The sequence below is a fragment of the Nicotiana tabacum genome, chromosome 18 (assembly GCF_000715075.1).
Source record: "Nicotiana tabacum cultivar K326 chromosome 18, ASM71507v2, whole genome shotgun sequence".
Classification (NCBI taxonomy): Eukaryota; Viridiplantae; Streptophyta; class Magnoliopsida; order Solanales; family Solanaceae; genus Nicotiana; species Nicotiana tabacum.
In genome coordinates, this window is record NC_134097.1 from 74128033 (window position 1) to 74200121 (window position 72089).

At 37.6% G+C, this 72089-nt stretch overlaps 2 protein-coding genes and 1 long non-coding RNA gene across 8 annotated transcripts; 1 reads left to right on the forward strand and 2 right to left on the reverse strand.

Annotated features, from left to right (window-relative positions):
- Positions 1-10987: 10987 nt before the first annotated feature.
- On the reverse strand, positions 10988-29034 carry LOC107812027 (TIP41-like protein). 6 transcript variants are annotated; one of them, XR_012702135.1, is made up of 11 exons: positions 28830-29034; positions 27584-27769; positions 25728-25815; positions 25078-25191; positions 24901-24960; positions 24759-24800; positions 24509-24637; positions 18218-18333; positions 14876-15641; positions 14613-14768; positions 10988-11479 (listed from the first exon to the last, which is right to left on the reverse strand). XR_012702135.1 is itself a non-coding variant. In XM_075236988.1 (9 exons), coding segments are annotated over exons 1-9 (879 nt in total). In that variant the 5' UTR covers positions 28970-29034; the 3' UTR covers positions 10988-11478. The 6 variants fall into 6 exon arrangements, 4 of the variants coding, with proteins under 4 accessions (XP_075093089.1, XP_075093090.1, XP_075093088.1 ...); XR_012702134.1 differs by having other exon boundaries at positions 27581-27769; XM_075236988.1 differs by lacking the exons at positions 14613-14768; positions 14876-15641 and having other exon boundaries at positions 27581-27769.
- LOC142172918 (uncharacterized) lies at positions 15539-16102 on the forward strand. Its single transcript, XR_012702136.1, has 2 exons — positions 15539-15678; positions 15815-16102. It is a non-coding gene; the product is annotated as an uncharacterized LOC142172918 (long non-coding RNA).
- Positions 29035-30481: 1447 nt separating the features above from the next.
- LOC107812029 (G2/mitotic-specific cyclin C13-1-like) lies at positions 30482-36961 on the reverse strand. Its single transcript, NM_001325882.1, has 8 exons — positions 36499-36961; positions 33352-33584; positions 33194-33269; positions 33038-33114; positions 32826-32859; positions 32600-32749; positions 31006-31140; positions 30482-30745 (listed from the first exon to the last, which is right to left on the reverse strand). The coding sequence occupies exons 1-8, from the start codon at positions 36844-36846 to the stop codon at positions 30683-30685; spliced, it is 1116 nt and encodes a 371-aa protein (NP_001312811.1). The 5' UTR covers positions 36847-36961; the 3' UTR covers positions 30482-30682.
- Between the last annotated feature and the right edge of the window lie 35128 nt (positions 36962-72089).

The following is a 72089-nucleotide window of genomic DNA, read 5'->3' on the forward strand; positions in this document are numbered from 1 at the left end:
ATTAAAAGGACTAGTAGGTATATCATCTAAATCCGGTTGGGTTTCATCTTCATCCTCATTTTCAAAGATAGTTTCATTAGGATAAAGAGCATTCATAGTTTCATCATCTAAATTTTCACCTGGTGCAACATTATGGCAAAATTGACTATCGAAAAATTGAAAACAGGGGTTATCACTATCAAGAATAATAGGAGCAGCAGGACGTCTACCAGGTCTGGGTCGGGGATCCGGGGGAAGGGTAGTAGGTTGGCCACTACTTTCACCAATTTTAGCTTTACCCTTACCACCAAAAATATTTTTCAAAGAAAATGCCATATTAATTATAATTATACTAAATAAAACTAACAAAACTATAATATTAAAACTTAAGAGTTGGAACGCGTTTACCGAATTGCCGAACAACTTCTTGAAAATTAAAAATCGTTGAAGACTTGAATACTTCAATTCACCAACTTCACAATTTTTCACGAAATTTCAACAATAAAATAAGCAATTATAGTAGAGAGATTGAGAGAGATTGATGAATTGGTGAGTAAAAATGAAAGAATGAGGGGGTATTTATAGTTGAGAATTGGGGAAAAGTGTAATTATATAAAGTTTGGGGTTAAAATAAAGTTTTGGGGCCAAATGACTATTTTTTAAACATCCAAATGGTAAAAATTGCAGCCCAACGGCTATAATTTTAATTTTTGACCGTTGCTATTTTTTTTAAAAAAAAAAATTAAAAAGTAGCCGTTAAGCCCGGTAAGACCGGCCCAGGCCTGCCAGCCGGTCCCGGGCTCGTGGGCTTTTTTACCATACCCGGCCCGCCACGGGCTTTTTGCACCATTAGGGACCGGCCCACCAGGACCGGCCCGCCAGGCTCGTTTAGCCCGTTAGGGCCGCGGGCCCGGTCCGGTCCCGGTCCCAGCCCGGCCCACCGTACAGCATTAAATGTAGATACTGAGCAATTTTCCCATACCATGCTCGTGGAGCTTGCTTAAGGCCATAAAGGGCCTTCTTAAGTTTGCAGACATGATTAGGATGTAAGTTAGAGACATACCCGGGTGGTTGCTCCATATAAATATCTTTGTCAAGCTCTCCGTATAAGAAAGCATTTTTCACGTCAAGTTGCCATAACTTCCAATTATGCGAGGCTTCCAAGGCTAGCACAACTCGGACAGAGATCATCTTAGCCACCGGACTGAAGGTTTCTTCATAATCTTCACCATACTTTTGAGAAAATCCCCTAGCAACTAGCCTTGCTTTATATCTATCTATGCTTCCATCGGTTCTTCTTTTGATTTTGTAAACCCATTTAAAAGAAATGGGTTGTACATCCTTCGGCTTTGGTACAAGGCTCAAGTTTTATTTTTCATCAGAGCCTCCATTTCATCATCCATAGTAAGCTCCCATTTTTTGACTCCTTTAGCTTCTTTGAATGAGGAAGGTTCTTCATCATCAATTGGTCCTGCAAAGAAACAGGAATACGTACTGACAAAATTTTCATCTCTTAAAGCAAGCTGGCTTGATAATAGTTCTTTTTGGCCTTCCCGAACCACTTGAATCATCTTCTTGTTGAGTTTCATGTTGTTTAGGTCCAGGACTCCCCCTTTCTCTTAACTCCTTGGCAGTTGTATTATCTAGAGAAGCACCTGCAATTGACAAGCTTGAATCTCCATTATTTAAGGTTTTTGAACTTGCTCCATCCAATGCAGCTCCATAATACAAAGACACTTCATCGAATATGACATCCCTTGAGACAACAAAGAGATGAGTTTTAGGATCCATGCATTTCCATCCCTTTTTCCTTTCATCATATCCGACAAAGATGCATTTCCTTGCCTTGGCATCTAACTTGCTCCTTTGAGAATCCGGAATGTGAACATAACAAATAGAGCCAAAAACCCTGAGGTGATTCACGCTAGGCTTTTCTCCAAACATTAATTCATAGGGAGACTTCATATTATTTGGAGAAAGCGGCATTTTGTTAATCACGTACGTTGCACATTTCATACCTTTAGCCCACAAGGCTCTAGGTAAATTCTTGGCATGAAGCCAACTCTTACATGTCTCAGTTAAGTGTCGGATCTTCCTTTCAGCCACTCTATTTTATTGTGGCATATCAGCGCATGTCAGCTCTCTTTTAATGCCATGTTGACGACAAAAGGAAAGAAACTCATATGATGTAAACTCACCGCCATTATCAATTCGTAGCCGCCTTATTCTGGAATCGAGTTCACCTTCAACAGTTTCTTTGAACTCCATAAACTTACTGAAAACTTCTGACTTGTGCTTCACAAATAAATCCAAGTAAATCTAGTAAAATCATCAATGAAAATTAGCATATAAGAGTAGCCTGAAAATGAAGGAGTTCTCGTTGGCCCCATCAAGTCACTGTGAATAAGTTCTAGTGGGGCATTGCACCTTGACAAGGATCTATCAAATGGAAGACGATGTGCCTTTCCATATTGACATCCTTCACAAACCTCTCCTCCATCAAAATTTTTTAAGTTAGGAAAACCTTTTGCTAGATTCAACTTTACCATGGCTTTTAATTTATCCATGATTAGATGTCCAAGTCTAGCATGCCAAAGATGTGTATTATCATTGCTACTCATCTTTTCAATATATGAATTAGAGGCAGATAAGACATATAATTCGTTAACTCTTTTACTTGAGTGAACGATATCTGCCTTGAGTACCTTGATATTTTGGAGGAACTTCACATCACGTGGGCCAAATAGCAAATAGTTTCCAGCATCTATAGCATTTGCAACTGAAAATAGATTTTTCTTCATACCTGGAATGTGAAAGACACTGTTGAGGGTGATAGTGTATTTTTGCTTCTCGTTGATCACAAAGTGTCTTCCTTCTCCACATTATGGACTATATTATCTGTTGTAACAATGACATCATGTCCGTTGTATTCGCGAAAGGTAGAGAATTTGGATTGATCTCCAGTGAGATGGTGCCGACATCCTGAATCCACGATCCAGTCTCTTTCAAAATTTATGGAAGTCATGGCAGTTATTGCTCGAGTCTCCACTGTGAAGCACTTTCCCCAGGCTTCTTCTTTTTCTTCTTCTTCAGCAACTTCCTCGATTTGAGCTATATTGCTCTCTTTGGCTCAACAATATCTTTTTATGTGCCCGACTTTGCCGTAACGGTAACATTTTAAAGGCTTTTTACCGTTGCTGGAAGACTCCCCCTTCTTTCCTGGCGAGCTCGAACCACTTGAGGATTGAAAGTGCATGCTATCTCTTGATTTCCCTTTAAATTCCTCTTATCGGCGACAAGAGCATTTCCTTCCCCTTCTTTGATAGATACACTAGCCATTTGTTTGGCTAATAGCTCTTGTGACGATAGCAAATTCTCAAATTCTTTCAAAGATGGTTGTTGAATCCATTCTTGAATCGATGTAACAAAGAGAATATGTTCTAGCTTTAAGCCACGAATAATAATTCTTCTTATTCGTGCTTCAGAGATAGCCTCGTCCGGATTCAATAGAGAAATTTCAGAACACAGATTTTAACCTTCAAAAAATACTCGGCGATCGAGAGATTACCTTGAGTGGTGTTAGCTAACTCATTCTCCAAAATCTGTAGCTGAGCTTCATCATTCTAGTTGAACAGCCGATCGAAGATCTTCCATATTTCATGAGCTGATTTACACCTTATAATATGATCAAATAAATTACGAGAGATGGACCTCTTTTAGGATAAACTCTGCCTTAGCATTAATCTGCTTCCACTTCTTATGTGCATTGCTATTTTCCGATGCGTCAGCAGGAGGACTTGTGTTACTCCTATTGACAACTTCCCACAAATTCTCACCAACAAGGTATGACTCCATACAAGTCTTCCATACCTTGTAGTTGGACTGGTTCAATAACTCAATCCCCAGTCCATTAGCACGACCACCCAAATCCATTTAGAGAAACCAGTTGAATCAACCACTAACCCGACCTTGAAATCCAGAAGCCGACTTATGGCTCTAATACCATGTAAAGAATGGCAGAAGAAGAATATTATTTGGAGACTTTCTGCTAGCCCAAGATCGTTAACTAAAATTGGAGGATTCAACTAAAGAAGAGGAAGCTTGAAAAGAGAAGATAGATCTTAGATAAGAGAACTTGTTTTGGAAAGAAGGCTTTTTTGATTTTTTGGCTTGCTTACAAATGAACAAGATACCCCCTATTTATACTAGCCTATGGATGATTCTAGATATGATTCTAGATAATGTACAAAGAAGATTCTAGCAACCTTATCTTCTAACAACACTCTAGAATATCTAGATATGTTCACTAGATAAATATCAAGGATATTAAACTAGGACATACTAGAGAATTCTATATTATTCCAAAAAATTAACTTTATTTTTTTCACATGTAGAACCTACTATATATTCTCAAGCTGCTCATATTCTAGCCGGTAAGAGACTATGAGGAAGGAATTTGGAGGCTTTAGAAGCCAATCACAGTTGTGATAATATTGAGTTACCTAAAGGAAAGAAGCCTATTTGTTATAAGTGGATCAACAAAATAAAATATAGGACTAATGGTAGTGTTGAAAGATATAAAGCAAAAATATTGTTGAGATGAGACACTCAGGCTGAAGGAATAGACTTTACTGAAACATTCTCACCTATAATAAAGTTGTCTGCTTCTACTTCTACTCCCTTGGTTTGTAAATTACAAGAGTCTTTTTATGGTCGTAGACAAACTTCAAAACAATAGAATTCTAAGTTCTCTAAGTCATTATGTTCAAGAGGTTATACTCACTCTACTAATGACTATTCATTGTTTGTTAAGAGTGATCTTAGGAATTTGGTAGTTTTGGTTGTGTAGTTGATGATATCATTTTGTTAGGGGATGATATTTCTGAAGTAGAAGATCTTATATAGTATTTAGATAGGGAATTCAAAATTAAGGATTTGGGTTCTTTGACTTACTTCTGGGAATTGCGACCACTTAACTTGACAGTGGTGTTCTTTTAAACCAAAGTAAGTTTATTCTTGATTTATTTAAGGAGTATGACTGTTTGGATGTTAGTCCAGTGGTTTGCCCTTTGGGTTTAAATGTGAAGATGAAGGCATATTCAAGGGAATTGCTTCCCTGTCCAACTACTTATAGTATTTTAATTGGTAAACTTCTATTTTTATCCATACGAGGCATGATCTATGCTTCTCTATACAATAGCTGAGTTGGTTCAATCGGGCTACTCGTTCGCTTTACATTTCAGTAGCTTTGCACCATTTGAGAAGCCTTAAAGGGTGTTGATCATGATTTCTTCTAATCTTTAGCACCAAATTTCTCTTCGACTGCTTATTTTAATAGTAATTGGGCAGCATGTGTTTGTGACAGCTTGGTGGGTTAAAATCTCCAATTATTTCCTTGTCTTCCATAACCTTTAGCAAAATGGTGGCAAAGTTGAGTCGTATTTTATCTTATATTTGTGTGCCCGTCTCACTTCCTATTTTTATTTTGTATCTATATAACCTGGGATTCTATTTTCTACGAGTGTACCAAGCATATTAAAGTGGACTACTAATGAATTTTTGCTATCTGGGCCCAAGCATAAGCATTAAGGAAATTGGCTTCGTCTATCTATTATGTAGTTGGCCCAGCTCTACGTAGATATATGGTTGTAATTGTGATTCTGTTTGTAACTGACTAGTTTAATATAGTTATCCGATCTTATCCAATTGTATATAATGAGGTGTAAGAAATATTTTGGACCCTTTTGCCCATTATTTTTATTTTACACGAAATAAAAGTTATTTCTCCCAGTTCCTTCTCTATGTTACACTGACTCAAAACCCTAGTTAATTTCTCTTTGATTTTGTCGATTATGTGAAATTTTCAAATAGGCTTCGATTATTAAGATCACACCAAAATTAGCTTTAAAAAGATCAGCTTATTTTAAGTAGAAAACTAGATCACCAAACTTATTGTATGTGACTAGTTTGCTAGTATGTTTATGTAACCTCAAATTCAATAGCACCAATGTTAGGAGAAGTAAAAAAGACAGAAAGAAGCAATGTAAGAGAGCCATGAATACACTTTTGTTTCAGATTTACTATTTAACAGCTATCCATATGTACTATATAGTTGTATTTGGTGAAATTCGGAAACATAAAATTAGTATTTGATACTCCCTTGCTCCCAGTTTACGCAGCACGGTTTAAATTTGAGAGTCAAACTTCTTAATTTACCTTTCATGCTTTCTAATTAACAACAATTATATAAGTTTCTCGAAGAACTTCTCACTAAGAGAACAAAATATCAAGATTTAAGATTGTATGAGATTAGACCTGATGAAAGATACATTATTCCTCATATCTAATTATGATCGACTCATTCATGGGTAGGAATTGATCGAATCTTCGGACACCCCGAAAAAGATACACCGATTAAATTATTTGCGCCCACTCGTGACATCTCATAAATCTTTAATATCCGATATTCGATTTAACAATATGCCTTCATGTCTTAGCGACAAGAAATATCTTTTTTTAGAGAGAATTATGTGCATGTACTAAAATATAAGAAGTTTAGACTCACTTAGCCATAGAATATTATTTAACTACTTTTAGCAACAAAAAATTACCAATGTTTAAAAACTTATGGAAGTTGTTTTTCAATGGGCATGGTTGAGATTCGTTAAGAATACATGGAGAAGGCAATGTACAAAAAAAAATGAGAAAGATTAGAGATGATTTGGACAGGTTTGGAATCAAAATTCATAGCTAAAATCAATCTAGTTAAAAAATTCTCTGCGACACATACACAAGGGATATACATAGGATACATGGTTATACATGTAGAAACGTTATCTTCTTTCTTCAAACTGCAGCTCAAATTTCAACTTAAACTATCTCAAGTCTCTACCAAATCATACTAAAATTGAGATTCAAGTTTCTTAAAATGTTTAAAACATAGTTATCTAATAACACCCCATCAAAACAAATCTCAATTGTGCAAATTCTGTGGTGCTTGAACTCAAAGAGACCATCTGGACCTGCATTCACTAAAGGCCAGATGGTATTAAAACACCGCGTAACCAGATGGAAGATCTAAACGCAAGCACACCATATGGTAAACATATAGGGACATTACATCCTCAGAATGAAGCTTGTGATCTATTGCACATGAAGGATATATGATGTGAGAGAGAAAGAGGAGAGAGAGGGGAGGAAGACGAAAGAAAGGGAGAAGTATACAAAGAGCCAGTTGTGACTGGTAACATTTTAGGAGTTGGCCGTCACGACCCAAAAATCCCTCCGAAAGAGTCGTGATGGCACGTAGTCAAAACGACCAGTCGGATCATTAAATTTGCTTTTGATAGTTTTTTCTGCTCCGGGCTGCCAAACTAACAAGTGGCGAAACGGTGCAATGTACATCCGACATCCTTGCTTCATTCCTTAATTTGAGTCTTTTTCTTTTTTAAAACAACGGAGGATCAGCTAAGTAAGAAGAGAGAAAAAGTTGTGTTTGAAGACTTCCACTGGTATCGTCATAATAGCGTAAAAATGAGATATCATAGTGAGAAAATCCTGTATTTAGAGACTTTCACTGATATCATTGAACTATAATTTTGATGTTTATTTTTTTGGAGTTAGTTCAGGCTGATTTAAAAAGTATATATTTCATATGTATACATTTCAAAATATTTAGTATATATGTATACATAATTCGAGCCAAAAATAAGATATTCAACTCAACTCACAAAATTATTTGTACAAAGGGAAGCAAACAGAAACAGAAGCGACTCAACATGTAACGTGCTGAACGTATAACTTTTGTTATATTGATGTCTCAAATCTTTACATTGAGTCGAAGAATTGTATACATTTATAAGCAGAAAAATGGGTCAATTATGGCAAGTGCAACCTGTCTATATCCTGTCTTCTCGCTCATAAAACTCCTAAAGAAGTTAATTAACAAAAACAAAACCAAATACTAATTTTGAAATTCCTACTAGTGACCTCGTCCACGACGACTTGGCCCTGAGTATGCTCTCTGTAAAACCAAATTCTCTACCATTGGGGAGAAAGATAGGGGTCTCAATCCCTCAACTTTCATGCAGTTATTGGACAAGAAAACAAAGAGGATTATTACAATGACCAAGACAAAAGTGTACTTGAAACACTTCATTTTCTTGTTACTTCTTGTCAGTTGAGGATCAAGAAATTGAACTGTTGGTTTTTGCTAAATGTTTGCTATGTTTTTTTGGGGAAAAGGATGATCACTATATAAAGGATGACATTCAGGAGTTAAGCAGGTATATTTCTTTGACTTTGATGGTTAGACTAAGGATCAAAATTCCGCTTTTTCATAGGTATGAATTTTCAGTTTGAAAACGTTAAATACACTATATTTGAATGTCGGAAGGTTAACGAGAATTTTAGTCAACGAATGAGGCATTGAATATTACTACATCTTTTTATAACATGCATGCAGGATTTTGCGCTGTCATAGATCCAAGATTTAGCTTTTTCCGATTGAACATTTCACATAACTTTCTAATTTTAAAGAACAAAAAATATATAGTAGGTGATTTCTTTTTCATCAACCTAAGTCTTGATGGGTAAAGTTACTCAATATATGTGTTGATGGAAGGTAACAGATATATAGAGAGCGGATCTAGAATTTAAGTTTTATAGGTTCAAATTTTAAAAAATTTAGCATTGAACATATTGTATTTAAAGATATGGGTTCATATTGATATATTTGCATTATTAATGAATTTTTACACATAAATTTATGTTTTGTGCCCAAAGTACTGGGTTCAGTTGAACCTGGTGCCGATACATATTACATCCGCCTCTGAATATATGATTGATGAAATTAGTCGATGTATAGTTGATCCAAACACCACCATCATCAACAACAAAAAGAAGAACAAGTAAAATTTTAGAAAAAAAAAATGAGAGTGATTTCTTCTCATTTGTAAAAATTTTGATTGGCAGAATTTTTTATACTATTATTATTGGGTGATAATAATTACCCAATAAAATAATTAAAGTCTGTACAAATTGATTTGAACACCATCGTTACCTAAGAATCATATATAGTGGAAGCATGCTTCCCTTCATATAACCCTACTTAGCTACTTTAATTTCAAAGACCCAACTTCACTTGACCATCACGACACTCATAAATTGTTTTTCTTGTTCTCGCCGTGTGCGATGACCCATTCATACTTCATATCTCACTAATCTTTTGCCCTTCAGATAACTAATTAATTAAGGACCTTCATTAATTTTTCTTTTACGTACCCAGGTCCAAATAGTTGAATATTATTTTGAATTCTCCGAGAATTTGATGCAACTTTATTACTAGTTGTAGTTTCGACCAAACATGGTCAAAGTTTGCTGATATTTGACCTTGAACCCTAAGAGGGATATTTTTAATATGACGATAAAGGAGGAAAGTTAAATTAAATTGACAATCAATTAAAGATAATTAAATTATGATGAATTGTTTAAATACTACTATCCACCTAATCATTTACGCATGACAGAAAGGTGAAAAGTTGTAACGAATTGTATAACAGACTTTACTTGTTTTGTGATTGAGACTTCGGTAACCGTTTATTTTCACCTATTCCTCTCTACTCTCTTGTTGTAGGGAACTTCAGTCAAAATATGACTACTATATAGGAAGAGCATTGAATGGAAAATTTAATTACCCAAATAGTAAAAAAGATATTTTAAAAAAAAAAAAAAAAAAAAGTGGAATTCTAAAGTATCTAGAATTTCAAATGTGACTACCGATTTTCACTAATTTTTCCCTTGCTGAAAATGTGTTCCCTCGAATTAAGACTATGCACTATCTAGCTAGAGCATTGAATGACAAATATAACTGTCTAGATACAAAAAGATATTTAAAAACAAAAAAATGAAACAGTAATCGTAAAGTATTATAGTTAATAAAGTTTGGAAAAACTAATATATCTATGCTGCAATCGGAATTCAATCTAGTAAAAGTCAAGTCTAAGGATCTGAGATATGCAAACCTAATTCAATAATAGAAGTTGGGCCGCCACGAGCGTTCTACTTTAATTGAGCACCAAATATGGGAAATTCCAACTTAGGAAGGAGTCAATCAATAGCATTATTTTCTTTGCACACCTCTTGAAAAAAAAATGTGAGAATGGCGTGGGCATAAGCATATATAGACCGTTTGTAACCCCTCCACTATTTCAATAGTTGAATTTTAATTCGAACACAAATGGCCCCTCACTTTACAACTAACAGATAACTATCCGTTATCTGAATTCCACTGACCTAGATAATTAGATTTGTGTTGGCGAGATTAAACGCTCTTTACTAAAAAAAGAAAAATTATTCCCAAAAAGTTTTAGTCATTGCGCATTGATTTGCTAAGGAAAAAGCAAAGAATGTATTAATGTGGCTTAATTTTAAGGTTGCTCCCTTGGTAGTCAGTAAACTCAATGTTTGTCTTGGTCCTTGAATAAGTTACTGAAGACTGAACGAGGTTGATATGTTTCATCTACTTAGACTATAGTAGGTTAGGTTTAATTTTTCTCGCTCTTTACTTTTATTTTCATTGAAAAATAAAATTCAGCTATCTTAATGAGTTTTTATTTAAACATTCCAGCTTTGAACCATGTATCTAGACTAGACTATGTATAACTGGAGATGCACGCATATGCATTTATTTTATTGAGTTTTTCCATTAAGGTGAACTGCAGAAGAGGTTGGGGCTTTCAGTATTTTTTTAACTGTGCATCTACGATAACCATGAATTTTGCATTGATCTTTAACCTGAGAACCTGATTTGACCAACCCATTGTTTCTTATAGAAGTTAATTCCACGCATATGTTACGAAACTATACTTTATTATATTAAAGTAATTAAACTTTACTCACTAATTGTAATCACGTAACATATATTATGTGTAATCGTCTTTTATTCTCTGACATGAAATTTACGAGTGGCAATGCACAAAAGTAGTAAATTGACGTGTCATCACAACTATATGCCAACCTCACGGTCATTTGTATATTTTGACTTTTGAGCAATTAACGGGAGAAATTCAAAAATAGTTTGAATAACAAAAATAGTCACAGTTTCAAAAGTAATCGAAATTTAATCACATTTTATGTAAAGATAAATTTGAACGAAAACACTGTTCAAAATTCAAAAAATACTCCAGTATATTATACTAGAGTTCCAGTATAATATACCGATCCAACATAATATGCTGGAAGTTCATACACAGGTGCTCTAATCTCAGTATATTATGCTGGAACTTTCCACGTGCCGAAAGTTCATACACAGGTGCACCGATCTCCAGTATATTATGCTGGAACTTTCCGTGTTGCAGCAAAATAGCGGCTATTTTTCAATAACTTTGCAAACGCTGGTTATTTTTGAATGATCAGTCCGAAAACTAGCTAACCCGTACTATTTTTGCATAGTCCAGTTACTTTAATATGCTAGTTACGTGCAGGCAATCTGGATGAACACCTACAGCAAAGTAAGATTTTTTCCAAATAAACTTATATCCAAAAAAAAGAAAACGGATGTTTTTTCTTCACCATGCAGATAATCAGATAGCTGCAAATGTTCCATTACGATAATTGCGGATCAAAAAGTAACACAGGAGTAGTTTTTTTTTCTTTTGAGATTCTTCCTCCCAGCATATCCACAGACCAAAGTCTTTCAAAGAGAACTACTCCAAAACTTATTTCACAAAAGAAATAGGATAGGGATCTGATTGACAAGTGGCATATATTATCATGCTTATCTTCTTCTGTTATCCTTATCTGGATGATATGTCACCTTAAGTCGGCAAATCCCATTGCATTAATTCTTTTTAGTATCTAAGCCAAGGAATAAACTCTAAGTGGCACTTTAGAGTTTGGACCACATTACAAGCACCAAATCGGTGTTCGGAGATTGAAATAGAAACCAAGCTAAATATGGTCCACTTACTAGCCAATGATATATGCAAAAAAGTTACAAGAGGAACTCAACTTAGGCCAATGACCCTTGGCTGAAAGACTAGATTATCATTTTTATTTTTAAAATGATGACTGGATTCTAAATTTCATGTGTACATATTTAATAATATTTTAATATAAATATATTATTTGAATAAAAACTACTAGATTCTATGCATAAGGGTAAGTTTGGAAAAACAAATTGAATTTTTTCTTGATTATATAAGGGTAAGTTTAGAAAATAAAAATATAACGATTTTTACTCCTTCCGGTCCACAATAAGTGACTAATCTGCCCTGGGCACACCCATTAAGAAAATACTAAATTCTAGATAAAAATAGTTAGTGTGACTAAACTATCCTTAATTAAATGTTGCAACATAATTTAATGTGAGGCGTAAAAGACTTTTTAGGGATACATGCATAAGGGTAAGTTTGGAAAAACAAATTGAATTTTTTCTTGATTATATAAGGGTAAGTTTAGAAAATAAAAATATAACGATTTTTACTCCTTCCGGTCCACAATAAGTGACTAATCTGCCCTGGGCACACCCATTAAGAAAATACTAAATTCTAGATAAAAATAGTTAGTGTGACTAACAACAACAACAACAACAACAACAACAACAACAACAACAACCCAGTATAATCCCACAAGTGGGGTCTGAGGAGGGTAATATGTACGCAAACCTTACCCCTACCCCGAAGGGTAGAGAGACTGTTTCCAGGAGACCCTCGGCTCAAACTATCCTTAATTAAATGTTGCAACATAATTTAATGTGAGGCGTAAAAGACTTTTTAGGGATACATGCATAAGGGTAAGTTTGGAAAAACAAATTGAATTTTTTCTTGATTATATAAATGGAGACTTATTTTGGACCAAAATAAAAAGGCAAATTGGTCACTTATTGTGGACCGGAGGGAGTACTATATAAGAACGTTTCTACCATTTTTCTAGACGCACTTGCGATATCACATGTTCATTTTTGGTAGTGAACATATACTCACGAGTTTGAGTCATAAAATCAATCATTAATGTCTGTATCAGGGTAGATTACCTACACCACATCTTCTTGAAATACACCTTTCTCCAGACCCTACGTGAATACGGGATATTTCGTGCATCAGGTTGTCATGTAACTTGGGATAAAAATAGACACTACTGACTAATCAGCTAAAAAGTCTAGACCTCTTCATTGGAAACCCTAGAGACATAGATAACCTTGAAGCAGGACAATATAGAAATGATTATAGCCTTAAATAACTTATGTTATTTAGAGAGTATCTTTTCAAGTGTTAATAATTAAGTGCTTTATAGCAGGGTTAAGGGAAATAGATTGAATCAAGACATGGTCATTTTAAGCTTCAGCTGCAGATTTTAGACTCGGTTTATTATCTTCTTTGAATCACATCCCCTAGCAGCTTAATAATTTAAACTTTTCTACTCGGTTAATATTTTCTATGAATCAAATTATTGCAACTTAATAACGGTGCTAGAATAGATAGATAAAAAGATAACAGATGTATCCAGGCCAATTTGGATACAACTCAGACTATTTCACTAGGTATGTGTAACCTAAGACCAACATAAGTACCAGGTTTCTGTGCCGCCAAGGCTTAGGTTGACAGAGAGAGAACGAGTATCTTTATCTCATGGCGAACTAGGCTTTCTGCTGTTCATATATAATGTCCACAACATGCCAGGAAAGGAACCCCAACATGAGGACACCTACATAGATACTCCACCTTCAGAAGAAAATACTAAACAAAGTTGGCAAAGATTCTCTCTCATCTTTTTCCTATTTTTATTACCATCATTGCCAAATTTTTGGACCCTACCACTCGACAACTTTGTATCAATCACATTCAATGTAGTATAACTCTGCCACCACTCACGCCAACATCGACATTCTATTCAAAAGCTTCTCATTCACTCGTTCTCTCATACAGGAAAGAAGTTTTTGTAGTTGGGTTCCATCTTTATAATACTTGTTCACCTACTTGATAAGAAAGATTTTAACCCAACACAAGGAATAAACAGGGGAAATGATGAAAACAAATTCAGCATCCTGGCATGATACTTGGATCTTGGATAAAAATCTCTGCCCGTAGAAACCACCTGGTTCTTGATAGTATAACAAAACTAAACTAAAAGCTTCAGGTAATCAGGTCCGCTAAATGCCCATACCTTTTGCCATGTGTCAACTCCTGAAATTCGCTTGTATGATTTCTAAATCTTAATCATATGCTGCTACAGAAGACAAGCATAAACAAATATACCTATATGCTACAGCGAATATAGATGCCGCAGCCGCGGAAAACAAACCAAACTATAGGATTATGATAAAGACTAAAAATGGAATCATAGTTGGATTGTCTACCTTGTTTATTTCTTATCTCCATCTGGTTTATTTTAGTAATTTTAGTTGAAGATAGTTAAAGTTTGATATATCAAAAGGAATTCAATAATACTCATCAAGGTGGGGTTACCTAATTAGAGATAGAACTAGTTGAACAGACGAGAGAAATCGGTGGGGAATCTAGGCTTGACAATGACTCCAGTGAAACATGATCTAAGCATTGTCCCCTAGAATACCAAGCATCAGCTGGAGGGGACAGTGAAAATAGATATGATAAATCACAGTTTTCAGATCTCACCTTCACCTCCTCTGATCTCATTTTTATTCCTTGCCTCTCTGTCTGGAGGTCCTTTAAGAGTCCTTTCGAGTAGTATCAACATAAAGCAACTTTGTACATCCACAAAATTTCAAGCTGGCTCTTCAGTGAAAACTGTGGGAGAAGAAAAGGCAACTTCTGCATTATAATAGCGATCAGAATGATTAGTGCTGTAGATGGCAATCAGGGAACTTCAGTGCTTGATCAAGGAGAATGGTTGAATTTGAGCTTAGGAAGGAACTTGCCTTCAACATCTAAAGAATCTGAGTCACATATACCTACTTCTGCCAAGGTTTTTTCATGTAACTTCTGCAAGCGGAAATTTTACAGTTCACAGGCGTTGGGAGGCCACCAGAATGCTCACAAGAGAGAAAGAGGGGCGGTAAGACAGTATCAGTCCCAGAGGATGATGACAATGATGACTTTGCCAATCAATAACCCCATGTTCAGATCACTTGGTATGATTCCCCACTCACTTGTGCATAAATCCGGCAGAGATGCAAGTGCAACTTTGGCAACGTTCAGCGAGGCTGGTGCAGGATTTCAGATGACATCGCATACCAATCAAATGAACGGATCATTTGATCTGAAGTGGCCAGGAAGTTTTCAACTAAACCAGCAACAATCAAAAGACCATGCCTCAAATCCCAATAAGCTTGACCTGAATCTAAAGCTGTAATTATTCTCCTCATTCATATAGCTGCCACCCTAACTAGTTAGGATTGAGGCATAGTTGCTATTGTTGTTTTATCCGTCCCATATGGAACTCTTTATTTGCCAATCTGTTACAGCTTCAGGCCATCAGTACATGAACTAATTTGATGAACTGTGGACAACAATTTAGACCAAAAGAATCCTATAGTAGTGCAGCTCCCTGATATCAGGATTTTTTTTTCGGACCTAGTGTCGCAGGATCAACATCAAGAATTTCAAGCTTTTCTCATGTCCAGATATGAAACCGAAAGTGTGATATGTACTCAAGTGTTTTTGTTCCTACAGCACCTGAAACAACTTAACACCACAATCTCCATCAAATATATAGCAGAAGGTTCTCTACTTTGTGTTTATATTTATAATCTTCTCTTTGATTTATGATCTTTAATACCATATTTATACTACAAGAAGTTGGACAACTTTTATCTAGAAGTTATAAGAAAAGCAACAACTTTGACGTTTCTTTTCAGATGAAGCTTTGAAGATATATTTGCAAGGGAGTGAAAGAGAGTGCAGGGAACGACACACACTTGTTTTGCAGCACTACGGGAAGAGGGAACCTTCACAGAAATTCCAATTCCGAGTTACAAAGATGTAGGAGGAGAAGGAAATGAATGTTTTTACTTTTTTCCTTTGCTTCCATCATTTCTTCTTCTTTGGGATGATGGTCAACAATGTTCATGATTAAGATGTTACATAGTACACTGTAAATAGATTGAATTGGCTTTCAACTCTAGTACTTCAACACATCAGTTTGACCCATTCTTCACCTTCACATTCCAGATGAACAGAAATCTAAGCCCCTACCAATCAGCAACTGTTAGCAAGCCTTCTAAAATACTTACTTTAAAGTTCTACATGATGTCAGCAAATTACAAACAGAAAGTCACTAGTTGCACCACTCAGAAAGTTTTGTAATTCATTACCGCACATGAAAATGAAGTATGGGTGATTCATCTTTAGTTTCATGCCAAATCAACCAAAATAAGGCTTAAAATATTCAGCATCACACCATAACAACAATAGCCGGCATCACATCATGAATGTTCTCAATTAAGTGCTTGGAGAGGTTAGCAAAAAAATGTGAGTAACTGCAAATACTCTTCTCTAAATCATACACATTCTCCAGACATGTCTTCAACACCTTATAGTCATCAAAGGGACAGACCGGTGCACTAAGCTCCTGCTATGTGCGGGGTCCGAGGAAGAGTCGGACCACAAGGTTCTATCGTACGCAGCCTTATCTTGCATTTCTGCAAGAGGCTGTTTCCACGGCACGAACCTGTGACCTCCTGGTCACATATATAAATTCCACATTGTCTAACATAAAAAAGATAGCACTTTAAATTTACATCGCACTAAAGCACCAAATATTATGTCAATCTAATGCATTTAGGTACCTGAGTGACATAATTGAAGTTTGATAAATACTATCTCGTAGCTCCAACAAATGAAACAGCTTCTCCTTTTTCCAGTTTTGAGCACCTCAAAGTATTTCCTATCGAACATCCTTGCCCTTGTTGGCTACTCGCACTTTCAGTTTAGGTCTTGTGAGCAAGCACTAAACTTTTAAGCTCTCAAAACAAAGCATTGGTATTTGGTAACCTATTAAGGCCGGGGAGATAGCACAGACAGAAAAGGGGCTAGCATGGGCCCTACAACCTCACCTACCCCCCACAAATCTCCAAATTTGTGGTGTTATCAGTGATCCCTTCCAGTCTAAATCTTACATCTAGATCCGTGTGACGACCAGTTAGATAATGAAAGTCAAATATTATCAATTTCAACTAGAATGCAAAGTATTGAGTCAATTTTAATGCATCGTAATAATAGTACAATTCAAGAATCTTATAGTATAACCCATCAACTCGTGAACTCCTAAAGGATTTTGTATTCATATAACTGGAACCCACGTCCAAATGTTGAAATCTATCACTAGTAAAAGTTCTAATAAGGTAATATTGGGTAATTTCCTTATGGGTGCTATTTTGTTGGTTTACCAGCTTGCTCCTTTATCAGCAACTTCACCAACAACATCCATTTGGTTGCCAGATGTTATGCTAAGGGAAGAACTGTGACGAAAAGAATATGTGGGGTTCCATTTTTTACCAATTCTCAGTACAGGAGTCCCCTTTATCAGGCGAAACATGAATACTTGTAATCATGGGCGGATGTAGCCCTATATCAACGGGTTCAATTGAACCCATAACTTACGACACAGAGCACAAATTTATATGCAAAAATTTACTAAAATCGCAACAAATTTTAGATATGAACCCATAATTTTAAGGATATAATGAGTTCAATACTAAGAACCTTAAAGGTCATAGAGTTTACATTTTGGATCCGCCTCTGCCTGTAATATCTTCCCACAGAAAGTACTGAAATAATTACCCACGTAAAAGCCCCACATGACTACATGAGGTGCACAAGATCATATGTCAGCCGTCAGGACACAGTTTAATGATAAGAGTCATTGCAGCTTCATATTGCGAGTTTTCAGAGTCAAAATTTTCTATTAGAGGTTCAAGTGAGAAGGTGCTAAGTGCAAAAGAGATTTCGGGGTTAAAATGGAGTATTCTTCAAAAGTCTCGACTTATTCTCAATTCTCTGCCATTACACGCTCACATTTTTCTGATCCTCCAACCACATGATTGCGCTCTTTGAATGCAGTGAAGATTGCTCCTCAAATCCAGATAACACATTTAAAATGCGGAAAGATCAAAATTCAGATGAAAGAGAAAGTGAAAGCACTCTGAGGTACTTATACTAACTTGCTTGACGATAAATAAAAGAATGTAACTGAAGTTCCATAAGGGAAGGGGGGGGTGAAAAAGAAGATCTTATACGACAATCTAGGTCTAGGATCATACTACTGCTTACAGGGCACCGTAATGTTGAGCTTTTGAGTCTTCTGCATTACAATGGGAAGCCTTTCAGCGATGATGCTTGGATCACTATATGCAGCAGAATCAAAAGGGTATCCTTTCTGCAGATATTAAGAAGACTAGTAAGGGAATGCTTACAAATAATTAACTATAACACAATTTAACATCACAACTATCCCAACATATAATCTAAGGCGTAGTGCTAAAATTGGACACGGCGCATTTTGTAAAAATAATGAATTTTCTAACAATAGGCATATAAGAAAAGAGATTTCATTAACTTAAATGAACCAACTAAAGTTCTCTCCCTCTCTAATTTATCACCGACAATAAAATTGACATGGAATGTACCGAAAAAGGGAAAGTTCATAATGTCCCTAAAAGGTGCTTTTAGATGTAACTATTTATGTTATAAAAGAAATAGTGTGCTATGCCACATAAATATGTTGCTGCAATTAATTTTGAAAGTTTTCATTCCAGTTGTCACGTATGTTTTTTTGAAATATTGGTAAAAGGCAGGGGCGGCTTATGGGTAAGGCAAATGAAGCCATTGCCTTAGGCTCCCAAAATATTAAGGGCCCCAATTTTAAGTATTACTATGTGTCACATATATTTTATGTAGTTATTATTAATAAAATATTTTAAAAGTTTTAATTAAATTTATACAGTTGAATGATAATGTTTACCTTGAAAATGGTAATTACAGTTAGATTTGATTTTGTGGTTCTAAAAATACGTGATTTATTTTTATGCTAGTTGTTAGGCAGTAGATGCTAAGTGTGAGACTAGAAAATAAGATAAGAGCTTGAAGGCAATGTGTTAAGCAAACCGAGTGGCTCAGAATCGGGGCCTCGAGGTCGAGCTAAGTGTTAGGTTGTGAACGGCCGATGAAGGACTAACAATTCTAACAGCTTTGATAAGAGCTTTTTATGATCAATAATGGATAATAAACGAAGAACAAATAATGGAACACAATAAATGTAAGCAATAAATGTAAGTAATAGAATCAAGGGAGAATGTGTTTAAGTTAGAGAACAGAGAATGTTCTTGTATTGAATGTTGTATCATGTCATGTGTGCAAAAAATAACAAAGATCCCCTTTATATAGGAGGGGGGAATCCCAACATAGTACATATGCATTTATTACAAAGAAATGTAGCTGGTACAGCTACTTAGCAGTCTGTACCAGACTATTCTTGTAGGTGTTGTCAGCTTTGACCACGTGCCTAGGGAACTTCCCGCTTATCCATGATAACCATCGATTTATGTTGCCCCGAGGTCGGACATAAAGAACCCTCGAGGTCGAACCTCGAATTGTGCCCCGGGCCTTCGAGGTGAAGCTATGGAAAGACATAATGATCGTAAAATCAGGCTCTCCGATTTTAGCCGTATACCGATAAATAACGATAAATTTCTCTCATTTAATTAAATGATGTATTTACCTTCGCTATCAAATCTAATTTTTTTCTCCTAAAAGGGAACTCATGTATTGGCTATTTCTTTTCACCATATTTTATTGTCCATCCATTAGAAAGGACATTTTTTTTTTCAACCTTTTAAGAGAAATTCCTAAATGTAATGGGGTGCAAGGTTCGAAAGTTGACAGATTATCGGCGTGCCCCCTCTACCTTCTTCCACTTAATTAAGGATATATTTTCATTTATGACAGTTCCAAACCGTCATAAATCATAAAAAGCAAGTCTGAAATTCAAAGATCCAAACAAAAAGTTCAGATTTAAAAATCACAAAACCCCCAAAACAGAAGGAAAAACTGAATTTCGGAGAAGATTTAAAAGGGGATTTGATTGCTGAAGTTTCAAAAGTTCAAATTCCTCCTCTCTGGATCTAAAAGCTGGTTGACTGTTGAAATTGTTGCTTTATTGCTGAGATTACCGCCGAGCCCCTTTGGATTGATTTTCGATCTTCATTTGGGCTCACTTTAGCGCCATTGCTTTGTTCGATTTAGTGGTAGCGGTGATAGCTCCTTCTGGTTTTTGGGTCGTGGTATTTTCTGTGTTTTCAGGAATTCTCGGAGTATTGGAGACAAGTTGGACGCACGAGCACTGGCAAAGGAAAGCAACCTGGGCGAGTGTCAGCAAAGGGCGGTAGGAAGTGGTGCGTGAGCGTACAACTACATCGAGTACAGCAAATCAGCCACAGGTTTTGTTATCGGGAGTTGGTACCTCCTGTTTTACTGTTTCCCTTTTGGTGTTAGCTAAATTACTATTACTTTACTTCGCAATAGTTAAACCTTTCAACTAGGATACTAGTTACCACTTGTTTCCTTCTAGTTTGATTTGTTGTCCGTTGTGCACTAGCGAGTCCTCTCTAGATTGTTGTAGGTGTAGTGGCTGCAGTCTGGGATGATAGAATAAGGGCATGTCCTCGGGTGGGGCAGAGTGTGGGGTTGGGGTCAGGGGGTGGGTCGGGTAGCAGGGGAGGTAGAGGGGGCAAGGGAGCCTATAGGTTGAGAATCGGGTCATGGAACATAGGTTCACTAACGAGTAAATCCATAGAGTTGGCGAAAATCCTGCAGAAGAGGAAGATTAATATAACGTGTGTACAGGAGACTAGGTGGGTCGGATCGAGGGCGAAAAACGTGGATGGGTATAAGTTGTGGTACTCTGGTGTCCTGAGGGGGAAGAATGGAGTGGGTATCCTGGTAGATAGTCATCTTAGAGAGTCCGTGGTAGAGGTCAGGCGGGTGAATGATAGACTAATGACTATTAAGTTGGTGGTGGGTGAGGGTACTTTAAATGTCGTTAGCGCGTACGCACCGCAAGCAGGCTTGGATGAGGATATTAAGAAGCGCTTTTGGGAGGGGTTGGATGAGATTGTTCGTAGTATACCGCCTTCTGAGAGGTTATTCATAGGAGGAGATTTCAATGGTCATATTGGGTCATCTGTAGGTGGGTACACTGAGGTGCATGGCGGCTTTGGTTTCGGGGAGCGGAACGGAGGGGGCATTTCGCTGTTGGACTTTGCCAAGGCTTTCGATCTAGTCATTGCGAACTCGAGTTTTACGAAGCGGGATGAACATTTGGTTACTTACCAAAGTTCGGTGGCGAAGACTCAGATTGATTATCTCCTCCTCAGGAGATGCGACAGAAGGTTGTGCGAGGACTGCAAGGTTATCCCAGGTGAGACCCTCTCAACGCAGCATAGGCTTTTGGTGATGGACATTTGTATTAGGATAAGGAGGAAGAAGAGGTCAGTACAAGGACGCCCCAGGATTAGGTGGGGCGCCTTAACTAAGGATAAAGCTAAGGAGTTGGAAGGAAGGTTATCGGCAATGGGAGCTTGGAGAAGTAGTGGGGACGCAAACACAATGTGGTCGACGACGGCGGACTGTATAAGAAAGGCGGCGAGAGAGGTGTTAGGGATATCTACGGGCCACAATGGTGGCCACAAAGGAGATTTGTGGTGGAATGCAGTTGTCCAAGGTAAAGTGGAAGCAAAGAAGGCGGCTTACCTGCGGTTAGTAGGGAGCACTGACGAGGAGGAGAAGAGAGAGAACAGTCAAAGGTATAAGGTAGCTAGGAAGGAGGCGAAGATGGCAGTGATGGAGGCTAAAACGACAGCTTTTGCTCGTCTGTATGAGGAACTAAGGAACAAAGGTGGGGAGAAGAAGTTATTCCGACTCGCTAAGGCGAGAGAGAGGACAACTCGGGATCTGGACCAAGTGAGGTGCATAAAAGATGATGACGGCAAAGTTTTGATGGGAGATGACCAGATTAAGAGGAGGTGGCAGACCTACTTTCATAAACTTCTAAGTGAAGAAGGGGATCAGGATATTATACTTGGAGAATTGAGGAATGCCGACAGTAACCATGAATTAAGTAATTGTAGGGACATTGAGATCGATGAAGTCATGGAGGCAATGCGTAAGATGAGAAGGGGCAGAGCTACCGGGCCAGACGAAATTCCGGTTGAACTGTGGAGGTGTGTGGGTAGAGCAGGCGTGGAATGGCTTACTGCATTGTTTAGTGTTATATTCAAGACTAATAGGATGCATGAAGAGTGGAGGTGGAGTACAATGGTCCCGTTGTATAAGAACAAAGGTGATGTCCAGAGCTGTAACAACTATAGGGGCATCAAATTACTAAGTCATACCATGAAAGTTTGGGAGAGAGTGGTAGAGATGAGAGTGCGAAGGACGGTGTCTATTTCAGACAACCAGTTCGGGTTCATGCCGGGGCGATCTACCACAGAAGCTATCCACCTTATTAGGAGGATGGTGGAACAGTACAGGGATAGGAAGAAGGATCTCCACATGGTGTTTATTGATCTGGAGAAAGCGTACGATAGGGTTCCTAGGGAGGTCTTATGGAGCTGCTTAGAGGATAAAGGGGTCCCGGTTGACTATATTAGGGTGATTAAAGACATGTATGCTGGAGCTAAGACTCGGGTTAGGACAGTAGGAGGCGACTTTGAACACTTTCCAGTTATTACGGGGTTGCACCAAGGGTCTGCGCTCAGCCCATTCCTATTTGCCTTGGTGATGGATGCACTGACTCATCATATTCAAGGGGATATGCCATGGTGCATGTTATTTGCTGATGACATTATTCTAATTGACGAGACACGAGGTGGCGTCAACGAGAGGCTAGAGATTTGGAGACATGCTCTTGAGTCTAAAGGTTTCAAGTTGAGCAGGACGAAGACGGAATACCGCGAGTGCAAATTTGGAGTTGAGCCGACGGAAGCGGGAGTTGAAGTGAGGCTTGACTCTCAAGTCATTCCCAAGAGGGGTAGTTTCAAGCACCTTGGATCGGTTATTCAGGAAATCGGGGAGATTGACGAGGATGTCACACACCGTATAGGGGTGGGGTGGATGAAGTGGAGGTTAGGGTCGGGAGTCTTGTGTGACAAGAAAGTGTCACCGTTACTAAAAGGTAAGTTTTATAGAGCAGTGGTTAGGTCTGCCATGTTATATGGAACTGAATGTCGGCCGGTAAAGAACTCACACATCTAGAAGATGAAAGTAGCAGAGATGAGGATGTTGAGGTGGATGTGCGGGCATACAAGGATGGATAAGATTAGGAATGAAGATATTCGAGAGAAGGTGGGCGTGGCCCCCATGGAGGACAAGATGCGGGAAGTAAGACTCAGATTGTTCGGGCACATTCAGATGAGGAGCACTGATGCACCGGTGAGGAGGTGTGAGCGACTGGCTGTAGTGGGCACGCGGAGAGGTAGAGGGCGACCTAAGAAGTATTGGGGAGAGGTGATCAGACAGGACATGGCGCGACTTAGGATTACTGAGGACATGGCCCTTGACAGGGAATTATGGAGGTCGAGCATTAAGGTTGTAGGTTAGGGAAAGTTGTGAATATTTCTACAGCACAATAGAGTGAGACTAGCCAGTTAGGAGTTAGACTAAGAATGTCATTGGTCGTCTATTGATGCAGGGCTTTACCTGCTAGTTTTACTATACCAGCCATCTATTTCGTATTTCGTATTCTGTATTTCATATCTCTTATATTGTTGTTATTTTATTATGCATTTTTATGGTACTAATATATCGGCTCCTGTTGCTTTTTTGAGCCGAGGGTCTCCTGGAAACAGCCTCTCTACCCTTCGGGGTAGGGGTAAGGTCTGCGTACATATTACCCTCCCCAGACCCCACCTGTGGGATTATACTGGGTCATTGTTGTTGTTGTTGACAGTTCCAAACCGTGACTTGCACCTAATCACACATCACGTGTTGTACACTTACCACTAGGCCAAAGTCCTAAGAGTTTGCTTTGTATCTCATTATTATATGGATTCTACAAAAGAAATTTAAGGGCCTTTTAATATGTTGTGGTTTTAGGCCACAAAAACCGTTGAGCCGCCCCTGGTAAAAGGAAGCAAACTTATTCCACAGGCCTAATGAGTTTTGTGTTCGAATCCTCCTAGCAACCTATACTCTCAGTCTCTGCTCCCTGCCAACTTATCTACCCACCACAATATCCAACTATCGCTGCATCAGAAACTGTTGAGAAATTATGCAACATACAAATCAGCCTATATTAATAGTTGGACGAACCAACATTTCACTGAAATTTAAAGATAAAATGTCATTACTAGTAATTCCCTACATGAGTAAACAACCTATGATGGCCAGAATTTCTAAGGAAAATGTCGGTGAGCTAGCAAAATTCAGAATACCAGACAGGTTGCAGTGTCCACAAGCGTGAGAAGGATAAAAATTTGGGGCACCCTCATAGATAGATTTATACTGGACACGTATGTTGTTGTGCATGGAGGGCGGAAAGGGGGGTGTAAACTAACCGAAGACAAGGCCTGAAATGTGGTTTCTCTCCAGCAGCTTTCACGAAGAATAACGGATTTGTTATGCTCCCCAAATAGACAATGCAAACGAGTGTCTCTTAGTCTCATAAGCACTCCATCAACTCTAAGCTGTAGGAACATGTCCAACCATCAACAAGAGATATAAGCTACATGACATTATTTTTGATGCAATGGCTTCGTCAGTAAACAACAGCATTATTTATGTAGAATGTTCAGCAGAGTCACTCACCCAGAAACGCAGCAATAGGAACCAACCACTAGGCATGACTCTCTAGAAATGAAAAAGTCAGCCCAAATCTATTAAACCAACTAATGTTGTGGAAGGTTGAAATAACAACACAGTTTAATAAAAAGCACAACGAGAACATTACCACTTTAACAGTCAAAAATGAGATCCCATTATCGGCCAATTCATCCTCGTATAAGATTATCTGTTCAAATTGAAGTAAATTAACCTTGGTGCTAGAAAGGTGAAAAAGTATCAAGTTGACATGAATGAGACTGCTCAGTTACATGACCCAGAAATCACCAAAATCTGAGTCACCAACCTCATCATAAAAGAGAATAGGTTCTTTAGATGCCAATGCAACCAAATCAATTTTCTCCTTACAGTCTTCCCATGGAATGCAGCTGCTGCCTTCATCAGGTATTGCACTTTCACACTGATCGCACAATAGTAGCAAGAATAAGTAAACATCTATTGAAAGCAAAGGAGCTGTAATTAAAGGACATGATTGAGGAAGGAAAATGACGAAAAGGTTTTTATTGGTGACAAATCAAAGATATATTAAGTAATAACACACCAAGATGGTTTCACCAACAACAAAAACATATCCTGTATATTTCCACTCGTGGGGTCTAGGGTAGTGTGTACGCAGACCTTACCCCTACCTTCACAAGGTAGGGAGTCAGAATTAAATGAGTATCTGAATAACAGTTATCGATAGCATAGTAATTTATGTTGAATCATATAATGCTTCAACTCATCACAGATCATTGCTAAGTTGTAAAACTGAAATGCAATATCGGAGTCAAAACCAGAGGTGAAAGAACAGAATCAACTGATAATATAGCTTACTAAGCTAAACACATCAAAACTAATTTCCAATTGGCTTAACAAATTCTACAAAAGATAACTTTGAAAGACAAAACCTTCTTAATCGTTAAGAAATTTTATTCCAAAGGAAAAGGTAGAAACCTCAACATTTCTTTCAACAGTTTCACTTCCACAATAAGGTGTTGTGAAAGTATAGTCATAGTCGAGCACCACCTCTTGCAAAGGTTTACTGCAGAAACCAAAAAAATAAAAACAAAAGAAAAAGGCAAAAGGAGTTAGAAAAAGAAAGAAAATAGTAAGCAAGTAAACATTATCAGAACACTCACCTTTACCTTAGAAAATGAAAGAATATATTTTTCCCTGGTCAATAAAGATTTCTACATCAGCAAAATAGTTAAACAGAGCACCAAGTGTCCATGACATTTCAGTTCCCGGTCTCAATGATCTAAGAGATGCTAGAGATGTTTGCCAGTTCTGTGATTATTATGAAGTTCTAGACAGGAAATGAAAAACGGCAATTAAGACACTTGACACACACTCTCTCTCTCCCTCTATCCCTCTCCCTCTCCCTCTCCCTCTCCCTCTCCCTCTCTCTCTCTCTCTCTCTCTCTCTCTCGCATGTTTAAGATCATAAGTTTCTAAGGTCAAATGCTCTTTGTATACAGTATATATATATATATATATATATATATATATATATATATATATATGCTTGTCCAAATTCTTTTATTGTTTCATTTGGTTGTATAGCTAAAGAGAGAAGTATGTTCATTTCCCAAAAGTTATGGAAGTTTTTTATCTTCTTCAAGAGAGGCTCCATTTGAGCTTAGGAAGTGCTCATTTGGTGTGATAGTCTCATGTTGTGCAGTTCACTTATTCAGCCAAAGGCCTAAAAGTTGATCCTAGTAGGACCCAATCTTCTCTAGACCGTGGAGTTTTGAAGGTTCTGTAAGTTAGCATCTTTGTCAGGGAGATCCATTCACAATTCAAAAATGAGTCCAATCATAGAAGCCATTACATGTGCTTTTACTGATATAAAATAGCTATCATTAAGTTCTAGAGTTAGCGCCAGCCATATTTTCAAGAAGTAATATATGCCTTTCAATTTGATGCTGACCACAAGGACACAGGAGGCGCTGTTGGATAAAATGGAAGATTGGTGCTTTTCTTTAGGAGCAGAAGTTTTCTGAAGTAGCTTTAAGATTATCCATTCGTTTAAATTGTTCACTGTTGATCTGATTGGTGCATGTTCATCAAGTGTGCACTGTCTCAAATCATGAAGCACTCTCGCATTTGAATTGAGAAAAAAAAAATTAACCGCACAATATAAATAGAGTGTTCTTATCTTCAAGTGTTAATTTCTGCAGTCAGCACCAACCAGGCGAACCAAACAAAGTCACAACTCTTACCTCCTCAACAATGGAATACAGATAATATATGTTATCTATAATTGAATACACAAACTTGAAATTGTAGGATTTGAAGAGATGAATAATTAAAACATATCAGATATGAAGGAACTACAGGACAGAACATTCAAAACCATTACATTACTGCCAACCTAATGCATGATGCTCCATTCTTCAAGGATACATAACTTGCATGCCTGAGGGTTCTTCACTCCCACAGTCCCAGTTCAAAGTTTTAAAGTAGTTCTGAACCCCTTCCCCCAACCCCCTTTTACCAACAAATCACAATAAAAGAAAATTTAAAAAAAAAAAAATGAAAACTCTTGGAACAACTTCAATGCCCTCCTTATTGATAGACATTTTTCAGCTTGAGTGAAACAAAAAATAAACTTTCAACAATCGAATTGCACGAAGTCCCTAAGCAAGTTAACCACCAAAACCAAAGTACAGGTAAATAGCTATCTCTGGTTTTTCATGATCATTCTAAACATTTATGATAGATAGAAAAGTTAACAGAAAAGCTGGAGAAACATATGCAGAATCCTTGATGTAGCATAAGGTTAAAAAAAATAGAACAACATAGACCACCTCCTGAATTTCCATTTTGCAGCTGCTGGAACTTCAACAGGCGGCAATGCCTCATGTTTCCAACCAACTAAAGCATCGAATGCATTGAAAAAAAACTTTGTGCCACTATTCACATGTTTAAGCACCAAACAATTATCTCCAAATACCATCTCCGGCAAGTGAGACATTTGAAGTTCTTTTTCCCATCTGTGTATATAGATATATATGAGCATTAGCAGTTAGAGAGGAACTAGACCTTTCCAATAAAGAAGATATCAGATGCTTGAAAACAGAGTATTAATGGATATATCTAAAGGCATAAAAAATCTGCAGCCAATTCTTACCGTAGCATTACTACAATAAGACAGGTCACTTGAATCTCAAAAGCATCTCCAACCATTAATTTAAAGGTGATACATTGCTGTTCATGGAACTCTTGGCAAGGTATTGAAGAAAACAAATGTTCATTAAGATTCCATATAAAATATGATTCAGATGTTTGTTGTGAATGAAAGGTCTAGTACATATTGAAGAAAAGGTGAGTCCTAGAAAGGAAAAATCTTGCTCACTTTAAAGTTTTTCGCTTAGAATTCACGTAACCGTAAATGAGGTTCCTCTTGAATTCTTATTTCATGGTTGCGTCTAACTCAAGTCCTACACTTGTACTGCGCCTGGAATCAATTTATCTTTCAATCAATAGTCAATTAGAAAGTCCGCTCAGTGATTTTCATAAAGCATACTGGTACCAAATTGCAACAAAGGAGGATATTTGGGACCAAAGAAGTAGGATTATGGTAGGTTGATTTCTAGCATAATATAGAATAATTGCAGGTCCTCCATAGTTGGCAGATTGATTTATCAATGATCAGCTAAACCATATTGCCCGGTACTATGCTGGTGGTACATAGCACATATCCCAGTGGAATAGTCCAGGTGCACTACAGTTCAAGCTGTAGACTCTTGACTACTAGTCGAGGTGCGCTACAGTTCAAACTGTAGACTCTTGACTACTAGTCGAGGTGCGCTACAGTTCAAATTGTAGACTCTTGACTTCTAGCAGTTGCACTAATTATAATTATACGCAACAGAACAAGCACCAGAATCTCCGATGCTTGCAGAAATCATATAAGCTTAAGAAAGTAGGATATTAGATGTTTATAAGTTTTAATAATACAAGAAACAAGCAAAAATGAAGCATTATAAGTCCAGTGAAAGACAAATGAGGGTTAATCGACTTGTATGTTGGGAGAGGGGAAAAGGAGAATACCGTTGAAGATGAAGAGAATTGAGAATGGAAAGCTTGCGAGACTCGATCTCCCAACCGTGAATGCAGAGTCCTCGCCGGCCGTCCGGCAGAGGTTCAGCTCCGGCCGCCTTTAGTTCTTTATCATCACTCTCCCACTCCATTATCGATCGCCCAAAGTCAAAAAGTTTCAATTCTCCGGTCCTCAGGGCGAATGACTTGGTCTTTATTACTATTACAAGTTTTGAATTTATATACAGTGTTACACGGAAAGTATAATAATATTGTATTTTAATTTATTATAGTAACAGATTATTTGCTTATTTTTAGTATTACCTAGTTATAGTAGCTTATTATAAAGAGTTACTAGTACAAGTTAAGTTATTACAAAGAGCTAAAATCAGAAAAGGAAAAATATGAAGAAAGAAAAAAAGACAAAACATAGAACAATAGAAAAAGAAAAATAATAACAAAAGATTATATTTGAGAGGAAAGAGTATTGGAAATTACAATCAATAATATTTTTTTGAAGCTATACTTGTGCATAAGACGATCAAGGAGGTTCCTTCTACATCAGCTCTGAAGCTATTGACCTCCATTTCGGTAATGCTTTCTCTTTAGCTTAAGCATAAAAGGGAAAACACAAGTACTAAAACAAATATACAATCTAAGTATATCTTTAATACTCTTGGGGTCGTTTAGTTGGTCGGAAAAGGGATAATAATTCTAGGATAAATTACGGGATTATTTCATTTCGTATTTGGTTATGGATATTAATTAATCCCGAGAACTATTTTGTACTAAATTTATGGAATTAGTAATCTCATATAAAAGGTGGAATAACAAATCTCATGGAATATGCTTTTCTATCCCATACCGATAACCAAGTGACCCCTTAAGTTTTAATATACGGCCTACATGCTTATCAAAAAAAATAGAGAATACTTATCAACACATACACAAAATTTCTAAATCATTTGGAAGGTTGTGTAGTTTTTTTTCTGTTATGACCGAGAAATAATATTAAATTAAGTTCGTTATTGTGACCTAAGTCACAAGTCCCTCTACCTAAGTAAGAGTAACTCGGGTCTCTTTTGATAAGCTGAAGTAGTTAAGACCGAACGTGGGAGTTAATGAAGACTTCATGCAAGTTATGATATTATTACTCAAGTATTTTCCTAATCTGGAGATTCTTAAATTGTGGTCTGATTGGATTTTTTACGAATTCTCCACAAAACTTCCGTTTCTTTTTATATGGTATTGGTAGTTGGTGGGTAAGACTTGTAAGTTTTGTAAAACTGATGTTTAATGTGAAAGGAATCTTTCAAGAACAGAGGGTTGTTTAATGTTTTGGACCATATATATCAAGTTTGCTAAAGTAGGAACGTAACAGTGCACTATAAAATTTTAACTTCCTCAAGAGATGCATATACACAAAGAATTCATATAGTCAATCTTCAAACTAATTTGAGACTGAAGCGGAGTTGATATTTATCTGAGCTAGGATACTGCAATGAACAGTATCCACCTGTATTTACACTAACAAAATTTACAAAATTTCCCATTTCTAAAAAATAAAAATAACAACATCAGCTTATGAACGATCATTCTGCACTAACACAATCTATACATCATATCCCAAACCATTAAAGAAGCTAATGAGTTTCACATCCTTGTGTTCATTGCTGGAGCTAAGCAATCCTCAAGTCTCTCGCCAGGGAAAACAATGATAAGTTGAAATCTGTTAGCAGCTATGGAGAAAATTTAAATGAATGCTTGGTGTACTTCCAAGCAAAATCCAGTACAGTGATATTCTTTGGTTGTTTATCTTTGGGGAAGCTGAAAATTGGCTTGACCATCTCATTCGATTGTTTTCCTCAAGCATCATCAAAAAAACAAGCAGGAATATCTGGAGGGTGCAATGCGGCCACACACTTGTACTGCATCCCAATGGCGAAGGGATGGGTGGAATACGTTAGGATGCGGATAAAATTGTTAAGTATTCAGGTAATTAAGCTCACGGTGCCCTTAGCAAAAGCTTAGTAAATTTAGTGGCTGCATTATTTAGGAGGAAGCCCCTCAAATGCATTTTCACCCAAAAATTAATGGTGCCACTAAGAGTTTCAACATTAAAATTCACAACCAAAAAAACTACTGGGTACATTAGAAAGTGCTTTCATATCAAATTAAAACTATGTACCTTGTGATCCATGTATTTCTTTCTTACTGCCTGCACAGATGCTGCCCTTCTACCAGATTGCAACTCATGGATTACAAGAACACAATCCTTCAGTTCAGATGGCTTATAACCTGTACAATGTTGTAGTGCCAAGTTCTGCAAAACCAAAAAAACTGATTCAGACTGTTGGACTTTACATATCAGTGCGGGCAATTTTAGCATTTGACATAAATGGCTGAATGTTTCTCTTAAGTAAAATCTTAGAAGCTTCTTCTAGAGAATTTAACGCATGAGAAACCCATCTAGATTTTAAAACTCTTCAAGTTTTTTATTGAATGCCTACATTTGTTTTCTTAATGTATGCCAAAATAGTGTCCACTTTCCTTGAAAGAAACATATCAAACAAATTAAACTCTACAAAGAAAGAAATGAAAGTCACATTGACACTTCTGAATACAACTTCTCATCTATTCTATTTTTAAAATAATACTAAAAGCTAATTTGTGGTAGCATATGTTCCTTTTGTTAAACAAGAAGCACACAAGAATACTACTTTTAGCTGTTACTTCAACTGTTATGCAAAATCAAACCAAGACATTCAAATTTAAGCAGAGAGAATATCAGATTTGAATGAAGTGATTATGATAATTGTGTTAAATTTGTGATTTAACTGTTGGCCTTAAATGCATAACAAAGGACATTCCAGAATAGTGCTCAAGTTTTTAATGTTTTTGTCTACTGTGGGCTTCTATCCAATATATATAGTGGTAGGAAGTCCAATTACTAACGTTACCATAAGATCCTAACAAGGATCCTAACAAGCATATGTTCCTAATAATCCTGGTTTTTTGGTAGAATCAAAATAGGATAATAGGAGGATCACATATGGACCTAAGCCCAGACATCATCCTAGCACTTTTGGCAATTTCCATACCCCAAAACTGTTTTACTGTAAATAATATAAACAAAAATATACCATAAGATAAGGCACATATTCATGACCATAGTTTGTTCACCACTTCACGTTTGAAAACTTGTTGTCTATATACTACAGCTACAGCTTCACGTAAGAGACATTGAGCTAGAATGGTCTATTTAGACTTCATTTTAACATGCTAGGTTTTTACTACATGTTTAGTAGTCATTCAAGTAAAGATACAGTTATATAGGATCTCAACATTAAAAACCTGATTCTACGGCTGGATACGAAGATCTCTAATACAATAATATATCTAACATCACAGTTCTCAGAACATTAATTGAGTATTCATGAGTTCAACTTTATGGAAGTTTTATAACAACCAAGTAAGACGCATCCATGTTTTAGAAGAATGTAGTTTTAAATTTGTGTGTATGTTAGAGATTAAAAAATCAGTAAAACATAAACAGCTAAGTGAAGTTGGACACTAAGTTCAATAAGCCCCTTATGTCATGTTTAGGTTACAAAGAGCCACTGCTTCCCCCTGTTGAAAGGAAGTGTTCTCATCTTTTTCTTTTCCTGCTTTCCTCCCTTCTGCTTCTCAGTGCTGATTCTATCACCAAACAAAGTGATAACCTCTATTCACATGTGAGATGCTCCAATACATGAAATGTGACAAAAGGAAACCAGTCTTACCCATGGGTGGACTTTAGGCAAGAGTGTAAATCTTGATAGAAAGATAGCTGAAGCAGCAACCGCTGATGGCAAGAATCGCACGCAACTGTAATCTAACAAACTCAGCTCCGCGAGATAACAGCCCAAGAATTCAAAGTGCAACGTTAGAAACTACATGAGAGAAAGTAATGAATAAGTACTGGGAAATAAATCTTGAAAGCACCAGAGATGTATAAGCATGACTTACATCAACATTATCTTGGGAAACCTTGGTGAAGATTCTGCAAATTCACCAAGGAAAATTTCATTGTTAGCCATTTAGTCGAGTATCCATAGAGCTCTAGATTACCAAGAGATAAATGCATGAATAGAAAAGGCAACAACTAGGATTTGACTTATGGGCTTGAAGTAGGAAATGGCGATCAACTGCTTCTAGTAGTATCTTGTGTGCATCCGAACCTGAGAAAAGTTTTTGTGGTGGGATTACTGATCTCAAAATTCAGAAAATTGAGCAAATCTCTCTCCATGTTCACTACCTGAAACTCAAATCCAGTTCATTCAGTAAAAGAGTTTGCATGCTACTAAACAAAATGATTGAAAGAGATGCAAATCAACCTCTTCTCCGGTGTATGTATTGTCTGTAATATAACAAAAATCTTCAACATGAGGAGGACTGATCTCTTCATACTTTCTGAAACATCAAGTATACAAAATGAATAAATCTGATGTGACAAACAATTTTAATTTAGAAATAAGGGTTTCAAGAACCATACGACGCAACAAGCATGCAAGATACACCAAGTAGCTGGAGACTATTCCTGGCCATAACGTGAGAAGACAAAAATCTGTCGACGAATGTCACTGTGAGATAAAGGGTGTCGGAAACAAGTTTATACTCGTCTGCCACCTCCACTAACCAATCAACTAAAATCATTCGCATAGTAGGAGTCACATCATTCTGAACCTTCTCCATGTAGTTAGACAAAGGCCTCCTCCTTGCCTCAACCTAGATAACAATTCAGCATCAGATTGATGCATTCAGAAGGAATTTATTTCAATTCGGTGAAGTCCTTGAGCAGTCACAAAATGTACAAAGTTTTACAATAAGCTACTGGGACATATAAGGTAAGTCTTACAAAACAAATGAAACTGAAAAAATGGTGAGACAGCCTTCTTCCCTTTTTGGCTTTTCGCCTATTTCTCACAATTCCTGATAGTGTACAAACACTTCAACAAATTCACCCATTTATGTCCACATGAAAATACAAAGCTGATAGTCATTTGCCATCGGGTCTTTCACCTTGTTGAAAAGATGTATCCAGCATATAAGCAGCGTTTGCACGGGTATATCCACTGTCTCTTAAGAATAGATGCATATCTAAATATTATATTAGAAGTGGGAAGCCCTTAATTAAAAAGTTAAATTACTAATTGCCCTTCTTTAAAACCTAATTACCCTCTTTATAAAAACAGACGCCTACAAACAATACCAACCTGATGCTTAATACCCTTGCATAACAGTCATAACCATTCAATTCACAACAACAACAACATACCCAGTAAAATCCCACTAGTGGAGTCTGGGGAGGGTAGGATGTACGCAGACCTTACCCCTACCCCGGAAGGGTAGAGAGGCTGTTTCCGGGAGAACCTCGGCTCAACAGAACCATTCAATTCACAAACTTGCTGATTTTACAAATTGATTGGAGAAGCACATATGAAAAAAAGGGCTGAGATTAATAGTGAACTACCGACTAAGATTTTGTCCATCTTAACTGTTTTGATGGCTCGAGAAAAGAGAGGGTAAGCAAGGAGGCAGTTTCTCAAAAGTTTTTGGTGCATGTGATGTTACAAAGCTGAAGCCGTGCAATTTTAATTCATGATTCATGTTGGTAAAAGGTTTTTCAAGTTATGCATCACGCCAAAGGCAAACATATCCCTTTATGAGGTGACACAAGCCTAAAATAAATTGAAAAAATTAAAAACGTTTTCCATTTGACTTTGACTTTGTGATGATCTAAGACACAACATCAAAGTAGTAAAATGAGAAGAAAGTGATTAAACTCAGGTTCTACTTTCTTACTTCTACTTCTATTTGTTTATGAATTTCCAATCTTGGTAAATTTTGAAAATGTTATTATTAGAAATATTAGAATAGATGACACACCTATGATGATCTTGAAATGCATATTAAGTTTAAAAACAACCTCTTTGATATATGCTCATTAAAATTAATTATTCGTGACAAATAAAATAAGTTTTAAATTGACAAATAACTATGTTACGTAAGGAGCAGATGGATTTGACTTTCAAGTTATGAGATAAAATGAAATACTTCATCTGCAAGGAAGATATCTAAAAGTTAAAACTGTTTTACCATTTTTAAATCATAAAAAATGATATTTATATTTGGTATCATTTTTTTTATTAAAGAGTAAAGACATTATATGCCAATGTTATTTTAGAAGAAAATGTGTGTTATAGCACTTTAACTTGACGATGAAAAGCAGTGAGTAAAGTTTGATACATAAATTTTATGAAAAAGCCACTTAGAATACTCAAAGTTTTAGGGCGTTTGATTTATAATTAAAAGTCACTACTAGACTTAGTATTTAATATAATTTGAAGTACTTGAGATATAAAATATTTATTCAAATTTTGTATTTCAACTCTCACAAAATTCTTGGTAGATATATGATTGTTTTGTATTATATTTTATTTGTTGATTTTAAGTAATTGTATGAATGGCAAGATAAAAACGATGGGTTTATATCTTCCACTTTTGAAAGAAAGGATCTTGAAAATTTGTTATCTTATTAAGTATCAAGATTAAAAGAAATAATGGGGTTATATATATTGAGTCAATCTCATTACATTGAGAAAGTGCTAAGTTAATTTAGTCACTTAAATATAAAAGAGTTCAGTACTTCATTTAATCCAAATTTCGAGTTAATTAAGAATGATAGAAGAGTTGAGGCTTAATTAGATGATGTATGCAAGCGCTTTTGGAAAACATTGGCTGAGTTCTTTGTTTTACTAAGAAAAGTTTTGAGTTCAATAATCAAAAGTTCCTACATGACTCGACATACACGGGCAATGCGCGTGCCGAGGGACTAATATTTAGAAATGTACCATTGCCTTTAACTTATGAATCCACCTTTGTCTAACAGTAACCAGGCTATCATAAGGAAGACCCATGTCATTACCCACCTTGCCATTACCTCAAAAAGAAAAGGTCGGTAACAACATTGTCCTATAAAGCACATGAACATAATTTTCAACTAGGATGAACAATAATGGAGATCATTAAATGAATGATAAATTTTATTTACACAAATGCAGCTGAACCTCAGAGAGCAGAAACTTACAAATTCAAGATAACAATAAATCATAGTAACACATAAAAAATAAGAATAGCACTGTACAAGAAACAGAAGCAGGCTTTTGTGATCAAGAAGTCTAACAAAAATACGGACTATGGAAATACAGAATACTTCAAAAGCCAAGATGCAAAATATACCCTAAATGTGAGCAAAAATTTCATCCAAATCCAGCTGGGAAAAAATGGCTAACCAACTTTACTATCTAAATAGAAACTATTACGATATTCCAAAAAAGAGAGCGAGATATCAGATCATCAAAATAATAACAACTCTTATGAGGCAATCTAACAAAATAATCCAACTGTCCATTCGCGCATTAATTAAAAAGCAAAACAAACAAAAATGCTAATCAACAAATTTCCATTTAATTTCAAAAACCATGCCTCAATTCCTAATTAATCTGGATCGACTATAAGAATACTCAATATCCATTTAAACCCGTGTCATCCTTTTTCTTTTTGGAGCAAGTTACAAACCAAATAAAAAAGAAGTTCAAATAAGTGGCATAACATAATAAAGTTGCCAAAATTATTGTACCTCCAAGGAGTGAAGATGCTGATATATAAGAGGAGCATAAGCACATTTCTGCAAGTCATCATTAGGGCTAAAATTAGTAGCAGCATCGGACTTGAAACTCTGTATAGCAATTTTTTTCCTTTTAGTAGGAGCAGTTTTTTTCAACTTGATTTTGTGTTTGGAGTTGTGGGTGTTCGTTTTGGTCGACCCAACAACATATTCCAAGTTGGTAAGCTCGCCCAACACGACCCGTTTCAGTAGTGGATCATTTCCATTGGAGGATGCAGCGGCTAAGGTATCATCAAACGCTCGCTTATTGGATGCCCTACTGGTGTTGGTGGGCGCCGCCTTATTTTCTTCGTTCGCCATTCAAACAACTGATTTAGAGGTAGAAGAAATTGTTTTACACCGTAAGATTGGATTTTTTTAGTGTCTGAGATATTGTGTTTGTTTGTTGGCTTTCGTGGGGGATGGGAATAACCGATTTAGGGTTTAGCGCGGTGAAGGGCGCCATGAACATACTGCCAATTTGTTGAATTTCAAAAACAACCGCGCGCCCCTCCTCTGTTTTTCCCCAACAGAATTTCAGCTTTGAACCAAAATGTAAATAGGCAAAAGGTAAACAAAAACAATCTTAACATATTTGGTTATTTGTGTAATAAAATAAACTTTCTCATAATTAATACACTACTTTTTTTTGGTCAACATACTTAATACAGTACAATATCTGGAAAGTGACATATTCTACTGTATATTTATTATTTAGTACAAGTATAACTTTATTGTGAAATTTTATAATACTATTATTTTGTGTGGAATAAATAAAATATATATAATAAAAAAGAAATCTTTCTTTAAGCTCCGGCCGCGTGATTTGTTATTCAAAGCAGAAAGGCGAAGAAAACAATATGTCATTAATTTAATGGATATGACATCAGTGAATTAGAAGAAAGTATTTTTCTACCAAATAGAAAAAAATGACCCTGATCACTTATGAGCTAAAGTTTTTTACTTTTTACAAAACGCCAATTGTTACACCGATATGTGATAAATAATTGGATTATCAATGTGTCTTTGGTATAAAGAAAAATGTTGTCCATATTAATTTATTAGGATAAATATTTGGTTGGAGAACAAAAAATAGTCTTTGAGAAAGCTTCATCAAAATTGATAATCATGTCACCAACTTAACTAGCATTCGATGAAAGTTTTTAGCATTAAGATTATTGATAATAATGTCAAATGGTTGGCTAGATTAAGTACAACGACCCAGTATAATCCCACAAGTGGGGTCTGGGGAGGGTAATATGTACGCAGACCTTACCCCTACCCCGAAAGGTAGAGAGGCTGTTTCCAGGAGACCCTCGGCTCAAAAAAGCAATAGGAGATGATATGTTAGTACCATAAAAATGCATAATAAAATAACAGCAATATATAAGAGATATGAAATACAGAATACGAAATACGAACTAGCTGGCTGGTATAGTAAAACTAGAAGGTAAAGCCCTGCATCAATAAACGACCAATGACATTCTTAGTCTAACTCCTAACTTGCTAGTCTCACTCTATTGTGCTGTATAAATATTCCCAACTCTCCCCTAACCTACAACCTTAATGCTCGACCTCCATAATTCCCTGTCAAGGGACATGTCCTCAGTATTCCTAAGTCGCGCCATGTCCTGTCTGGTCACCTCTCCCCAATACTTCTTAGGTCGTCCTCTACCTCTCCGCGTGCCCACTACAGCCAGTCGCTCACACCTCCTCACCGGTGCATCAGTGCTCCTCCTCTGAATGTGCCCGAACCATCTGAGTCTTACTTCCCGCATCTTATCCTCCATGGGGGCCACACCCACCTTCTCTCGAATATCTTCATTCCTAATCTTATCCATCCTTGTATGCCCGCACATCCACCTCAACATCCTCATCTCTGCTACTTTCATCTTTTGGATGTGTGAGTTCTTTACCGGCCAACATTCAGTCCCATATAACATGGCAGGCCTAACCATTGGCTCTATAAAACTTACCTTTTAGTAACGGTGGCACTTTCTTGTCACACAAGACTCCTGACGCTAACCTCCACTTCATCCACCCCACCCCTATACGGTGTGTGACATCCTCGTCAATCTCCCCGATCCCCTGAATAACCGATCCAAGGTACTTGAAACTACCTCTCTTGGGAATGACTTGAGAGTCAAGCCTCACTTCAACTTTAGAGCTCGAACATGCAATAAGGGCTCGAACAGTTGTAAAGGACAATGACTTACACACATAATTAGGACAAGTCATTTTTCTCCTTTTGATTAAAAATATTTTCCTTGAAAATAATTTTCAATAATTAAATACCAAAAAAATGACCTTTTTCATTGAAAATACTTTCATCATGCGATTGTTGGGAGGAAAATGTTCTCCATTATAAATATATTATTTTAGAGAATTATTTTATGGATCACTAATGTTCTCATGTGAAAGTGTGTAAGATCATCAATTTCATGATCATTTTCTAGTGAATGTTTGGTTGGACATGAAAGTAGCACATATAGTATAATTGTATAAGGTATTGGAGCACCGGGGAGATAGCATGGGAAGTACACGTTCATAAAATCCAATACTTTTAATCTAAATCCTGTATATTTATTGAGAAATTCATTGAATATTAAACTTTATAATCCCATAAATTTCAAATCCTAATCAATCCACCTCAAATATAGGAGTGGGTATCTTTTTAATGGTAACAGAGTTAAGGATTAGGACGGGAATTGGGAAATCAAAATAATGTACTGTCTTGGTGATGTTAGTACTGATTAAAACAAGTAAGACTCAGGGTATGTTTGGTATGAAAGGAAAACATTTTTTAGAAAATATTTTTCAATTTTTCCATATTTGGTTGGCGTAAATATTTTAGAAAATATTTTCCTTAAAAACTCATTTTCCTCCAATTAAGGAAAAATGTTTTCTTTATTAAGAGAAGGGAAACCATTTTCCAAAACTCCTTATCAACCTTCCTACCCTATTCCCACCCTCACCAACCCACCCACCCACCCACTCAACCCACCACCCCACGCCTACCCACCCCCACCTCCTCTCTCCAAAAAGGCTTTTTTCTTTCAAATTTCAGTTTTTTTCGTCACCACCCACCCTGCTACCCCTATCCACCCACCCCACCCCACCTCCACCAAAAAAATATCTTTTTTGACTTTTTTTTTGTAATTTTAAATTTCTGTTTTTTCGGTTTTCTGCACCACTCACCCACCCCGCCAAACCCCACCCCCACCTCGTACAAAAAAAGTTTTTTTTGTAATTTTTAAATTTCTGTTTTTCTATACCACCCACCCCCACACCCACTGCTCCCCAACCCCGAACAATTTTTTTTTTAAGTTTTTTTTTGTAATTTTAAATTTCTGCTTTTTTAGTTTTTCTGCACAGCTCCTCCCCCTCCACCCCCCACCCCCTTCCCCGAAAAAAAATAATTTTTTTATATATTTTCTGTTTTAGTTTTTTCATCTTTCGGTTTAGAAGTTCGAAATTTTACAAGTTCCAAAGTTATGAGTTCGGAAGTTTACGGGTTTAAAAATTAAAAAAAAAAAGAGAAATAAAAGAAAAACTTACGTGCAAAGTTTCACTTCTCAGGAAAGAGCATGCTTTCTTCACCTACTAACCCACTTGTAGGAGCAGCAACGAATCGGGCATACCAATCACGATCTTTGTCATCTTCAGGACTAACCAAAACTCCCTTACTTCTTACTACGAGAGTAAAAATCCCATGACGGAATAACTTGGGAGAGTAAAGATGGATTAGATGATAAAAAGAGAAAGGTAACTGTGCCAGATTTTCCAAATACCTAAGGCATGCCACAACCCTCCATACAATAGGGCCAATCTGTCATAAACGCACATCAAAAAAATGGCAAAATTCGATAACTGGGTGAGTAGGAGGCCTAAAACCTAATGCGAAGGGATATGTATACATAAAAGAAAAACCAGCTTTAAATGAAGTGATCATTTGGTTCTCATTGGTGACCAGAATTAGGAAATCAAATTTCCAATGACAGTTTCTACGTACAATAGAAATCAAACCCTCAGTAATCTGGGAAGGGTAAACATCAGCACGATCATGAGAAATCATAGAAGTGACTTGATTCCTAATTGATTCTCTATCAGAATATAAGAAAAGTTCAGCAGGGATGATCTCATCAACAGAAGGTTCACGAATTGGTTCACTAGAATCTCTGTTTCTAGCAGAAGATCTATGTTAAAAAGAAGCCCAAGTTCTAGAAGACGATGGAGGAGTAGAACTAGGTTGAGAAGAAGAACCTCGTATAGAAACTGGCCCTAAATTACGCAACCTACCACATCTCCTACTTCTAGTAGGAGCAATGGGGAGTTCATATACAATGAGAACTTTTCGAGGATCAGGGTTTGAAGAAGACATAGTTGTATGGAGAAGTAGAACATATTGAAGAACAGGATGTGGATAAAGAACACTGAAGAAAAAAAATCGTGACAGTAAAGGCAAATGGTATATTTATACGCAAAAGCAACCGTCATACGAAAAAGGTAATGATGGAAACATCATTATGAAAACTGTCACTTCGTGATTGATGCAGCCGTAAAAATGCCCTAGAATCCGCTGAAGATTTGCAGAGCCAATCGATGACCACCATATGTCATATGCATTAAATGGAAATGTCATATGACGCATCAGTTCAGAAGAAGGTATAATGGTATGTGAGAAATGGCGGCAAAAATTCCCGCTTTGAATGAGATCCACTTCCCAAATATTCAATTGCTGAATAATTGGCAAGTGGAGAGACTATCTGTATTGGAGAAAATAAGTATTACACATGGAATTAACTATGTGGCTGATATGGCAAGACACGCCGATCATTAGAAAAGTGACAGCTGAAGAAGAGTACTTAAAAAAGACGTGAGTCTTAATAGGTACGAGCAAAACGTCTAAGAGATGAGAAGAAGCGGTTGCTCGAGTCTCTTTAATAATTTGAGGAGACACCGGTGGAATGAACCAAGACAGTAAAAAGGACAGGTTCATTGGTCTTCAATTAATGAGCATGAATGATTACAAACGTTACAGAATCTTCACGAAACAGTTACGATTACCAATTATAACGTTTCATTAATGTCATTAATGCTCATAATGACTTGATCATAAAAGGGAAAAGATGTTGTACTTAGAGATGACTATATAAGGAAGAGAAATGTCATTTGTATGGATACGTTCTGATTATTACTGGAATACAATTATTTACTTTTGCTTTATGCTGATTGCTTTACTATTTCATATTATAATTTTCCTTTCTTATTGCAAAAATATTCCTTTTCTTGATTATCAGTAACCCGGGTACCTCTAAAAATAGGCTTTGAACGAAATTCTTATTTTCTAGTTAAACACATGTGGCTTTTGGTGTGAACTGTCTGTTAATCTGCTTGTACTGGGTGAGATAAGGTTTTTGGACCTGGAATTTGCACTATCGTATTGGGTTAAGGAATGTTTGGAAGAGTAATATCATTATTCTGCGCATAATTTGGTAATGATCCTTGTCGGACAAAAGAACTCCACGACTATTGATTTCATGGATGGTTATGGTTTTTTGCATGTTTCTTTTGTCATTAGCAGCGTCGCAAGGGTTTGGAACAAGGTTTTATTTTATATGAAATATTTTACTGATACTAGGTGTAGTAATGTGCAGCTATTGTGGTCGGAAGGTTACTGATGTGAGTACATGAGTTATGGGTACATCGTGTGGTTTAATCTTTGCAGTGTATTGACGGCTTGATGCAGCTTGATGAGATTGATACAATGTATATGTACAGGAATTAGATCTTATAGGGGATTTCGAATATTGGATTTAGTTTCACGCCATGTATCTAAGGTCGAAGGAAAAATCTTTAGTCAGGGTCGTGTTCATAGACTTATATGGATTGTGGTAGCATGGGGTTACTCATGGGTATGAGTACGATGAGTTTATTCAGCTATTTGCTGGCCTGGGAATGGCTATTGGCACGTTCGATGACGAACGTATGTTTAAGTAGGGGAGTATGTAACAATTAGACCAATCGTTTTAATTACTAGTTTCCTTTTCTGTGTTCCAAGTCCCCCCGCCCCCTCCAAAGTTTATTTGATAATTTATTACGTGCGTGCATGATCCATTTCGCTTTCCAGAAAAAATTTATGTGGAAATTTAAAGAAAAAGTAATTTTTGGCTTTAGAAACGACTAGAGTTGATCACGGTCAATATTTTTGGTAAATGACTTCAGGTCGGTATTTTGACAATTTCGGTATGTCCGTATGATGTTTTTGGACTTGTAAGCATATTTGGGTGGGGTCCCGGGTGACCCAAGGCCGTTTCGGCGCATTGTATGAAAAGTTGGAAAAATGAGTTTTGAAGTTAAAAACCTTGAGTTTTAATGATCGATTCTTGATATTTGATGTTATTATGATGATTTTAGTTAGCGATTGAGTTTGTATGATATTTTTATATATGTGTGAATATTCGGGTTGGAGCCCAGGGGGCTCAGATGAGTTTCAGATGCACTGCAGATGGTTTTAGTTTAGTGGGGAAACTTCTGCTGGTATCAATCTGCATGTCTTGCATTTGCGAGGACCTATTCGCAAAATGCGAGCACCGCAATTGCGATGCCAAGCTCACATTCGCTACACTAGAGGGGGTTGGGTCAGCTTCGCTTTTGCAAAGCTCTGATCGCAATTGCGAAGGTGGAGGCCTTTGCTTTTGCGAGGATAATGTTGCATTTGCAAAGCTTTGTTTATATTTGCGGACTGCCCAGAGTTCGCATTTGCGAAGAGTTTATTGCTTTTGCAATGTTAAAGGCTCAGAGATTGGTTCGTAATTGCGACCAGTTGTTCGCTTTTGCGAACGTCACAATTGCCAACAAGAGTTCGCAATTGCAATATCTGCAACTGGGTATAATGTGGGAGTTTTGGGACTTAGCTCATTTTACACCATTTTTTAACCCTAGACTTCATAGAGGCAATTATTTAAGAGAAATTTGTTCTTAAATGCATTGGTTAGTAACTTTAACTTATTTTCAATCAATTTCAATTAACTTTTTCATGAATTTCATCATCAAATCTATGAATTTAAAAGTAGAAATTGGGGGGTTTTGGGTAGAATTTAGGAATTTTATAAAATTAAAATTTAGATCACGAATTGAGGTCGAATTTCAAAACAAATCACATATCATGTCTCGAGGGTGAATGATTAATTGGGATTTGGTCTTAATCTCGAATTTTGATCATGTGGGTCTTGATTGACTTTTTGTTGACTATCACGCCCCGAACCTGGGCACGAGATTGGCACCCGGTGCCTCACCTATCCTTGCATATCAACTTGCAACTAAGGTACTTTGAACATACAATGTCATACTTTGGCCATGGGTCACATTGCAAGACAATAGCAAATGCTGGCTAAACATCACTATAAAGCTGGGCTGACAAGGCCGTCATAACTACTGCAGCTGGAAAACCAACAAAGTATACATAAAAGGCCTACAAGCCCAACATACTGCCCTAACTAACAAGATATGTCTACAAGCCTCTATTGATGGATATACTGTGATCGAAATTGGGCCCCGGCCTACTCATAACATATATACATATATACATAAAGATGTACATAAGGCTCTAGACCCGGCAACTCCGAAAGGCATGGAACTTACCGATCAAGCTGAACTCGGGCAACACTTAATGAGGAGATCTACCCATCTGTCTGACTGAACCTGCATGTATGAAATGCAGTGCCCTCAGAAAAGGCACGTCAGTACGAAATAATGTACTGAGTATGTAAGGCAATATACTGAAATCTGAAACTGAACTGGTAATATAATAGTGAAAGCAACTGGAAGTCAAAGATAATTTGAAGATATGCTTACCTGTTCATACTGACTCAACTCTCTCAATATAGTAAGTAACATAGTTATCCGACCCTATAAGGCTTGGTGTATATATATATATATAACTGCTCTGCTATAGTAGGCTCGCTCGTAGGCGCTTGGCCATACTAGGCTCTATATCTCGACTAACTGGGCTCGCTCATAGGCGCTTGGCCACAATAGGCTCGGTATATAACTTACCATGTGATCAGATGTTGCCCAATAGGGGTCTGCCCATCAATTATAGCTCGATGGTAATGGAAATACTGTAATACTGTATATATAGATTCTCTACTCTCATGACTGGAAAAAAAAAAGAAATACTCAATTGAATATAAAGTCCCTATAAGGAGAATATTGTAACTTATAAGACTAGGAAAATATATGTAAATTTCGGGATATGAATTTTTCTTTATGCCTCATTATCAAACTCGTGTAATTATGAGATCATGCCAAAATGAAGAAAGGGCTTAGCCTTAACATACCTGAGCCGATTCTCTTGACGGTTCTTCCAACACACATCAATTGCGACAACACATAACATCGGATCGAAGTATAGAAAAATTCATACGATGTTCATGAGAAAGATTGTACCGTGCTCTCTTAGAATTGCAAATCCCGTTGCTATTATGCAAGGTAACTTTGTGTGAAATTCTTGCTCAAAATTCGCTACTTTGCTAAACTCTAATTCATATTCCTTTGTGAATTAGAAAAGAGATTCTTGAAATTTTTGAGCCTCACCCGTGAGCTTTAGCAAGCTTATGAATCAAGATTATCTATTAGTAATGGATGGTTTGCTTACTATAAGCAAGGGAATATTCGTCTGTATTATTTGGCTTCTTGATACACTCTTTAACTCCAAAGAAGCGTGGAAGGAATCCACCAAATAGACGGGAGGAACCTTTGAATCACGTCGAAGCAGAGAGGCAAAGGAGAGAGAAATTAAACCAAAGGTTCTATGCATTAAGAGATGTTGTTCCGAACGTGTCCAAGATTGACAAGGCATCACTGCTTGGAGATGCAATTTCATATATTAATGAGCTGAAGTTGAAGCTTTAAAATACAGAAACAGATAGACAAGACTTGAAAAGCCTAATAGAAGATTTAATCCAAATGTTGCCACCTTTTCAAGGTGACTTAAGAGTCATCAAATATGATTTATATTGCTGCCACACTTGAAACCTTGGTCTTTATCCAAAGACCTTAATTAATCCTCCACTTACACCTTAATCAACTTATTAATTTCTCATTAATTCAATAATTAACCAATTATCCACATAATTAAGAATTATCTCAAATTACATAAATTCTACTCACTTTTAATACACTTTATACACCTTACTATCATGGTCATGTGGTACCTTATATGGCACTAGTCCATAAATATGGAGTATTATAGCTTAGACCATATTTTACCCCAAAATGTCAAATTTCGACGAAATTCATTTTCTTTGATTCGCTCACCCTCTCATCTTCGCGAATTTACTTATTACTTGTTTGAAATTGTACAATACTTATGATCTCACAATTATCTCATTCCCGAACTTTCGTCGATTAATTTACCACGAAACTTTATCGTACAAAAATGAGGGATATAACATTGACTTTTTTTAATTTAGTTAAAGATTGAACCTTTTTTATCTGTGGGTAGTTTCTAAAGGTTGTTTTGAATTATTTGGATGATATCTGGCTAGATTCAATTAGGTTGGAGGCTTGTTCTAAAGGAAAGGCCATGTTGGATTGTTGATTTTATTCCAAAAAGAGGTTCTTGCCTAGATTTGTCGAGAGAATTTTTTTCTACTAAAATGATATTACTTGCTACATGCGGGGGTGATGTATATGTGAGGTGACGAGCTTATATGCATGTTCCAAGGTTATCCAGGCTCGAGGTAGATTATTTTATTCTTTGTACCCTGATGGACTTTATGATTTTATTTCCTCATGTTTTACTTGACTTATATAATAGCATGAGAAAAATTTCAATGCTAGCGACCATGCTTCAGCATACTAAAACTTGATGAAATATGATGGACTCTTCGTGAAAATATTTGATGTGCTAAATTATGTAGCGATCTGACTGATCGTTTTGAGCATTTGCACTTCGCTCAGTAGTTTGAGGCATGAGTAGCTCTGTATGATGTATTACAACTTGTGTGAATCGTCGGTCTTGGTTTTTCAAGTGACTCGAAAGTGATTTGGAAAAATGAATTTCATGTCTGAAGATTTAAGTTGGAATAATTGACCAAGTTTGACTTTTGTGTATTTGCCCGAAACAAAATTTGATTGTTCTGCTAGATCCGGATGGTAATTTTGGACTCCAGAGTATGTTCGGATTTGTGTTTGGATATTTTTAGAAGGTTTCAGCGCTAATTGGCGAAAGTTGAAAAATTTGAAGGTTTGGAAAGTTCATAAGTTTTGCCGAGAGTTGACTTTGATGAAATCGGGTTTGGATTATGGTTCTGGGAATTGAAATAGCTTCATTATATCATTTGAGACTTCTTTGTAAAATTTGGGTTCATTCTGGATTGATTTGATATGTTTCTGCACGGGATTTGGAAGTTGAAAATTTAAAGTTCATTAAGTTTGAATTGAGCTGCGATTCATCATTTTGATGTTGTTATGCGTGATTTGAGGCCTCGAGTAGGTCCGTCTTATGTTATAGGACTTGTCGGTATATTTGGATAGGGTCCGAGGGGATTGAGTGAGTTTCGGATGGGTTTTTAACGTTCGGTGTTTTGGTATTGTTTTGAGCATGAGCATATAATGATCCAAAGATCTATTTTTAGTTCTAGAGATTGGAATTCAATTTCGAGACTTCCGGGAGTTTGACAATAATTTATAGGAATGATCTGTAATGTTTGGTCTAATTTTATTAAGTCGTGATTGGATTTTTACTACGAAGCATGAGTTAATTATTTCACGAGTGATGTTGGTATCGTATTGAGCAAATAAGGTCCGAATTGAGTTTTGACAGAACGATTAGGTTCGTATTATTATTTGTGACTCATAGGAGCAAGAATCATTCAATTTCCAAGTTTGTATGAGGGAATTAGAGTCTTTTAGCAAAAAATAAATTGCTAGTACAAGCAAGTTCTAGTGCACACCTTTAGCGACTAGATTTGGCACCTTTAGCGATCAGTTTTGGATTTTTAGCGACCACATTAGTGTTTTTATTGGGCGATTTTTTTATAAGATCATTTCAATAATTTTGGAGCTAGAGAACTCGGATTTGGACGATTTTTTAGAGGATTTTCACTACATGGATTGGGGTAAGTATTTTTGACTCGGTTTTGATTATATTCCATGATTCCATCTTCATTTTTGATCTTTAATGTGATGGTTCTAAAGGAAAAATTGGGGGATTTTGTCTAAAATTTCATAGAGTGAATTTTTAAGTTTTGAACATCGATTCAAAGTCAGATCTGAGTGAAGCTAGTATGATTAGACTCGTAATTGAATGGGTTGTCGGATTTTGTGAGTTTCGTCGGGTTCCGAGGTGCGGACACAGGTTTGAATTTTTGGTTGACTTTGGGCCTTTGATTTAAGATTCCACCTTTATCATTTGGAATGGCTTACCTAGCGGGTTGGGTTAGGTGCCATCACATCTAGTTGGATTTTGGATCGTGAGAAGTTCGGTCATAACTATACCTAAATCATGAATACATGTCTATGTGCGTTATTATTGAGATACTTGGGTCCCATACTTATGTTGAAGATCATGTTTGAGCTTTGTTGAGATACTTGAACAATGGGGTTCTTGAAGTTTATTTATTTATTTATTGGTGCAAAAGTTGTAATTGTCATTCACGTAGTGTATTTTTCTTAACCACTCTTCTTGATGTTATCCATGCTTCCTATCTTGCTTGTTGTTGATGTATATGTGCTTGGTGAGGAAGAGAGTAAAAGAACAAAGGGTGATGCCGTGCAATTATTTTATATTATTATATGAGGATGAGAGTAAAACTTGTGAGCACGTGATTTTTGTCATATATGAATTACTCCCACAAATTCAAAACAAAATAATTTTCCATTGTTTGCAATTTCGTGGATTTTTGTAGCATTTTTTTTGTTATTGTTTGCATTTGTTTGTGCATGTTTATTTTATTTAATTCATGAAAATTACAAAAATACATTGCATTTACAGTTAGGATCAATTTTGCATTTTTGAATTAATTAGAAATTTAGTTGTTTACAAAAAATAGAAAAATCACAAAAATAACTCACTTTGCTTTTAACTTTTTAATCTTAAATATGGTAGTTTCTTTTAATTTGGGAGTTAATTTATTTGTGGTGAATATTATGTTGGGTAATTAATATAATTTTGTAGGTTAATTTAGTTTTAAGAATTAATTTAAGATTTTATTTTAATTTGAAAAAAGGGGATTTAAAATTGAAAAGAAAAGAAAACAAAAGAAGGGGTTAGAAAGGGTCAGTTTTTTGGGCTAGAAACAATTTAATTTCCCCCGGCCCAAATCATTTTACCCCCACCCATTCAAAAAACCGGCTCAAACCCATACCCCAACCCAGTCCGCCTATACACTTAACTAAATGACGCCGCTCCATTAGCAGGCGATCAAGACCGTTGATCTTCTTTGATCGAACGGTCCGAAAGTGAGGTTGTTTTAGTATAATACTGTTCGAAATGGACCCCCCTCAGAACCCCTCAATCTCTTTGTCTCCAACTAAACCCTAGAGATGCCGCCTCATGAATTCACCATCATCTCCAGTGGCGGCGCGGCTTTGCACCACCCCTACCCGCCTCAAAATCACACCCTAGAACCCTCTCTGTCTCCCCATCCCGAATCTCCAACCCTTTTCCCTCGAATATTCCTCGAACTCCTCGGATTTTAAATCAGAGCATGAACCCTAAATTTCCAACACTCGAATTTGCGAGTTTTCGTTGAAGGTTTGAGGTCGAAGTTAACCTTATTCGTGTGTTTTCGTTTGTAAACACATGATTAAGGTTCATTTCAGCCAAAATTGAAGGCATGGGTTCGATTTCAATATCTGGTCCGAGTTTGTTTTAGGTATTTTTCTCTTCTTCACCTTTTGTTATTTAATTTCCATTTCCTTGTTCTCTTCTCATTTTCTTCTACCCTTTCTTTTAGTTTTCTGATTTTTATTCCCCATACTCTTTTATTTTCTTCACACCGTCCATTTACATGTTAGTTTTAAGATGTGTTTAGTTATTATTTGTATTCTGGTGCTAAGTTTAGAGGTGTTAGATTTTTGCTTTTGTTTGGGCCTAAACTTTTCAAGACTTGAGACTCTGTAATTGATTATTCAAGAATTTTTGAGTTTTCAATCTTGATTTGAATTGGGAAATCAAAAGAGCCCAAAAGAGAGTCGAATTGGTTTTTTCTAATAGACTCACTAACACTCTGAATTGGGTCAATTTGACCCATATTCTACCTGGCCCAGGGGTAATAATAGAGGTCCTAAAGGGTAATTTGGGAATTCTAGGGTTAAGAGAATCTCAGTAACAAACTAGGAAGCTTCTAGAAAGCTGGGGTGAGGACTTATATGAAAATCTGATATTTAAACTAGGGACTCTTAAGCAAAAAACCAAAATGTAAAAAGGGGCTAATTGCAAAATCTGACTTCTTTAAGCTGCCCTAATGCCTTGCCTATAAAGGCACCTTTACTTGGCATTCATGGGAGGATTTTTTTTTTTGGGGGGGGGGGGAGAGAAAAAGAATCATTCAAAAACTGAAACAACTGCACTCAGAATTCCCTGCATTTTCGGGTTGAAAACTACAAAAATTTGCTGGTTTCTTGGTTTCCTGATCCTCATCGCTTAGTTAGAGTTGCTAAAAATGACTAGGTCTTGCGTTTGGGTCGAATCGATTTGAGTTTTGGATTTTAAAAGTTTGGTTTGAAGCTTGTTGTGGTTACTGTTAGATTGAAACTGGTTTTTTGGACTACTGCACATCATTTTTTTGGTTTGAAATTGGTTTTGCTGGTTATTTCCTGCTGCTGGGTTCTGATATATTGCGGCTTGGCTACTGGCCTCACATTGCTTTATTTCCTTTCATATTCCAGGTATATTTTGGCCCTATGGACATCACTTAAGTGTAGTTTGAAGTGTAGTTTTGTAAAAGTTAATGAAATCTGATGTTGTTGCTTGAGCTTATCTCTTTTTCTTTCAATTTCATTCACAACATGTAATACTTAGTTTGGGAATGTTCTGATTAGTATGTTTGTCAATGAGTATGATGTAGTCGAAATCTAGAACATGTTGGTTCATTAGGTGTTGCTCCTTTACGTTTTGTTTTATCAAACTCTATATTCATTGTTGGATTTTGTTGCCCTGTGTGCTTATCTATGTCTTTACCTTTGAACCTGGCTTGTACTAAGGGAATAATTTATGAGTTTAGCTCTTTTAGTTTACATGAGTTAGAATCGAAATTATTTTCATTCAAGTTGCAGTATTACATCTGTGCTAGTACAGTTGGAATCAGTGGATTGTTTGGTGTAGATTTCTGATTGTTACCTATGTCCGGTAAAGGCTGAAATATAACTTCTTGTTAGGAGTATAGACTAGCAGATATGTTTTTTAATTTATGTCACTTTAAGGATATGCATGCTGATTGGTTAAAAATGATGATGGATATGAATGCTGGATAACAGAAGGGATTATTGTCTTATTGTACTTTCTGCATAGAAATCCATTGATATTAGATATGCCATGGTGTGTAAAAGATGATCAATATTTGTTTTAAATTTTCATGCAACGATATGATTTGCAACTGTGGATTCGAGTTCCTCATGTTTTGTGCCATGTGAAGACTCGATCTTAGGTCCCAAGTCTGGTGGAGCTGGTCCGTCCTCCAGTTTGGATTTCTTTTGGGCACAACATAATTTCGGTATGAAATTGGCAGTTTGGGGTAGCCTTGTGTCATGTAAGTTGTTGGGCTTCACGCTAATCCCAAACAGTTTCTTTAAATAATCAACCTTTCCTTCTAAAAAGACAATCTCTTTTCAGTTAGCCTGGACAGTAGTAGAATCCCCGCTCCATTAATGATTAAGTAATTAAGTTTTTTTTAACAGTTGAGGCGAGCCGTTAAATAAGATATGGTCATGGCCCTCAAGAGTTTAATAAGTAATTAAGTTTTTTTTAACAGTTGAGGCGAGCCGTTAAATAAGATATGGTCATGGCCCTCTAGAGTTTAATATGAATTCCCTTTAAAATTGGAATTGAGGCGTGCCGTGCCAAACAAAATCTCAAAAATTTATGGTCCTCATTTAATTAATATTTTAATCCTTGGAAATCGAGGTGTGCCATCTAGTTGAATTTCCATGGCCCTCGCAAAGTTGAAAATACGTAGTTGCTTTAGGCGCGTAATTTAAAATTACCTCCCTAAACTCGGATGTGCATTTCATGTAACCCAAATCTAAATCTTAACAACGTTAAATAAAATGTGTCTCGGACGTGGGTGCATTTCATGTGGCGTGGTCCAAAGACGTGTTTATATGACGTTGAAATCTTCCTTAAAATAATTAAAAGCGGTTTTAAAGTTAAAATGCACATAGGTTTAAAAGGGGTTTAATATCAAATAAATAGGCCAATAATAACAGTTGAGCGACCGTTCTAGAACCACGGAATTCGGGAATGCCTAATACCTTCTCTGGGATTAACAGAATTCCTTACCCGGATTTCTGTGTTCGCGGACTGTAAAACAGAGTCAATATTTCCTCGATTCGGGATTCTAAACCGGTGACTTGGGACACCATAAATTATCCCAAGAGGCGACTCTGAATTTAATAAATAAATAATCATGTTTCGATTGTCACTTAAATTGGAAAAAACTCCCTTATACCCTTCCGGGGTGGTAAAAAGGAGGCGTGACAGCTCTGGCGACTCTGCTGGGGACAAGAACACAGAATCTCTGGTTCAAGGTTCAGGAATTCGAGTTTAGAATAATTGTTATATTTGGCTTTATTTATTATCTGGTTTTATTTACATGCTTGGGCCTAATGTGCTAAATGTTGCTTTTATCGCTTTGATATTCTGTGAACTGTATATAAACTGCTACGAAACCCTTCTTCTCTCTGAGTCTTCTAAATCATTCGAGAAGGGTGCACTTCGTGTGACTTCTCTTCTGTCTAGAGTCTTATCCAATTTTAGAACGAGGTTCGGATAAGTTGCAAAGCCGGTGAAGGTTCTGTATTCCCGGTACGCTGTCCCCCATCGACTCGAGTTGTCCGCTCGGGTAAGCTAGGTCTAGAACAATAAACTCAGGTTTTAAACCTAGTATAACAAAGCCTCATGCCGGATCCCTAGTAGGAACGTTTGTTTGCATCACGTGCATTTGACTTTGGAGACTCAACACAGGGGTTGGGTCTATCTAAGACAGGTGTACCCGAAATGAAAAGACCATCCCGATGCATCCTACTTGCTACTTGTGCATTTATTTTCTTCAGATTTGTATGTTGACCGGCTTATGAATAATTAGAGGAGGGTTGGAAAAGAAAAGTCAATGTGAGGGCTTAGAGAGATAATTATTTGTTTTTGAAAAATCGGTGTCCAAAAATATACTGAAACTGTGCCAAAAATTCTGATTTTTTTAAAAAAAATATATATATATATATATAGTTTTTACTTTTGCCAAAACTAGCTGAACTACGACGGTTTGATTCTCACCGGATGTGGGATACGTAGACAACCCCCATCGGGTCCAATTTCCCTTTTGCGAAAATAGCCCAAAAAGAAACAGATTTTTTATTTTTATTGTAAATAAGCAGGGTGATGCCATTCTTGTCTAAAATAGCCGAATGTCCCCAAAAGGGCACCGGAAGGCCGTTTTTGCAAGAACAAGCTGCCTTTGGTCATTTTTCAAGGTTTTGGCCGGTTAGCGAACACAACCTTAAAATCTTCTTCCTCGAAGTGCTGAAAGGCTGTATTGGCAAAGCCGGATATTTCTGAAAAGAAAATAGTGATAACCTTTTTCTTGAGTCAAATGAATCTTAATTTTTCTCCTAATTAAAATCACCCTAATAAATATGCAGGATGAGCACAAATGAAAATGAACCCTTCTCAGCTCTTAAAGAGATCCCTTACAGCTCCACATGTGGTGGAACGATTTAGGGAAAGACAGTAGAGGAACCGTGGTCAAGGTTTTGGGTGGCCTTATCGGACTTTTGAACGTCAAGCCAAGATTGGACGTGATTGAAGCCTTGATACCTTTTTGGGATCCGACTCGCAATGTGTTCTACTTTTCTGACTTCAAGCTCACACCCACCCTAGAGGAAATTACGGGTTACGCCGGCCTCAGTGGAAACCTTAGAAGTCTTTACCCTGTTTCACCAAGACCAGTATCTCCCCACAAATTTTTCGATATGTTGAGTATTAGGCGGGACGTTCAGGATGGGAGTTTGTCTGAAGGGTATTGCACTTTCCAGTTCTTGTATCATCGCTATGGTAACCCCCAAGGCTTTGAAGCACCGAACACTGGTTTGACTCATGACAGAAATAAAGATAAGTGGGAGTCAAGGTGAGGTTTGGTTTTTATAGTAGCATTCTTGGCTACTGTAATCTATCCATGAGACGACGACAACATAGAATTGGGCCTAGTGGGAATGGTTGATGTTGCAATCAAGAGAGCTAATGGCACCTTGGTTCCCCTATTCTTGTCTGAGATTTATCGAGCTTTGACTATTTGTCGAGAAGGGGGAAAGTTCTTCCAAGGCTGCAATTTACTACTATAATTGTGGATACATGAACATCTCTGCCACCGTGTCGGGTATATGAACCACGGTATGACCGGTTTGAAATGCATCGAAGAATTTGAAAGTCGAGTGGTGGGTATTGCCTTTCCCGAGGGTACTGAGGCTTGGTTTGCACTCTTGAGCTCTTTGACTACCAATAAAATTGAGTGGCCGTTCGGATGGCTTCCTGTCACCGAAGCAGTATACATGTCAACCGAAGTGTGTTATCTTCTCCTTATGGGCATCGGAGCATCCAGCCGTATGCTCCTCACAGGGTTTTGCGCCAACTGGGCAGATTTCAAGCCATTCCCCATGACGAGGATTTGAGTAGATATGTCGTAGGATTGGGCCTAAAGGCCATATTTTCGGAAGTAAGAGTTCGCCAGCTGTGGAATGAATGCAGATTTCTTGAACCTAAGACCATGGTCCAGGATTTAGCTAGAGGTGAGGTAGACCCCAAGTACGTTATTTGGTTTGGCAAAAGGTTTCAGATTCTCGAGAGACCTGCTAAGAGAGCTCATGTTCAACAATTCACTAACGACTCGCAAGATCAGTGAGGCTGGTTGGCAAAGGAAGAAAGCTACAGGTCTAAAATAAGTAAGTTAGAAGGACAAATCAGGGACCTCAAGTTTGGTAATAGTATCCAAGCGGCCGCAGATGAAGGGGAAAAGAAAAAGCTAACTCAGGAAAATGAAGCCCTCAAAGCTCAAATCCAGAAAATGAGAATAGCTGCTAGAAACCAGGAAAGAAGCCGAGCGGATGAAAGGCTTATAAGCAGTCTGAGAAAGAAAGCACTTGAGTGTCAAGATGACCTAGAAAAGTCTAAGTCCAGTCTAGCAAAAGTCTGGGCTTAATTGACAAAGAATGCAGAAGGGAGGGCACAGTTTGTGCAACAAATGAAAAGAAAATATGAAGGGACAATCATCAATCTGTAGAGAAAAGTAACTACCCTTGAGAATGAGGCAGCCAAACAGGCCAAAGACTTTAAAGCTGACAGGGAATATTGTTATGATTTGATGGCTCAGATGGAGGAAGAAATACAATAGTTGCAAAATCAAAACCATCACGACACTCAGGTGTTGAAAACCCGGAATCAACAAATCGGGCGTCTACTTCAGGAAAAGGGTAGAATACGAGAGAGGGTCAGAGCCATTGCTAACTACATTGTCATGAAATGCCAAGCATGTGAGGACATGACTCGTACCACTTTCTTCACTGCAGTGATGACATTCGTCCGCCAGATAATGAGTGATTTGGAGCGGCTTCAAGGGGTTCTCGCACGTAGGCCCGTGGCGAGACCAAATGATGTCCCACGGGCCCCAGGAGAATTTGAGGCATTGATGTATTCATGATTTTTACTCGAGTCATATTTTCTTTCTGTTGGAGACTGTTAGTCTGTTTCGAGTCTGTATTTTCATCTTTCTGTTGGAGTTTGTTAGTTTCCTTTTTCGAGTTTGTTGATTTTTATGGTTAACATTCGGTATGATGAGTCATTGTAATTAAAACATTTTATTTTTATGAAAAATTTGAAATTCCCAAAATAATTTTATTTATTTTTGCATTTATTCCCCAGAACTACGCTTGGTCTTATTCATTCGGGGTCATGATACGTAGGTAATCTCCATAGGATTTGATCGTAACCAAAAGAGTAATAAAAAAACAAAGAGGAAAACAAAAGAGAAAAGAAAAAAAGGAGAGAAAACAAGAAACGGTGGGGAGGAAACAATGGCAAAACAAAAGAGAGAAATGAGAAAATAAAGAATAACGAGAAATCAAGCAAAGAAAGAAAAAAAGAAAAAAAAGGAAAAAGAGAAGTTGCAAATGGAAATTAGAGAATGCCGGGATGATGCAAGCAACCGATCAAATGCATGATAGAAATGGTTAAACTGCTTAGGTGCATTACATTCCCCAAATGTGCAGTTGCCTATCCGTTAAGCTCTAATCGCTAACAAGTTTGTTGTTGATAACCAGTATAGAAAGGTGGTTAGTTTGTTTGGAATTCTGGCAACTCACTCATACAACACCCGGTCCAAAAACAAGTCGATCATGGCCAACCAGGAACTTGATGCGAGTGTTATCGATCCTTCGAGAGAGGTGGAAGAGTCAGATGTTAATTTGAAAGAAGAGATGTATAAGCTGAAACAACAGATGGCCAAGATGTATCAAGCATGGGCAAAAGGGCACCCACCACCACTTTACCCCGCCAACCCTGCTTTCGTCCCGCCGTTGGCTCAATCCCAGGAACCTCCCACTATCGATTCATCTCCAGGCTTTCCCATTTACCACTACTACCACGACACCACTTCCCAAACACCACAAGCTCCACCACCTAAACCAATTCCATACCTGCCACCCCTGTTTTCGTGGCACCCCCAGCCGCTACACTCCACAGATCCTCCAGCGAGCCCTTATTCCAAGCCCACGATAACCAATATTACCCCCCGGAGCCCACTTTCAAGGCTCCAAAACCCTATTCCTTCACCCCTCATTTTGATCTCCCTATGGATACTGAGAAACCATCTAAGAATACTGAACATGAGGAGATGTTCAGGAAAGTTAAAAGCCTGGAAAAGTCATTCAGAAACATGCAGGGGTTGGGAGGTCAGGTAAGCGTGGCTTACAAAGATCTATGTTTATTTCTAGATGTTCAATTACCGGCAGGGTTTAAGATGCCCAAGTTTGATTTATATGATGGGCACGGGGACCCGGTGGCGCATTTGAGAGGTTTTTGTAGCAAAATGAGGGGAGCTGGTGGGAAAGACGAGTTACTAATGGCGTATTTCAGTTAGAGTCTGAGTGGTTCGGCGCTAGAGTGGTACACTCAGTAGGATCACAGAAGATGGTATACATGGGATGATCTAGCCTAACCATTCGCTTGTCACTTCCAGTACAATCTCGAAATTATTCCAGATCGTCTGTCTTTGACAAAGATTGAGAAAAAGCACAATGAAAGCTTTAGGGAGTATGGTTTTTGGTGGAGAGAACATGCAGCAAAGGTTGACCCTCCAATGAAAGAAAGCGAAATGGTGGATTATTTTCTGCAGGCCTTAGAACCTACTTATTACGGTCATCTTGTATCAGATATAGGCAAGTCCTTCAATGAAGTAGTGAAGATGGGTGGTATGGTAGAAGAAGGGCTCAAGTCAAGCAAAATCATGAGCTAATCGGCTATTAAAGCAACTACCCAGGCCATTCAGAGCGGTACTGGGGGAGTAATCGGAAAGAAGAAGAAAGAGGATGTGGCGATGATTGATTCAGGAGCTTGGTTCAGATCTAGGGGCTCATCTCACCACTATGATCAGCCTCGACCCCACCACCAAACCTACCCCCATAACCCATATAATCCACCCCAACACTACTACCCACCACCATACCCCCATTTCTTTTGTCCACCATGCCCAAACATACAGCCAACCCCCTGCCCACGCAAAATAGCGTGCGTCAGCCCCATAAAACACCTACTCGCCCCCACGAGCTTACCGAAACCCTCCTAAACCAGATTTTCGGTCCAATTAAGCATTTAAAAATGAGAGGTTGCAGAGGAAGAAAACCTTCACTCCATTGGGAGAGTCCTATACTAGTTTGTTCCACAAGCTAAGACAATTGGATATGCTGAGGCCGATCGAGTCAAAATTGCCAAATCCTCCCCCGAGAAATCTCGATTATTATGTAAGATGCGAGTATTGTTGTGGTGCCCCGGGGCATGACACGGAGAAATGATGGCATTTGAAAAATGCTATCCAAGAGCTCATTGATACAAATCGGATTGCAGTCCAAACTCCGGAGGCGCCCAATATCAACCAGAACTCGTTGCCGACCCATCAAGAGACAAATATGATCGAGATAGTGCATAAGGGAGGGGAGCCTAAGAAGCTTTCACAGACTATCATGCTGATTCAGTCCAGTGGGTCAAGCCGGTTGAAAAATCAACAAGTGAGAAATCAGTGATCAAATTGAGCGGGACAAACGGTGAACCATTTGCGGTAGTTAAGAAGGGGTCCTCAAGTGACGTTGTAGTAAAACAAGAGAGGTCAAAAGTGGTTGTGCCAGGAGTGGCAAGCATGCCTATCATAATTATAGAGGTTGCCCGCACAGATCCTGTCATTATCAAGCCTGTAATCCAGCTACCGATAGTCAACAGCAAGGCTATCCCTTGGAATTATGAACGGGTGATAGTAACTTACAAAAGAAAAGAAGTTAAAGAAGAAGTCTATGAGACCCATGGATTGACTCGTTCGGGGAGATGCTTTGCCCCCGAGGAGTTAAGAAAAGCTAAAACCTCCAAAGATAACCCAGTGTTAGTGAAGAAACCTGTGACTGAAGAAGAGGTAGAAGAGTTTTTGAGAAAAATGAAGGTGCAAGACTATTCCATCGTGGAGCAGTTGAGAAAGACGCCTGCTCAGATTTCACTGTTGTCATTATTAATCCACTCATACGAGCATCGTTGGGCCTTAATGAAAATCCTGAACTAGGCTCATGTTCCCGACAAAATCTCAGTAAACCATTTGGAAAAGATAGCCTACAAAATATTTGAGGTAAACAGAGTCACTTTTTCTAATGATGAGTTGTCCGTTGAGGGTACTGAGCACAATAGAGCCCTCTATCTTACGGTGAAATGCGAAGATTCCGTGGTTACTCGGGTATTGGTCGATAATGGTTCCAGTGCGAACATTTGCCCTCTCTATACTCTAAACAAGTTGAAGGTGGATGATTAAAGAATTCACAATAACAATATCTACGTGCGGGGATTTGATAGTGGAGGGAAAGATTCAGTCGGTGATATAGTGCTTGAGCTGACAATAGGACCAGCTGAATTTACCATGGAGTTCCAGGTGCTGGATATAGCTGTTTCCTACAATCTGCTATTTGGTCGACCCTGGATTCATGCTGCCAAAGTAGTCCCATCTACTCTGCATCGGATGGTCAAGTTTGAATGGGATAGACAAGAAATCGTTGTGCACGACGAGGATAATTTGTGTGCTCCCAATGATGCCATTGTTCTGTTCATTGAGGTTGAAGATAACAAGGGACCTTGGGTCTATCAGGTTTTTGACACAGTGTTAGTCGAGAAAATTCCAGAAGGGAAATGCGTTCCAATGTCGAAGGTAACCACCGCATCAGTCATAGTGGCTTTTGAAATATTGAAAAATGGTTTTGTACCTGGTATAGGTTTGGGTGCATCTCTGCAAGGTATCGTACAGCCAGTGTCTCTCCCCAAAAACTTGGGTACATTTGGTTTGGGATTCAAGCCCACAGCCGCAGATGTGAAAAGAGCCAAAAAGTTGAAACAGAGGGCGTGGGTCCTTCCAAAGCCTATCCCACGCCTCTCCAGATCGTTTGTCAAGCCTGGCGCCAGGAAGCGTCCAGTAACAACAATTCCTAGTGATGTGGTTGATCTTGATAAAAAGTTGATTGAAAGGTTCGAGAAGTTGTTCGACGATGTGAATATGGTGGAAGTTGGAGAAGGTTCCAGCAAGGCGGATGTGCAATTTGTTGGGCCAAGTGCAAAGCTTAACAATTGGGAAGCTACTCCTCTCCCTACCTGGAAGGAGTTTTGGTAGTTTGCTTTGATTTTCTTTCAGTTTGTCTGGATTATTCCAGAGTTGTAATTCAGAATCTATGTTCCATCCGTTTGGATGTATAAACCTTGTTATCCTTTAAATTCAATGAAATGCAATTTCCTTTTTTCATCATTCCTGATAGTTTCATTTTTGTTTTTCTTTTCTTCTTTGTACAGTTCTTTTTATGCTGGTTCCAATAACATGACATGCATAAGAAATCTTCGGCCCAGTCTTAAAAGTCAATCTAATTCTGAAATAATAATTCAAGAAATAGAATGTGATGATGAATCAGAATATGATGAGGATGAGGCCTTTGAAGAGATTAGTAGAGAATTAAGCCATTTTGAAGAAAAACCCATACCTAACCTGAGTGATACAGAAGCGATCAATTTAGGGGACCCAGATAATGTCAGAGAAACTAAGATAAGTATCCATCTTGAACCGTAAATCAGGGAAGAGATAATTAAAGTATTGTTTGAGTACAAAGATATTTTTGCATGGTTATATAACGACATACCGGGTCTAAGCACTGACTTGATGGTTCACAAATTTCCCACTGACCCGACATTCCCTCCCGTCAAGCAGAAGTTGAGGAAGTTTAAAATTGACATGAGTGCGAAGATTAAAGAAGAGGTCACAAAGTAGTTTGATGCAAAGATCATTCGAGTCACGCGGTATCCCACTTGGTTAGGCAATGTTGTGCCTGTGCCAAAGAAGGATGGTAAGACCAGAGTGTGTGTTGATTACCGCGATCTCAACAAGGCAAGTCCAAAGGACAACTTCCCACTGCCAAATATCCACATTTTAATTGATAATTGTGCCAAGCACGAGATTAGGTCTTTTGTGGATTGCTATGCGGGCTATCATCAGATCCTAATGGATGAGGAAGATGCGGAAAAGACGGCATTCATCACGCCATGGGGAACATTCTGATATCGGGTCATACCTTTCGGTTTAAAAAATGCTGGGGCAACTTACATGAGGGAAATGACGACCATATTCCACGACATGATACACAAATAGATCGAGGTTTATGTAGATGATGTGATCATAAAATCCAGAAAGCAGTCTGACCACGTCAGAGATTTGAGAAAGTTCTTCCAAAGGCTTCGTAGGTACAATCTTAAGCTCAATCCTGCAAAGTGCACATTCAGTGAGCTATCTGGAAAACTGTTGGGATTCATAGTCAGCCATCAAGGTATTGAATTGGACCCATCAAAGATCAAAGCTATTCAAGAATTGCCACCCCCGAGGAACAAGACTGAGGTGATGAGTCTATTAGGGAGGTTGAATTACATCAGCAGGTTTATTGCTCAGCTTACGACAACTTGTGAGCCTATCTTCAAACTATTGAAGAAGGATACTGTGGTCAAGTGGACATACGAGTGTCAAGAAGCATTTGATAAGATAAAAGGGTACTTGTCGAACCCACCTATGTTGGTGCCACCTGAACCAGGGAGACCTTTGATTCTGTATTTGACGGTCCTTGGACAATTCATTTGGTTGTGTATTAGGTTAAGCATGACATAACCGGCAGGAAGGAGCAAGCCATCTATTATCTCAGCAAGAAGTTCACATCTTATGAGGTTAAGTACACCCACCTTGAGAGGACATGTTGCGCCCTAACTTGGGTAGCACAGAAGTTGAAGCATTATTTGTCATCTTACACTACTTACCTCATCTCTCGCTTGGATCCATTAAAGTATATCTTTCAGAAGCCTATACCCACAAGGAGGCTCGAAAAGTGGCATATCTTGCTCACAGAATTTGACATCGTCTATGTGACTCGGACTGCGATGAAAGCCCAAGCATTAGCCGATCATTTGGCCGAGAAGCCGGTTGATGAAGAGTATGAACCATTGAGAACTTATTTCCCTGATGAAGAGGTGATGCACATCGATGAGTTGGAATAGGTTGAAAAGCCAAGTTGGAAACTTTTCTTTGATGGGGATGCTAACATGAAAGGCGTTAGGATAGGAGCTTTATTCATTTCTGAAATAGGGTATCACTACCCTGTTACAGCTCAGCTTCATTTTTATTGTACCAATAACATGGCTGAGTATGAGGCATGCATTTTGGGTTTAAGGCTAGCTGTAGACATGGGTGTCCAGGAAGTCTTGGTCTTGGGAGACTCGGACCTTCTGGTGCACCAGATTCAAGGAGATGGGAAATACCGGATTTAAAACTCATACCGTACTGGCAATGTTTGCATGATCTGTGTCAACGGTTTCGATCAGTAGAGTTCAGGCATATCCCAAAGATCCATAATGAGGTTCCTGATGCTTTGGCTACTTTGGCGTCAATGTTACATCATCCAGATAAGGCTTACGTTGACCCTTTGCATATTCAGGTCCGCGATCAGCATTCTTACTGTAACATGGTGGAGGAAGAACTTGATGGTGAGCCGTTGTTCTACGTCATCAGGGAGTACATCAGAATGAGAGTGTATCTTGTACAAGCCACAGGTGATCAAAATAGAACAATTCGACAGTTGGCAAGTGGATTCTTCTTCAGTAGAGGAGTTTTGTACAAAAGAACTCCAGATCTTGGATTGTTAAGATGCATAGATGCTAGACAGGCCACAACTATCATGACCGAAGTACATTCTAGAGTTTGTGGACCGCATATGAGTGGGTACGTTCTGGCAAAGAAGATTCTCCGAGTAGGTTATTATTGGCTCACCATGGAGCGAGATTGTATCAGTTTTGTGCGCAAATGTCATCAATGCCAAGTACACGGAGATATGATTCATTCTCCGCCATCTGAATTACACACAATGTCCGCACCATGGCCCTTTGTTGCTTGGGAAATGAATTTCATTGGACCAATTGAGCTAGCAGCATCTAATGGGCGCAGGTTCATTCGGTGGCCATTGATTATTTCACCAAGTGGGTTGAAGCTAAAACTTTCAAGTTTGTGACCAAGAAAGCGGTGGTCAATTTTGTGCACTCAAATATCATTTTCCGGTTCGGGACCGAAGGTAATCATCACAGATAATGGTGCTAATCTCAATAGTCATTTGATGAAAGAGGTATGTCAATAGTTTAAGATTACGCATCACAATTCCACCCCATATCGCCCCAAGGCGAATGGAGCAGTCCAGGTAGCCAACAAGAATATAAAGAAGATACTTCGAAAAATGGTGGAGGGTTCTTATTTGTTGGTATATGGCATTGAAGCAGTGATACCCGCGGAAGTTGAAATCCCATCCCTTCGAATTGTCGCGGAAGCTGAAATTGATGATGATGAGTCGGTCAAAACCTGCCTGAAGCAATTGAGTTTGATCGATGAGAAAAGATTGGCAGTGGTGTGCCATGGCCAGTTGTGTCAACAGAGAATGGCGAGAGCATATAACAAGAAGGTGCGTCCATGGAAGTTTGAAGTGGGTCAATAAGTATTGAAACGTATCCTTGCACATCAGGCTGAAGCAAAATCCAAGTTTGCCCCGAATTGGCAGGGGCCGTTCATCGTAACGAGAGTGTTGTCTAATGGTGCTTTGTATTTTACAGATATATAAGGCAAATGTGTAGAAATGGCTATTAATTTTGATGCGGTCAAAAGATATTATGTATGATTTCTTTGGTTAAATTGTGTTTGTTTGTACTTGGCATGTTTTGAAGATTGGAATGACGGAGGCATTTTGTTCTGCTATCTAAACACTTTATCCTTTGTTACCCCTTTGTGCCTTATTTATTTCCTTTCATACCCCTCTTTTAGAATCAGTAGCAAAGATAAAAAATGCAAGCGCGAAAGATAAATAAAGAAAAAGAGAGAAAATAAGAAAAAAATGATGAAAATGAAAAGAAAAAAAAGAAGAAAAAAGAGCAAAAAAAAGAGGAAAAAAAGAGAAAAAAAAGAACAACAAAAAGAGAAAGAAGGAAGAAAGGGAAAAGAGAAATAAAAGAAAGAAAAAGGAGAGAATATCAACAACAAAGCAATTTCTATGTCATGAACTACGTTCGACCTGATTCCTTTTAAGGATACGTAGGCAACCTCACAGTTCGGTCCCATCAAAATAAAATCCCAAAAGACCCAAGCAAAGAAACTGGGGCAGAAGTTGCGGTTGTTGTAAGAAATCTGATTCCGAAAGTTATAATTTTGAACCCAGTTGAGTTGTTTTGAGCCTTTTGATACCCTTTCTTTCTAACACCGTCCAAAAGCCGCATTACGGTCCAAAGAAAGACCTTCTGATCAATCTTTGAGAGATGCCAAGTCGAGCGAGTAGAGGTGATTCATATTAGGGGCAACACTCCGACCCAAACAAGGAAAATGAAAAATAAGAGTCTTATTGGTGAAAACCCTTATGGGCACTGTAAGGCGATGAAAAGCTGAGAAAAATAAAAAATAAGAGAGTTTTATTGGTGAAAACCTTCACGGGAACCTTGAGGCGAAAGTGAGTTAAGAGATGAACAAATGAGAGAGGTTTGTTGGCGAAGACCCTTCAAGGCATCGCAGGCCGAACATGGTCAAGGTTTTGGTGAAGAAATTGGGTTTTGAAGATCTGGGGACGTAAAGTGTGACGATTGAAAGTTAATTGGTTGGACAGACTGGGCCGATTAATCCGAAATGCATGTCAGAATTATTGGTACCAGTTGCTCCACTCAGATAAGTCTCTTTTCTTTTTCCCCTTCACACAATCTTCTAGTTTTGGATTTCTCTTATCCCTAACTCTCAAAGTCATTGCATTTCAGTTCTTTTGGGTTTATTTCTCTAAGATGTTTCCAATGTCAGTTTTGTTTAAGCAAATAAGAAAGGATTTCAAAGCTCACTGCCAACTTCCAAAGTTTCACAAAGCACAGGGCAGCCAAAGCATTGCTAGAGATAGTATGATGTGAAATGGGATATAAAAGGTCAGTGGAAGTTACATCGGTGAAATGGTTTAGTAATTTCGTGGGAGATGCAAAGGTTCAAACAGATGGGTCAGAGATGTAACACAATTGTTTGGGTATAGAACGCTTGGGTCATCCAAGGTCATGTGGTTGAAAGTCAGTCAGAAAGTCGAGCAATTCCTGGCCAGTCCGGGGAAGCTAGTCAAAGTTAAGCACGACAGCGGAGAGGCCACCTTCAGCAAGAATGCCACAAAATAACCACCACATTTTAAACTGATAAGATTTTTCTTTGATTGAAACAGGGGCAGAAAATTTTGTTTGTTTTAGAGAAATCCTCCGTAGGGGAAAAGCAAGCACCAGACAAGTTTGACAGTAAATTCTCAGGACCCTCCTAGAAAATGGGACTCAGTTTAAAGTTCAAAACAATCATGAGTATCAAGATCTAACATAAATGTACCCCAAAGGAATATAAGTCGGTTTCAAAGTTTTCATTATGGAGATAGGATTCAATTAGAAATTGTCAGGACCCTCCTGAATAATGGGACATAGCTTTAAGATTTTCATTATATAACAAGATTTAGGGTAAGTTCTGTTTTAGGGTAGTATAATTCAGCCGTAAAAATTGTCACTCTTAAGATAAGACTTGATTTTTTATTTTCAGGACCCTCCTGGATAATGAAATGTAGTTTTAATACCTGCTTAGATAACAAAATGTAGTGGAAGTAATACTTATAGAAGATATAATTTAGATTTAAAATTGTCATTTAACTAGGAGTTTTCAGGACCTTCCTGGATAATTGGATCTAGCTTTCAAATTCTTATTGATATGTGCTAACATGATTCAGTTAACACTAACCGATGTGCCCAGCTATCAAACTGGGGCAGAAAATTTTCTTTGTTTTGTCTATTTTGTTGAAATCAGGAGCCCACCTAGAGAACAATGCAAATCAAGCGTCGGTAATCAGGAGCCCACCTAGAGAACAAAGCAAATCAAGCGCCGGTAATCAGGAACCCACCTGGAGAACAAAGCAAATCAAGCGTTGGTAATCAGGAGCCCACCTGGAGAACAAAGCAAATCAAGCGTTGGTAACCAGGAGCCCACCTGGAGAACAAAGCAGATCAAACATCGGTAATCAAGAGCCCATCTGGAGAACAAAGCAAATCAAGCATCGGTAATCAGGAGCCCACCTGGAGTAATCAGGAGCCCACCTGGAGAATAAAGCAATTCAAGCATCGGTAATCATGAGCCCACCTGGAGAACAAAGCAACTCAAAGTATTGGTAATCAGAAGCCCACCTGGAGAACAAAGCAGCTCAAAGTATTGGTAATCGGGAGCCCACCTGAAGAACAAAGCACCAATGTTTGAAGGAAGACAGTTCAAGTTTAACAATCAGGCGCCCACCTGAAGAAAAAGGAAAATCATCTCAGATTACAATTCAAGTCGGCAACAAAGGAACTTCACCCGGAGATTACAAGGCAACAAGGCAACAGGAACCACAAAATCAAGTTTGAGGATATAGAGAGAATTTTGTAATGCATGATCATAGTTTAGGCTAGTTTTTTTTATTTTGTCATGGTGTAATAAGGAGTTCAGTAAGCAGTAGCAGCAACAGTGAAATCACAGCTTTATGGTAGTCCCAGCTACCGAAACTTCCCGAACTACACTGACCTGATTCCTTTATAGCTAAGGATATGTAGGCAACCTCGGAGGCAGGGTGCGGTCAAATCTTTCAAAAATGCTTCCCACGGAGTATTCACACGGGCAAAAATCGTCCGTTAACTTTATCTTTGCACGAAAACTCTTCATGTTTTCGAGCAAAGAGGGGCAGCTGTGAGCACGTGATTTTTTCTCTATATGAATTACTCCCACAAATTCAAAACAAAATAATTTTCCATTATATGCAATTTCGTGGATTTTTGTAGCATTTTTTTTGTTATTGTTTGCATTTATCTGTGCATGTTTATTTTACTTAATTCATGAAAAATATAAAAATATATTGCATTTACAGTTAGGATCAATTTTGCATTTTAGAATTAATTAGAAATTTAGTTGTTTACAAAAAATAGAAAAATCACAAAATTAACTCACTTTGCTTTTAACTTTTTAATCTTAAATTTGGTAGTTTCTTTTAATTTGGGAGTTAATTTATTTGTGGTGAATATTATGTTAATTTATTTGTGGTGAATATTATGTTGGGTAATTAATATAATTTTGTAGGTTAATTTAGTTTTAATAATTAATTTAAGATTTTATTTTACTTTGAAAAAAAGGGATTTAAAATTGAAAAGAAAACAAAACAAAAGAAAGGGTTAGAAAGGGTCAGATTTTTGGGCCAGAAACAATTTAATTTCCCCCAACCCAAATCATTTTACCCCTACCCATTCAAAAAACTGGCCCAAACCCATACCCCAACCCAGTCCGCCTCTACACTTAACTAAACGACATCGTTCCATTAGCAAGCGATCAAGACCGTTGATCTTCTTTGATCGAACGGTCCGGAAGTGAGGTTGTTTTAGTATAATACTGTCCGAAACTAACCCCCCCTCAGAACCCCTTAGTCTCTTTGTCTCTAACTAAACCCTAGAGACGCCGCCTCATGAATTCACCATCATCTCCAGTGGCGGCGCGACCTTGCACCACCCCTACCCGCCTCAAAATCACACCCTAGAACCCTCTCCGTCTCCCCATCCCGAATCTCCAACCCTTTTCCCTCGAATATTGCTCAAACTCCTCGAATTTTAAATCAGAGCATGAACCCTAAATTTCCAACACTAGAATTTGCAAGTTTTCGTTGAAGGTTTGAGGTCGAAGTTAACCTTATTCGTGTGTTTTCGTTTGAAAACACACAATTAAGGTTCATTTCAGTCAAAATTGAAGGTCTGGGTTCGATTTGAAGATCTGGTCTGAGTTTGTTTTAGGTATTTTCCTCTTCTTCACCTTTTGTTATTTAATTTCCGTTTCCTTGTTCTCTTCTCATTTTCTTCTACCCTTTCTTTTAGTTTTCTGATTTTTATTCCCCATTCTCTTTTATTTTCTTCACACTGTCCATTTGCATGTTAGTTTTAAGATGTGTTTTGTTATTATTTGTATTCTGGTGCTAAGTTTAGAGGTGTTAGATTTTTGCTTTTGTTTGGGCCTAAACTTTTCAAGTCTTGAGACTCTGTAATTGATTATTCAAGAATTTTTGATTTTCAATCTTGATTTGAATTGGGAAATCAAAAGAGCCCAAAAGAGAGTCGAATTGGTTTTTTTAACAGACCCACTAACACTCTGAGTTGGGTCAATTTGATCCTTATTCTGCCTGGCCCAGGGATAATAACAGAGGTCCTAAAGGGTAATTTGGGAATTCTAGGGTTAAGGAAATCTCAGTAACACACTAGGAAGCTGGGGTGAGGACTTATATGAAAATCTGATATTTAAACTAGGGACTCTTAAGCAAAAAACCAAAATGTAAAAAGGAGCTAATTGCAAAATCTGACTTCTTTAAGCTACCCTAATGTCTTGCCTATAAAGGCACCCTTACTTGGCATTCAAGGGAGATTTTTTTGGGGGGGGGGGAGGGAGGGGGGAAGAGAAAAAAGAATCATTCAAAAACTGAAACAGCTGCACTCAGAATTCCATGCATTTTCGGGTTGAAAACTACAAAAATTTGCTGGTTTCTTGGTTTCCTGATCCTCATCGCTTATTTAAAGTTGCTAAAAATGACTAGGTCTTGCGTTTGGGTCGAATCGGTTTGAGTTTTGGATTTTAAAAGTTTGGTTTGAAGCTTGTTGTGGTTACTGTTAGATTGAAACTGGTTTTTTGGACTACTGCACATCATTTTTTTGGTTTGAAATTGGTTTTGCTGGTTATTTCCTACTGCTGGGTTCTGATATATTACGGCTTGGCTACTGACCTCACATTGCTTTATTTCCTTTCATATTCTAGGTATATTTTGGCCCTATGGACATCACTTAAGTGTAGTTTGAAGTGTAGATTTGTAAAAGTTAATGAAATCCGATGCTGTTGTTTGAGCTTCATCTCTTTTTATTTCAATTTCATTCACAGCATGTAATACTTAGTTTGGAGATGTTCTAATTAGTATGTTTGTCAATGAGTATGATGTAGTCGAAATCTAGAACATGTTGGTTCATTAGGTGTTGCTCCTTTAAGTTTTGTTTTATCAAACTCTATATTATTTGTTGGATTTCGTTGCCCTGTGTGCTCATCTTTGTCTTTACCTTTGAACCTGGCTTGTACTAAGGGAATAATTTATGAGTTTAGCTCTTTTAGTTTACATGAGTTAGAATCGAAATCATTTTCATTCAAGTTGGAGTATTACATCTGTGCTAGTACAGTTGGAATCAGTGGATTGTTTGGTGTAGATTTCTGATTGTTACTTTTGTCCGGTAAAGGCTGAAATATAACTTCTTGTTAGGAGTATAGACTAGCAGATATTTTTTTTAGTTTCTGTCACTTTGAGGATATGCATGCTGATTGGTTAAAAATGATGATGGATATGAATGCTGGATAACAGAAGGGATTATTGTCTTATTGTACTTTCTGCATAGAAATCCATTGATATTAGATATGCCATGATATTTGTGTAAAAGATGATCAATATTTGTTTTAAATTTTCATGCAACGATATGATTTGCAGCTGTGGATTCGAGTGCCTCATGTTTTGTGCCATGTGAAGACTCGATCTTAGGTCCCAAGTCTGGTGGAGCTGGTCCGTCCTCCAGTTTGGGCTTTCTTTTGGGCACAAGATAATTTCGTTATGAAATTGGCAGTTTGGGGCAGCCTTGCGTCATGTAAGCTGTTGGGCTTCACGCTAAGCCCAAACATTTTCTTTAAATAATCAGCCTTTCCTTCTAAAAAGACAATCTCTTTTCAGTTAGCCTGGACAGTAGTAGAATCCCCGATCCATTAATGATTAAGTAATTAAGTTTTTTTAACAGTTGAGGCGAGCCGTTAAATTAGATATGGTCATGGCCCTCAAGAGTTTAATAAGTAATTAAGTTTTTTTTAACAGTTGAGGCGAGCCGTTAAATAAGATATGGTCACGGACCTCAAGAGTTTAACATGAATTCCCTTTAAAATTGGAATTGAGGCGTGTCGTGCCAATCAAAATCTCAAAAATTCATGGTCCTCATTTAATTAATATTTTAATCCTTAGAAATCGAGGCTTGCCATCTAGTTGAATTTCCATGGCCCTCGCAAAGTTGAAAATACGTAGTTGCTTTAGGCGCATAATTTAAAATTACCTCCCTAAACTCGGGTGTGCATTTCATGTGACCCAAATCTAAATCTTAACAACGTTAAATAAAATGTGTCTCAGACTAAGGGTACATTTCATGTGGCGTGGTCCAAAGACGTGTTCAGATGACGTTGAAATCTTCCTTAAACTAATTAAAAGCGGTTTTAAAGTTAAAATGCACATAGGTTTAAAAGTGTTTCAATATCAGATAAATAGGCCAATAATAACAGTTGAGCGACCGTGCTAGAAACACGGAACTCGAAAATGCCTAATACCTTCTCCGGGGTTAACAAAATTCCTTACTCGGATTTCTGTGTTCGCGGACTGTAAAACAGAGACAATATTTCCTCAATTTAGGATTCTAAACCGGTGACTTGGGACACCATAAATTATCCCAAGTGGAGACTCTGAATTTAATAAATAAATAATCCAGTTTCGATTGTCACTTAATGTTACAACCCATATCCACATGTGTTAGTTCATGCCATATATTAGTTAACATAAATCCAAGAAGGAATTATCTTTGAGATGATAAGAAGTCAATCCTATTGGTCTTAAGTGATACAAGAGTGTATAAGGGTGATTAACAAGTATTAGAAGTTAAATGAATCAAGGTTGTTGTAACTCGTATTTTCAGGTAATCTAGCGGTGCTTAATACACTCAAGAGGTCATTTATTAAGGTATTTTAACCATATAATATCCGTATCATAAGTCTTGAAGTCAAACGAGTTATGAAACAAAAGTCGACAAAAGTTGTCGCAACTTAGGTTCATAATCTTACTTAAATATTAGGTCAAATGTTTCTAATCTTTTCTCCTAATTTACAAGGAATTACGGGGTTATCTAACAACCAAATTAAAGATATATGAGTCTAGTTTCCAACGCATTAAACCGTTCATCGATACGATCTCAGAGTAGATAGATATTCGCGTTTTCGCAAGACTGCGCCAAACACCTCTCTATGGGGCCCACTAAGGCGGTTTAAGATATTTGGACCTATATAGGATGCCTCCAACCCGTTTTAAGTCATTTCTTCTTACTATTTTCAGACCTTAGAACCCTAAGAACATCTTCTCAAGGTTCTATCAAGATTCAAGGCCCAAAAAAGGGCAAACAACACAAATCAAGTGTCGGGAATTCCGTGGCGGTAGTAAGTCTCTTGTTCTTCTTGTTGTTGCTCATTTTTGTGTCGTTCCAGCTCGTGTGGGAGGTTTTTTTAAAGGGTTTATGTTCTGTAAATACTCCCTCATGTTCTTAATATCAATCCTAGGTGATTTCAAGCCTTCTAAAGTGATTCTAGTGCCGAAAAACACTAATTGATCGCTAGTTTCGCTTTTTTGTTGCTGTGGCAGCATTGGAGGGATCATGGAAATTTAAGGTCAAATTGGAGTTGTTATTTCTATATAAAGGTAAGGAACCTCTTACTATATATGTATTTAAGATTATCCAAGTTGCGGCTAAGCCATTGAAGCTAGAACTTGTGAAATATATATCGAAAGGCTTGGTAGTAATGTTATTGTTTTGTGGACTGTTTTGTGTTGCTGTTGGGCTGTGTATTTTACTACACTTTTGTGGAGTTTTGGAGGAGGAAGGGTGTGGAGAAATACCATAAATATGTAGGGTTATGGGCTGATAGTTATTCGTAACATTTCCAGGTTGTTTGACACGACTACGGTGGTCGTCGTATGTATGGAGTGATTAGTTTGTGTGTGGACTATTTTGGGAGGCTCAATATGTTTATTATTGATGTTGTTTGGGCTGTTTGGTGACTATTTTGAATGGTGTGAGGTCATATATATAGGGGAGGTGCTGTCCGTTTCATCGTAAAATAGGTTGTGGTCGATACATAATAGTTATGACGCTTAAATGATAACGATAGTATCGTTTCTCTTATTGTAGACTAAGGAGTTTTGACAATTGCATAGCTTGAGATTGGGGCAGTATATACAAGGTATGTGAGGATATCCCTTTCCTTCTTTTGCACGACTCTGATTGTACATAATGTAATGAACGAGCTTCCAAGATACTCTACTCTTAGAAGCTAGCAGTACTTACATTGTTTTCCCTCTTATGGAACGATTGATGTTAATGTTGTTTCTCTTATTCTTATGTTATCAATGTTGTTGGTACTTCCTGATTCTTATAAGGTTCATAGTGAAGAGTTAGTCCTAATAACGTGTACAGAGGATACCGACCTTACGTCACTCCAAAAGGTTTAGAATGTGATTCCATGAGTCGAGCATGCATTATATATATATGTATCTATTTTACTCTACCGAGCCACACTATAGTTGGCCGGGTACGGCACCTATTGTGCAACCACTGATCAGTTGGGTTTTACCGAGCTCCACGTGTCCGGGTACGATTC

Coding starts and splice junctions, on each gene's coding strand:
- LOC107812027 (XM_075236988.1), bottom strand. CDS start 28,969: ATGGAGTGGGAGAGTGATGATAAAGAACTAAAGGCGGCCGGAGCTGAA. Junction 27,770..28,829: donor AATTCTCTTCATCTTCAACG/GTATTCTCCTTT, acceptor CTATATACACAG/ATGGGAAAAAGAACTTCAAA. Junction 24,801..24,900: donor CATTTTTGACTGTTAAAGTG/GTAATGTTCTCG, acceptor TTTCATTTCTAG/AGAGTCATGCCTAGTGGTTG.
- LOC107812029 (NM_001325882.1), bottom strand. CDS start 36,846: ATGGCGAACGAAGAAAATAAGGCGGCGCCCACCAACACCAGTAGGGCA. Junction 33,270..33,351: donor TCTTGCATGCTTGTTGCGTC/GTATGGTTCTTG, acceptor TTGATGTTTCAG/AAAGTATGAAGAGATCAGTC. Junction 33,115..33,193: donor ATACATACACCGGAGAAGAG/GTTGATTTGCAT, acceptor TTTGAGTTTCAG/GTAGTGAACATGGAGAGAGA.